Source organism: Sminthopsis crassicaudata, chromosome 4 (genome assembly GCF_048593235.1).
Source record: "Sminthopsis crassicaudata isolate SCR6 chromosome 4, ASM4859323v1, whole genome shotgun sequence".
Taxonomy (NCBI): Eukaryota; Metazoa; Chordata; class Mammalia; order Dasyuromorphia; family Dasyuridae; genus Sminthopsis; species Sminthopsis crassicaudata.
The window spans coordinates 19,933,631-20,005,719 of NC_133620.1; the positions used below are offsets into that span (position 1 = coordinate 19,933,631).

The following is a 72,089-nucleotide window of genomic DNA, read 5'->3' on the forward strand; positions in this document are numbered from 1 at the left end:
GATCCTGCTTTGTGATTACATTAGGTGGCTATTCTCTCCACCACCACAGAGAAGATATTCTACAACCCGCTACATGGTCATTGTGAATTGTCATGATTTACACAATTCTCCTGGAAGAGACTAGCCTTCTGGTTAGTCTCCCTTTTCATGGAGTCATTTCTGTCCCTGCATCCTCAGCACCCAGCCCAGTGACTGACACAAAGGAGGTGGTCCAAAAATACTGGTTGAATGGTTGACTAAATATTTGCTTTCCTCCTCCATGAAATGGGATTGGACTAGCCTCAGAGGATTGATGCTTAGATACATAAAAGTACTCTGTAGAGCTAAAAGGAAAAGGTGAAGTAATTTCCATACCTTAAAGTACTACTACAAAAGTACCTCCTATTCTTAATAATGTCAGTTAGCCAACAAGCACTTCTTAGGCGCTTACTATGTACCGAGCACTAAGCTACATAAAATGAGTTATTTAAAAAGTTTTTCTTTTCTGATCAACTTGATAAACATCAACAAACAGGAATATTTCTATATACCAGAAGGGATAGAGACATAATTATAGATGAAACTGTGATTCTCTACTAGATATAGCTTGATTTAAATATATATACAATTACATATTACATACATTACACATATGTATATATAATACAGGACATTTCATAACACACACATGTGTATGCATATATGTATACTGATTATTGTCCTTTGTTTTCCAAGGGGACCAAAATGAAATCACTATGTTGGAATTGATTTATAGTGTGTCCAAGTGTGGCTGATCAGAACAATATGAAATAGTCCATAGGAACATTTGGGGTAGCTTTGCTAATTTTGTGTTTCCTTTAGGCTAATTCAGTTCTGCTTTGTTCATATTTGGGGTGTAGGGGGTGTTCAGGGAAGACTAGTACCTCTGGGGTGAAGGCTGCTGAGTGCTTTCCAGGGCTACTTCCACCTGCTCCATCTTTCCAAGAAGCTTTAACATGTACAGTGGCCACACCCTGGTAAACTGCTTCAGCAGAGGGTGAAACCAGGATGAGGGGTAATATATACGTGTGTGTGTGTGTGTGTTATATACATGCACAGTGTAATATAGGTACATACACACTACATATATACATACATATATCACAGTAGAAATAATACTTCACTTGCCTGTGATTTCTTCTGATTTTCCTTCATTTTTGTCTGTGTATTTTTGTATGCTCATTTGGGATCATCTTTTTCCCTTCTGCAACATGGTTAACTGATTCTTTTTCTCTCCACAACTCTATCCCCTGTTTTTTTTTAAGTACAATCAAGGAAAAGAAATCCACAGATTAATTAGTCTTATTTCATCTCATTACCTCTTTTCTAAGAGATGAGTAAGTTGTTTTTTTTTTTTTTTGGGGGGGTGGCTAAATGTATTTTATTTTAGACAACCAAATGACATATTTTAAAAAAATAATGGCTCTACTACAAATAAATCCAGGTTAAAAAAATAAATGAATAAAACTCAAGATGACATCCCAAATACAGTGTAGATTTTTTTAAAAAGCAGCAATTAGGCAATTAAAAAGGACTTAGCTGAATCTGTTAAAAATTCGGTTTTTATTTCTAAGCCATCCTTAAAGAAAATCATATATGGGATTGTGCCATCCTCATGGAAGTCCCCGAGAGTCACTGCGCCATCTTCGTGTTTTCACCTATGAAGAACTAATATTTTTTTAAAAATTATCAAGGATATATTTGATTTGTTCTGAAGCTTGTAGCATAACGGAGTTTTACTTTATCTGACTTGTGTTCTTCAAATCTACCTTGGATTGATTTCATGGAGTTGTTGATGTACTTTTTTTAGGACTCTTTTGTGAAACTCGTTTCTTGCAGACGATGGCTATGTTAGCTCCCATGATTATAGGGGCATCTGTCCCTCTACTCTTGAGACCTTTGGTAGAGGCATTTCTACCGATGAGTGACATCAGGGGTACCTTCTGTCCTACTGACTAGCTTCCCCTTCCCCTTCAGACAGAGCCTGTCTGGCAATCTCCCGTTGCAAATGGCAGGGAACATCTCATCCTGGCTGATGGGTCCTGGGAGATGATCATGGTGACAGAAGAAGGGAAGGGGCGTTAGTGGTGGTGACAGCCCTAGCACTACGGGGCTCAGTCTCAGAGGGATTCCATGGAGGGGTGTTTGAGGGGGAAGGTGGACAAGTAGGAGCCAGCTTTATCACCAGGCAGAGGGGAGGTGAACATTTTTGGATATATGATCCAAGGGGATTTCCATATGGCCCCATATAGGCTGAAGGGCAAGAAGTCTTCACCTGGAGTCTATAAACTTTAAAACAAAAATATTTCATTAATGGTATTCCAATATAATTTATTTCCTATTCCAGAAAATGAAGAGCATAAGTAACAATTCAGCTGAATTTTTCCCAACATTCCCCTCCAAACTCCAAAATAATGCCTGACAGGTAATGATGGGGCCCACAAAAGGTTCTGGAGACATTCTTCTGGCCTAAGACACTGGGATGTGTCCAGGATGGGGGCTGATCTGGAGTGCAGGGAAGCCGGGGCACCCCAAGGCCACAGCACCAGCCACGGGCTTTGGAGGCACAGCCACAGGGGCAATGGCAGCTTCTGGAGCTCTCAGCCCACCAAGGGTGATGTGACCAGACAGCTGATCAGATGGTGATTATGGTGATCCTTTCGTGGACTGGATTTACTGGATGTAAAAGCCCATTGCATCGCTTCCATGTTGGAGGGAACATAGTCCCAGACTTCAGACTTTTCTTGCTGCTCTTTTCAGAGCTAGTTCTGGAGATCTGTGAGTTTTTGGTACTTTAAGGTTCTGTGATCCAAGGAAATGTAAGAACTTGGGCTCTTATACTTACCCCCAAAGGGCCCTTTTCACTGTAGTTAGAGGTGCTGTCCCTCTTTGTAGCCCTGGGACTCCAACCAGGTTCTCTTCTCTCCTGAGGTCCGAAGTGCTGCTTTCTTCCTTAGAATTGAGATGAGAGCCCTTCTGAGTAAAACTGAGCATTCTTCTCTCCCTGGAACCATGCTCAGGATTTCTATACCTCTATATAAGTGGTGGGGATTTTGGTAGGAGCTTTGACCTTGTTATTTTCTTCTGAGAGTGCATTCTTTTCCTCGTCATCTTTCTATGGTCAGAATTTTTTTCTGCTGTCTGCTCATTTTCATATTCGACTTTTATTCGACTTTTAACTCTTTCTTAAAGTAGGGCTCTGTTTCAGGGTGGAGGGAGCCATTGTCCCAACTTCAGGATTTTGTGCAGCTGTTTTCAGAGCTCCTTCTTTTCTACCCTGGAGGTGTAAGGATTGTTCCTGCTTCCCCCCCCTCCCCCATTGCAGCTGCAAGACCTAGTGTGTAAAAGCAAGTTTGCCAATGCTGGGGCCAGAGCCAGGTCTGGGGCTGTGCTGGTGCAACATGCCGGAATCCCACCCTGGGGCTACAGACCTTCCTTACTGACCTCCAAGTCTTCCCTGGTGTCTCCACAAGCCTCCAGTGCTGCTGCTGAGTTAGAGGTCCTGCCTGGCTGATGCTGGGACCAGGTCTGGAGCCCGGTCTGAGACTGGGTCTAGCTAGGTCTGGGGCTGGGGCTGGAGTCTGGGACTGAGGCCCCAGTAGGGACTGAAGTGGCGCTAGGGCTGGGGCTGAGGCTGGGTTTGGACCTGGAACTGGAGCTGGGGCTGGGGCTGGGGCCTGGTCTGGTACTGGGGCCCCAGCAGGGACTGAAGGTGAGGCTGGGCCAGGGCTGGGGCTGCCCTGGTGCAGCTTGTGCTGGGATCGTACACTGGGCTCCCACCTGGTTTCAGAGACCTTTCCTGCTGGGCCTTCCAGGACTTCCTGGTGTCTCTGGACTGAGAGGTCTGGAAGCCGCCAGTCCTGCCCCTGATTGGGAGGTGCTGCTTAGTTGACTTCATGTCTGTGTCTGGGTCTGGGTTTGGGTTTGGATATGGGCCTAGGGCTGGCACTGGGACTTGGGGCTAGGGCTGAGGCCTAGGCAGGGATTGAAGGTGGGTCTGGGTCTAGGTCTAGGGCTGGGTCTGGGTCTGGGTCTGGGTCTGAGGCTAAGGCTAGGTCTGGTTCCTGGGCTAAGGCTAAGTCTGGATCTGGGGCTAGGGTTGGGTCTGGGCCTAGGGCTGGGGCTGGGACTGGGCCTAGGGCTGGGGCTGGGACTGGGCCTAGGTCTGGGCCTAGGGCTGGGGCTGGGTCTGGGCCTAGGGCTGGGGCTGGGGCTGGGGCTGGGTCTGGGCCTAGGGCTGGGGCTGGGACTGGGGTTGGGGGCTGAGCCTGGGGCAGAGGCTGGGTCTGGGTATGGAGCCAGGGCCCCAGCAGGAACTGAAGGTGAGGCTGGGCCTGCCCTGATGTGGCTTACTGGGCTCGAATGCTGGGCTCCTACCTGGTTCCAGAGACCTTTCTTGCTGGGCTTCCAGGCCTTCCTGGTGTCTCTGGCTGAGAGGTCTGGAAGCTGCCAGTCCTGGCCCTGATTGGGAGGTGCGGCTCAGCTGCCCTGGACGAAGGATGTGGGCCTGCACGAGGGATGTAGGCCTGCACTGGAATGGCTTGAACTGGGACTGCAGGCTGCACTCCTTTCCTCCATCCCAGACTTTTCAGCTGAGCTTCTAAGTTTCCTTCAGCTGGAAAATGTTCTGCTCCATCTGTTGGGTGTTGTGATGCCCTAAAATTTGGTTCAGAGTTGTTATTTAAAGGCATTTGGAGCAGTTTGGGGAAGAAGTCTGGAGTTCCAGCCTTTACTCCGACATCTTGGCTTTGCCTCCACCTCTACCACAATTAGGAAAATACAAGATTAAACAGCCAGAGGGCTTGAATAAGGATATTCTAGAGAGCAGGGGAGCTAGGTTTAGAACCAAGAATCCCCTTCCCCATAAAACTGAGGATAATCCTTCAGGGGAAAAAGTAGAAATTCGATGAAATAAAGCACTTTCAAGCATCCATGATAAAAAGACCAGAGAGGAATTAAAAAAAAATTTGATTTTCAAACATAGGCCTCAGGAAAAGCCTAGGGAGGGAATCAGGAAAAGGAGATCATGGGGGACCTTTATCTGTTCACGTTCCTACACTGGAGGTTGATGCTAGTGGCTCTTTAGAACTTTCTCATTATTATGGCAGTTAGGAGGAGTATATATATATACATAGACAGGGGACACAGATGTAACTGGAATATGAGGGGATAATGTCAAAAAATAAAATTATGGGTGAGAGAGGAATACTGGAAGAAAGGGAAAGGGAAAAGTGGAATAATATAAATTATCTGCCATAAAAAGAGTCAAGAAAAAGCTCTTGGGCAATAGGGGGAGGGGAGGGAAAGGGGAAGGGGGGAGGGGAAGTAGAGTGAGAGAACCTTACTTTACTCTTATCAGAATTGACTCAAAGAGGAAATAACATACAAACTAAAAATGGGAATAGAAATCTATTTTATCCTGCAGGAAAGTAGGAGAGAGATAAGATATGGAAAAGGGGAGGAGGGTGATAGAAGAGAGCATATTTTGAGGGAGGGAGTGGGCAGTGGCAAAACACTTTTGAGGAGGGACAGGGTCAAGGGAGAGATAGAAGAGACTAAATGTGCAGAATATACAATTAACAACAGTGACTGTAAAAAACATTTTGAAGCAAGGTCTGATTTCTCAAATGTAGAGTCAAATATATAGATTTATTAAAAATTTCCCAATTGATAAATAATGAAAATGATATGAACTCTCTCTCTCTCTCTATATATATATATACATACATATATATGTATATGTATATATATATAGCTATAGATTTATAGCCCCCAAAACCATAAAATTATGCATATCTTTTGATCTAATAATATCATTACCAGACATGAATTCCAAGAGTTTTTTTTTTTTTTTTTTTTTTTTGCTGAGGCAATTAGGGTTGTGACTTTCCCAGGGTCATGGGTCAACACAAGCCAGGAAGTGTTAAGTGTCTGAGGTCAGATTTGAATTCAGGTCCTCCTGACTTCAGGGCACCCTAACCCTAACCCCAATTGCCTCAGCAAAAAAAAAAAACCACAAAAAAACAAAAAAACAAAAACCCAAAACACAGAGAGAGAGAAGCAAAGAAATGACAAGCAGGATGGCTTCCGAAAAGCCTGGGAAGACATAGAATTTGATACAAAGTGAAATAAGCAAAACCACAAGAGTACTGTACACAGTAATAGCAACATTGTAAGATAACCCACTGTGAATGACTTAGCTATTCTGATCAATACAATGATACAAGACAATTCTTGAAAAACTCATGACGAAAAATGCTCTCCACTTTCAGAGAAAGAAGAGATGGAGTCTGAATGTCAATCAAAGCATACTTTTTTCACTTTATTTTTCCTGTTCTTTTTTTTTGTTTGTTTGTTTGTTTTAGGGTGATTTGGCAGCATATTTCTTGCCTTTGCCATGGATGGAGAGGGGTTGAAAGGAAAAGAATTTTGGGAACTTTTCAAAAAGTCAATGTTAAAAATAAATAAAATAAAAATATAATTGATTTGTTTGAAATCTTCTGTACTTTATTTTATGCATTTGAAAATTATTTGGAAAAATGTTCTATTGACTTTGCCAGATCATCCTGGAACATTTAGGACCCAAGTAAGTTAAGACTTTCTGCTCTGAAGGGGTGACTGAATTTATTTTAAGATTCCAAAGTTCTGTGATCCTCCCATTCCACAGCTAGGAAATGGGGAATGGAGAGTCAGAGCCAGCCCCTAGTCTAAAGAGTAGGGAGTAAGAGTTCCTCAAAATGGATAATCTTCAGGAAGAAGTGGCCAGGTTTGGGATCTAGAGGGTTTCATGCTGAAATAACTTCTCTCTCCACATCTGGCTTAGGTCACCAGGACAAATTAATGCATTTGTTTCACCCCCTTAACATCTGTCTCTGTAACTGAAGCCTCCATAGGGCTCGGGCAGAAGCCAGGACAAGATGGCCCTCTCCCCCAGGAGGCCTGGCAATGCAGGACCAGCAGGGGCTGGGACTGGGGCTGACCATGAGGGAAGATGAAAAGAGACTGTCATCGTCCAGACTAGAAATATGTTGGAGCTCTGTGGGGGTGGGAGTGGGTGAGGGGGAAGCAGCAGTAGTACCATAGTAGGGGGGAAGGAGGCTACTAGATTCAAAGCAAAATGCTGAATCTTTCTCTTTCACAAGCATTTAAAATTCTGGTTCTTCCTCCCCTTCATAAGGCGGAAAGAGCACCATGATGACATGGGTCATAGATTTCACAGCCTGTGATTCCAGAGGAATCTCTCTCATTCTCCTTCTTGGTGAGAGGAGAGAGCTAGAGGAGATGGCCATTATTCTGTGATTCTGTGAATTTAAGTCACCAATACTTTGGGAGAAGCAACAGAGTAGGTCACAGAGTCTCATCTCTACGGCCATTTTAGGGGTATGCAAGCTTGGGTCCATGGCGGTGAGTCACAATCCCTAAAGTTTTACCCTCAATTTCCTCCTTATCTTATAAAGCAGGGACAAAAACACCTGTTCTGCTGATCTCACAGACTTGTTGTGAAGGTCAAATAATAATAAAGCAAATGAGTGCCCATAAGAAATGTTAAAATGTCAAATGACGCCTAAGACAAAGGAAAACAAATGTTCTGTAGAAAGGTCCTGACTTGGTAGGAATCCAAAAACATGTTGGAGCTAGAGAAAAGGGCACATAGCCCTAGTCCATGACTGGCATATTGTATGGATGTAAGCCCAGCAGTAGCTGAGTTCAAGGGAGCTTTTTTTGGCAGAATTGGTATTTTAAAAATTTTCATATTTTAATATTTCTGAAATTTTTGAGTATTTATATTTTTAAAAATTTTATAGTAACTTTCTATTTTTAAAGATAGTTTTCAACATTCACCCTTGCAAAACCTGTGTTCCAAATTTTTCTCCCTCCCCACCTTCCCCTTCCCCAGTCCCTTGGACAGCAAGCAATACAATATAGGTGAAACATATACATTTCTCTTAAATGTATTTTCACATTTGTCACGCTGCACAGTAATCAGATCAAAAGGAAAAAAAAATGAGAAAAAAAACACAAACAACAACAACAAAGAGATGACAATACCATGCTGTGATCCACACCCAGTCTCCACAGTCCACTCCCTGGATGATGCAGATGGCTCTCTCCATCCCAACTACTTTCCAGTATAACTTGGTGCAAGAGATTGCACAGTGTCTTGCTCTTAGTCAGTGATCAACAAATGATTGTTGAATTGGATTTGGTATAATTTTAAAAGTAGATTTGGGGTTTAATGATCTCTGAAATTGATCCCTATTCCAAAATCCAATGATTCTGAAACGAAGAGGGTGAAATTTTGCTCATGGGGTGATGTTGGTCCTATTCAGGTATTGTTTGGTTCTGTCTGATTCTTCCTCATCTTTTTTATTTTTTTTGGCATAGGGCTCATTTTACAAATAGGGAAACGGAGGCAAGCAGGGTAAAATGACTTGTCCAGAGTAACCAGCTAAGAAGTGTCCAAGGCCAGACTAAACTTCCCCAAGGGAGTCTTCCTGGCCTTCTATCCACTGCACTATCATTCCTTCCTCAAGAATGACGCTTTTTTGAGTAGAACCAACAGAACATTGTACACAGTAATAGCAAGATTATGTGATAACTGCAATATAGTGGCTCTTTTCAAAAGTGCAGTGATCCAGGATAGTCCCAATGATCTTGTGATGGTGAGAACCATCTGCATCCATAGAGGGAACTGAGTGTGGACCACAACATAGTATTTTCACCAATTTTTTGTTGTTGTTTGCGTGTATTTTTTTCTTTCTCAATTTTTTCCTTTTTGATCTGATTTTTCTTATTCAGCATGCTAAATGTGAAAATATGTATAATTTTGAAAATAATATTAGGAAGATTAAGGTATATAAATTCACCTATAATTGAGCAGATCACTTCAAAATAGAGATTGCCATCTCTGGTTGCTTAATTGCTTTTTTTTTTTTTTTCTTTCTCATTTTTTTTCTTTTTAATTTGATTTTTCTTATGCAGCATGCTAAATGTGAAAATATACATAAATAATTTTGAAAATAATTAAAATTAGGAAGACTAAGGAATGTAAACTCACCTATAATTTGGCAGAGCACTTCAAAGTAGAGATCACCACTTTGTAGTTGTTTACTTTTTGTTTTCTTTCTCATTTTGTTTTCCTTTTTGATTTGATTTTTCTTAAATGTGAAAATGTACATAAATAAATGTATAAATAAATAACATATGTATAAAAATTTTTAAAATAATTAAATTAGATTAAAGTGTAACAACTCACCTATAATTGAGTAGACCACCTCAAAATAGAAATTATCATCTCTATGGTTGTTTGCTTTATTTTTCTTATTTTTCATTTGATTTTTTAATGAAGCATAATAAATGTGGAAATATGTATAAATAAATTAAAAATAATTAAAATTAGCTAGATTAAGGAACATTAATTCACCTATAATTGAGCAGAACATTTCAAAATAGAGATTGCCACCTCTGCGGTGGTTTGCTTGCTTTTTTTTTCCCTTTTGTTTTCCTTTTTGATTTGATTTTTCTTAAATGTGAAAATATGTATAAATAAATAAAATATACATATAAATAAATGTATAAATAATTAAAATAATTAAAATTAGTAAGATTAAGGAATATGAATTCACTTATAATTTAGCAGAGTGCTTCAAAATAGAAACTGCCATCTATCTGTATAGGTTATTTGCTTGCATTTTGTTTTTCTTTTTTTTTCTCATTTTTTTTTTTGATGATCGGATTTTTCTTATACAGCAAGCTAAATGTGGAAATATGTATATGTAACTTAAAAAAATAATTAAGATTACTTGGACTAAGGAATATTAACTCACCTCTAATTAAGCAGATCACTTCACAATAGAGATTGTCACTTCTGTAGTTGTTTGCTCACTTTTTTGTTTTCTTTTCTGTTTTTCTTTTTTGATCTAATTTTTCTTACCTGCAGCATGCTAAATGTGGAAATATATGTAAATAATTAAAGATAATTAAAATTAATTAGACTGAGGAATACCAACTCACCTATAATTGAACTGATCTCTTCAAAATAGAGATGACTACCTCTGTGATTATTTGCTTGCTTTTTGTTTTCTTTTTTGATCTGATTTTTCTTATGCAGTATGCTAAATGTGAAAATATGTATAAATAATTAAAAATAATTAAAATTAGTTAGACTAAGAATATAAATTCACATAATTGAGCAGATCTCTTCAAAATAGAGATTGCCTCCTCTGTAATTGCTTGTTTTTTGTTTTCTTATTTTTTTTTCCTTTTTGATCTGGTTTTTCTTATGCAGTGTTCTAAATTTGAAAATATGTGCAAGTAAATTTGAAAATAATGAAAATTAAGAAGATTAAGGAATATGAATTCACTTATTTAGCAGAATGCTTCAAAATCCATTGCCACTTCTGTGATTATTTGTTTGCTTTTTGTTTTCTTTCTCATTTTATTTCCCTTTTTGATCTGATTTTTCTTATCTGCAACATGTTAAATGTGGAAATATGTGTAAATAATTAAGGATAATTAAGCTTAATTAGACTAAGGAATATCAACTCACCTATGATTGAGCTGATTGCTTCAAAATAGTGATTGCCACCTCTGGTTATTTGCTTGCCTTGTGTTTTATTTTCTCATTTTGTTTTCCTTTTTGAGCTGATTTTTTTAATGCAGCATGCTAAATATGAAAACATGTATAATTAATTAAAAATAATTAAAATTAGTTAGACTAAAGAACATCAACTCACCTATAATGGAGCAGATCTCTTCAAAATTATTTTGTGGTTGTTTGCTTTTTGTTTTCTTTCTCACTTTTTTCCTTTTTTATTTGATTTTTCTTATCTGTAGCATACTAAATGTGGAAATAGGTATAAATAATTAAAGATAATTAAGATTAATTAGATTAAAGAATATCAACTCACATATAATTGAGCTAATTGCTTCAAGATAGAGATCATCACCTCTATAGTTGTTTGCTTTTTGTTTTCTTTCTCATTTTTTCCCCTTTTGATTTGGTTTTTCTTATCTGCAGCGTGCTAAATGTGGAAATATGTATAAATATTATGTATAAATAATTAAATGTAATTCAGATTAATTAGACTAAAGAATATCAATAATTGAGCTGATTGCTTCAAAATAGAGATCGCCAACTGTGGTTGTTTGCTTTTTGTTTTCTTTCTCATTTTTTCTTTTTTCTTTGGTTTTTCTTATCTGCAACAGGCTAAATGTGGAAAAGTGTATAAATTAAATTAAATTAAATGAATTAAAAAAGATAATTATGATTAATTAGACTACGGAATATCAACTCACCTATAATTGAGCCGATTGCTTCAGAATAGATCAACGCCAACTCGCTTTTTGTTTTCTTTCTCATTTTTCCCCCTTTTGATATGTTTTTTTTAATCTGCAGCGTGCTAAATGTGGAAATATGTACAAATAATTAAAGATAATTAAGATTAATTAGACTAAAGAATATCAATAATTGAGCCGATTGCTTCAGTATAGAGATCACTGCCTCAGTAGTTGTTTGCTGTTTTCTTTATCATTTTTCCCCCTTTTGATCTGGTTTTTGTTATCTGCAGCGTGTTAAATGTGGAAATATGTATAAATAATTAAAGATAATTAAGATTAATTAGACTAAGGAATATCCACCCACCTATAAATTGAGCTTCAAAACACTGCTCTCCACCCGGGTTATTTGCTTATTTGTTATTTCCCCCCCCCCCACTTTATTTTCCTGTTGTTCTGATTTTTCGCGCTGAATGGGAGAGTCCGTCTCTCTAATTACTCATTAAATTGCTTAGACCAGGGAACCGCACCTCCCCTGAGTGAGCAGACCCTCCAGCGTGGAGATTGCAGCCCCCGGGACCCGCCGAGCAGCGGAGATAGAAGAGAACGCGGCGTTTGGAACGTCCGGACAATGCACAGAACGTACCAAAGTTTCCGACAAAGACAATTAGAACCCAAAATTAGAGCCAGTTTTAGCACAAAAAGTACTGATTGACCCCTGAATTTAGTTTGCTGGGGGCCCTCGGCAAGAGGAAGGAAGGATGGCAAGGTCAGGGCTTCCCTGCGACCGCGAAATGGCTGCAAAGGCCGCCGGCTCTTGGGTGGGTGCGGCCGAGAATGGAGAACTAAGCCCCCTCGCAACGCTATGGGCCAGGAGACAAACAGCTCAACCGCTACAAGAACTCGAGGAGCTGCCAGGGGAAACTGTCGCCGCCGCCGTCGCCGCCGCTGCTGCCGTCGCCCAATGGGGTGCGTTATCTGCATGATGGATTTTGTGTACGGGGACGCAATCCGTTGCCTCCCTTGTCTACACAGCTACCACGTCCACTGCTTAGATGACTGGTTTCTCTACTCTTTATCGTGTCCCTGCTGCTTTGAGCCCGTAGATCCGGCGTGGTTTTACTCTTGCTGTTAAGACCTGGAACGCGGCGGCCATCATGGCCCTGGTCTACTTTAGGTGAGGCCCGGGGGAGGGGGCAGCCCTACAAGCCCCAACTAGCCCTTGACCACCCTGGGGGGACACGGCCAAACGATATTAAAAGGACGCTGGAGATTTTGGCGGTCCGCGGGCGTCCCGCAGGAGCCAAACGTGGCCAGACCCTGGGGGGGGGGGAGGCCCGCTTCACTTGGGATCAGTAACCACGGTTTTTTCTGTTACCCCCCAGCCCTGCCCCAGCCCCCCTCCGGTTGAGCTTTTAAAAATGTCCCTGAAAGCTAATCTTTTTCTCTCAACCCCATAATCCTGAGCCTTCGAGCTCAGGACCCGAAGCCATCGGGCTGAGGAACGTTGGGCCGGCGGCCATCTAAGGAAGGCGAAGTCGTTGGCCACCGCAACGGCGGGCGAGGAGGAGCTGAAAGCTACTTTCGACGCCCCCCACCGCCCCAGTTTTAAAATTAACCATTTCCCACGGCCCACCCATCATGTTAAAAATCCCCAGATGGCCGTTGGCGGGAAAAAACATCCCCCCCCCACTCCATCCAAGGGCTCCCGGGAGGGAGGCGGTTTGTAGCTTAATTTCAGGACTCAAATGTCATCCTTAGGATTGGGGGGCAATGGGGGAGGGGGAACAGAGGCTGCAGGGACCTTACTGGGGGGGCCGAGGAAAAACCAGGGAGCTTTTAGTACCAAGTCAGAAAATTGGGATTTCTCCCCCAATCTGCCACCATTATACCCTCTGAGGGTGTGAGAAAGACCCTTAATATTTCCCTCCTCATCCCCCACCGTGTCCAACCCCAAATCCTTTGGGGTCAGAATCCCGGCTTCCCCCGCCCCGTTGGGTCAACAGTCAGTTTCCACTCTCTAATAATCATCCCGCGGGTTGGACAAATGGCATCTGGCTGTTCAACTGTCCTGCCCTTATTCCCGGGATGGGTTGAACATCGATCACATTAATCTCGGTCTAGAGCTGACAATAGGTCAGTTGTGTGGGAAACCGGGTTTTGAGGGGCAGGGTAAGCTAAATTCCGGGGATACAGAGAAATCAGAATGAGGGTTTCACATATGTAGTTCACCTGCAGCAGAACTGCCATTAACATAGCAGGGATTCCCTGACCCGTCCCAGAGCACCCCCTTTCTGTGGGCCAGACCCTCATCCTGGTCATTGTGGGTGTCCCTTCCCCCCAACAGGCTAGAGAGGAGCCTCACAGATCAATGCAGAGATTAACAGGGTCCCTGATAACATGGAAGAGGAGAAACAAAATGAATTATAAGAAAGGAAAGGAAAGGAAAAAGGAGAAAGAGGGAAAAAGGAAAGGGAAGGGAAAGGAAAGGAAAGGGAAAGAAAAAGAAAGAGGGAAAGGAGAGGGAAAGGAAAGGGAAAGGAAAAAGGAAAGGAAAGGAAGGGAAAGGAAAGTAAAGGGAAGGAAAAAGGAGAAAAAGGGAAAGGAGAGGGAAAGGAAAGGGAAGGAAAGAGAAGGAAAGGGAAGGAAAGGAAAAAAAAGGAAAGGAAAGGGAAGGAAAGGAAAAAAGGAAAGGAAAGGAAGGGAAAGGAAAAGAGGGAAAGGAAAGGAGAAAGGAAAGGAAGGGAAGGGGAGAGGAGAAAGGGGGAATGAACAAGAGAAAGGGAAGGGAAAGGGAAAAGAGAAGGAAAAAGGAAAGGGGAAAGGACAAGAGAAAGGGAAGGGAAGGAAAGGGGAAAGAAGAGAAAGAAGGGAAAGGAAGAAAAGGGGAAAGAAGAGAAGGGAAAGGAAGAAAAGGAAAGGAAAGGGGAAAGAAAGGGAGGGAAAGGGAAAAGGAAAAGAGAAAGGGAAGGAAAATAAATGGAATGTTATGTTGGAGCTCAAAGGTATCTTTGAGAAGAGTATTTTGAATAAAGACTAAGCAAGAATGGTTGGGAATTTTCAGCTTTTGCAAATGAAGAAATAGAAATCTAATAAGGGAGGGGAAATGACTATTCTAAAGGCACAATTTATAGGACATTCAGAATTATCTAGCTCTGTAATATTGTAACCCCTGGGAACCATGAACAAAAATTCTGTTAGGACCCAGAGAGAAAGAACGGAGCCATATGGATTTGATGCTTTCTCAGCAGGGAAGAGTCCCCCAGAAGATAACCTGGAAAAGGGGCTGAGGGCAAGGGTTTTATATTTCAAACACAGGCATATTCTGCAGCCTTTAAGGGGTAACAGAACCTGAGCTGTTGGGAAGATAGGAAAACTCTGGACCTCATTTACTAGAAATACCCTTTTCCCTTTTAGGTTGGCCTTTGGTTATGAAAACACTTATGAGATAAAGGACTCCATTCTTAGGATAGTGAGCTGGCAGGGACCTTAGAGATCATTAAGCTATAAAGTGCCTACTATGTATCAGGAGTGCTTAAGCATAGGATAAACAAATGAAATAATTCCCCACTCCACCCCCTGAAATTTACAATTGAGAAAATTGAGGTCCAGAAAGAAGTGATTTGCTAAAAATTACATAGTAATAGTATTTGAACTCAGCTCCCACAAAATGCTCATTACTCCTGATTTTTAGGCATTGTTTCCCCAGGGTGGCCTACTTAAAACAATTTAAAAGAGTTTAGCTCAAAATCTTTTTTACAGGAGAATTTGTTTAATTGCTTGACTGAACTTTTTTGTGCGCTCGTATGTGTATGCTTGGGCCTGCTCCTCCTAGCCAGTCCTTGTTGGCTGTCAGTGATGGAGGAGTGGGTGAGTGGAAGCCCTCGTTGTTGCTCTGTTCTAACGGTTATCATTTCTGTCTCATTGTCTACAGACCAGAAGAACATCACACCTCAGAACATCTTGCAAGCAGTCCGGCTTCATTAACATCAGGCAGCAAACCCAAATAAACAGCATTTACCAAAACTCCAGCGTCCTCCCGGTTTGTGGAAGAACAACATTGACGGGACACCTGAGAAGTATATATGGTCATTTCTCTGCCCATCCTCTGCCAGTCTAACGTAGACTGGCTTAGGTTGGTGCAAAGGGGCAGGGGGCCCTAAGGGAGGTTGGGGAGGGAGGTGGATTTCTACTGCACTTCTGGGTCCTCCCCCAAACACACACACACTTGCCCCTTTCAGCCATTTCAACTTGTGTGGCTGATTCCTGTCATTGAGTCAACTCTGGATTCAATCAACAAATATTTATTAAGCATTTACTATGTGCCAGACACTATGTTTAGCACATATAAAAAGCAAAAGGCAGCTTATGATCTAATGGGGAAGACAATTATAGAGAAAGGAACAAAGAATAAATAGGAAATAAGGAACAGAGGGAAGGCACCAAATCAACTGTCTTACGTCCAGGTGAGGGAAAAGCAGTGACATCCCAATCCCAGTAGTGACATCCCAGTAATTTTTATTCAAATTTTTTTCAGTTAGATGCATAGAATGTTAAGAGTTCTAAGGAGGGATGTTAGAACAGAGAACATTAAGCCATCAACTCCGACCTAGGAGTTGTCCTTGGGATCATCTCCAACTCTGTGGTGAGGAAACTGTGGGCCACAGGAAGGAGGTAAATATCTCATGGGCCTTAACAGCAAACCCTCCCTTCCCTCCTTTCCCTACCTTCTTCCCTCCCTGCCTTCCTCCTTTGTTTCCTCCCACCGTTCCTTTCTTCATTTTTTCTCCCTCCCTTCCTTTTTTTCTTGCTTTCTTCCTTCCTCCCACTCTCCCTCCCTTTTTCTTTCCTCCCCTTCCTCTTTTCCTTCTTTTCTCCCTCTATTCCTCCCTTCTTCCCTCCTCCCTTTCTCTATCCTCTCCCTCCTTCCTCTCTCCTTTCTTCCCTTCCCTCCCTCCCTCCCTTCCATTCTTCCCTTCCTCCCTTCCTTCCTTTTTTAGTTCCTTCCTTCCCTTCTTCCTTTCTTCCCTCCCTCTTTCCTTCCCTCCTATTTGACAAAGTTATTAAGCACCTAGTGTATGCACACACTGTGCTAGGTCTTGGAAGTGATACAAGAACTGTCTCTTTAAGCTCCTACCTTCCTATTAGGAGGAAAGTCCCTAAACAAAAGTTAACTATAATTACATTAGCAAGTAGCGAACAAAGTGCCAGGGGGTGTCCTAGGATTGGAGTCATTAATGGTTAGAACTCCCTATAAGAAGTGGTGCTTGAATCAAGTCTTCAAAGGGTGAGGAATTGAGGGAGATGGGGCGGGTGGACAGCCAGGCCTCCTTGGCAGGGAGCTGAGGGATCACAGCCAGTAGTCATGGACAGACCCATCTACCTCTAGGGCATAAACAGGATGGGATGGAGGAGTAGGGAAGTCTGGGAAGCTCAGAATCTCCTTCCCCAGGCTTGGGGCCCTTGGAAGGTACTACTGGGCAAGCCCAGGAAGATGCTCCTCTGGTGAGCTGTGTGAAGACAGATTAATTTATGAAATCAAAAGTGCACAGAAACGGTGTTTAATAAGTGCATGAATTCCTGTCAGCAACACTTGTTCTAGATAATCTCACTCATGCAAAAACAAGCGTTGTCGGCCCATCCACTGAACTTTAGGAAGCTGGGGGCAGAGTCTTTAGAATTAGGAGGCACAGAATTCAAAACCAGAATCAACCGGCTTTTATTAGAGGACATAGCAACTCTGACCTCCCTAGGTTGGGGTGAAGATGAAGGTAATATAAAGCATATTAATCTTTTTTCTTTTTCTTTCTTTTTTTTTTTTTTTCTTTTTTTTTTTTTTTTGGCTGAGGCAATTGGGATTAAGTGTCACAGGGTCACACAGCCAGGAAGTGTTAAGTGTCTGACACCAGATTTGAACTCAGGTCCTCCTGACTTCAGGGCTGGTGCTCTTTCCACAGTCCCACCTAGCTGCCCTGAGCATTAGAGATCTTAAATGCAGGTTTAGGTAATGAGTTCCCCATGATCCAGGTCTCTAAGAAGAACTTGGGATCTACAATTTTTAAAAATTAACTTAACATAGTGGGTTTCCTTTGTAATTTTACGTAATGCATAATTCAAAGAAAGATCCATCCTTAGGCTTGAGCAGGCTGCTCTAGAGATCCATGAAAAGAACAAGCATTTATGAATGGCTTCTTCCAGGTACTACAAACACAATTCATTTGTTCCTCACAATAAACCCAGAGGTAAGTGCTATTTCTATCGCCATATTACAGCTGACAAAATGGCGGCAAACAAGTTTAGACACATGGATAAAAAGGGGTTGAAAATGGATTGAATTTGGGTCTTTCTGACCTGGCCCTAGTGCTCTAAGCACTACACTATCCAGAGGACTCAGAGTTCTGAGTTTTCCTTTTCTTTTTTAAAAAGCTGTTCTTCTAAGTGCAAAGTGATTCCCCCCCCAAAAAAAACTTGAATTCCAAATTTTTCTCTCCCCACTTCCCAGCAAACAATCCAATATAGATTAATTAAACATATGCACTTCTTCTAAACATGTTTCCATATTTATCATGCTGTGCAAGAAAAATCAGGTCCAAAGGGAATACAACAAAGCAAGCAAACAAGGGGATTTGATCCATATTTATTCTCCATAGTTCTTTCTAGATGCAGATTTTTTCCATCACAAGTTTATGGGAATTGCCTTGAATCAGTTTTTTCTTCCAACACTGAAATTCTGGGATTGTGTGATCTGTCCATATAGGAAACATGGGGGCTATGTATGTGTGTGTGTGTGTGTGTGTGTGTGTGTGTGTGTGTGTTTGGGGATTCTATGTTGGTGTATGGGAGGTGGAACACATTTTCAGTCTCTTTTCCTTCTGGCTCCCAGGAGCCAGAGCTCAGCACAGCTTAGCAAATCCTGAGTCCTAAAGTCTCCACCATAAGGCTTTGCTAATATCCTTTGAACATTTAACTCAGGGAAGCCCCCAGAATTTTGCCAATCCCTGAATTACCCCTTGAGTCTGGGAAGGCCCTTCCTCCATTCCCCCTCTGCCCCCCCCAACCTTCTGTCAACTTGGTATGACTGATGGAGCTAATCTTGTCTTTGCTGACAGCCCATCTGAGCTGTCTCAAGAGCCACAGTGACCCCCTGCTCCTCATTCAGGCACCCCCAGATCCAGGCCCTGGATGCCTTTGGACAGCTGGGTCTGTCCTCTTAACGATGTTGGATTGTAAGGAGAAACCCCTGGGTCCCTGGTCTAGGATCCTGCTCTACTTGGCTGCCATTCACTTTTTTGGGGTCTGGGTGGGAGCTGTTGGAGACTTACCTCCTCCCAAGAGGTGAAGGCCTTTATTTTTGTCATTCCTGAAACCCTGGAGACTCTGGGAAGACCTTCTGCTAGGCAGACTCTCAGCAGCCCCAGAAAGATCCTTGCCCTGAACTTTGCCAGAGGGGACTTTTCTTGGTGAGCTTTCTTGGAGCTGGAGCTGTCCAGTTCTGGGAAAGGAAGGAGGAGGACTGCAGACAGGGAACCAGGGCAATGCTAGAGAACTTGTCTGGGGGTGGGAGAGCCAACTCGGGCACAACTCTTAAGGACTCAACTTGGATCGACTCATCAAGGTGTCAGCCCTGCCTCCTTCCCATAGGCAACCTCCTAGAAAGGGCCATCTGGGCTTAGAGCCTCCACTTCCTTTGTCAGGTCCTTGGAATCTTGCTCCCAACGAATTTTTTAGACTCCCTGTTAACTCCCAGGCTCAAAGTAACATCCTCTGACATTTAATCTTTTTTTTTTTTTTTTTTTTAAACCACCTCTTAGTTGCCAAATGGACTTTTTTTCAATCTTCATTCTAATTGGCAACCACGAAGCCCCCACGTACCCCACCATCCAAACCTGGTCACTTCACTGTTACTTGCACACATTAAATATTCCACCTCCCAAATCATTCATGTTCATTAAGTGGTGGTCACGCCTGGGATGGTCTCCCTTCTGCCTTCTGGCTTTTATCAGCTCAGGTCCCACTTTCTGAAGCTTTTCCTGGCCCCTCTTCATAGCTAGTACCTTCCCTTTGAGGAAAACGAATAATAAAATGATCGAATATAAAAGCAAATGCAACATTGCACAGCTGCAGACCCCTTCATTTAAAAAAAAAAATTAAAAATCTCTCCCCTCCTATCATCACTGGAAAAGTACAGAAAACTTTTCCCCTCAATGATTGTGAACAAAAACTCATTCTCTACCTTATATCCATTCCACTATAATGAGGAACTAGATCTTGGAAAGATCAGAAAGACTTGTGATCTGATGCCAAGTGAAAAAGTCCAAAGGAGGATTTATATTATAATGGAAATAATATAAAACTGGGCAATTTTTTGAAGATTTTTATGAAGCAGTGAAGAATGAAGCAGAACCATGAAAAATTCTAATAGAAAAACACTGACAGCTACTAAAATTATGATCAATACAATGGCCATTTAGAGGATGGATGAGGAAATATTTCATCCATTACAGAGGTGATAAATTTAGGGCACAGAATGAGGAATAAAAATGTCTTGTGTATATAAATATGTACACATATACACAATGTATATGTGTGTATAGGGTATGTATCTTTTTCTCTCCATGTATACTACAACCACTTCAGTTTAGACCATCAGTTCTTCCATATTGCAAGTCTTATAATTATCTCAACCATCTCCATAACAATCGGTTGCCAGAACAATCTTCCTGAAACTTACATCTTGCCATGCCATCCTCAAGAATCTTCTATGGCTTCCCCTTGCCTCTAAGCTCAAATGGAATTTTTTCATCTTGGCAATAAAATTGCATTATAGTCTTCAATCTACTTTTCTAGTCTTAACAGAAAAATTTTTCAAAATTTTATTACTATTGATATATTGATATATCACTATTCTCTGTCTCCTACCTGTCCCTCTCCAAAAGTGTTTTGCTACTGACCACTGTCTTAATATACCCTCTCTTGCCCTCCCCCCTTTCTGTATCCCCTTCCCTTTCTACTTTCCTGCAGGATAAGAAAGATTTCTATACCCATATTTTATTTCCTTTTTAAGCCAATTCTGATGAAAGGTTCACTCATTTTACCTTCTCTTCCCCTCCAACTGTAAAAGTTTTTTTTGGCCTCTCCATGACAAATTTACACCATTCCATGTCTCTTTCCCTTTCTCCCAATATCTCTCATCCCTTAATTTTATTTTAAAAAGATACCACTTCATATTCAAGTCACATACTCTTAACTGCCATAATAAAGTCCTGAGTTAACAAGTATCATCCTCCCATGTAGGAAAGCAGAGAGACAAACCTTATTCAGCCCCTTACACCACTTTTTATGTTTCTCCTGAATCTTGAATCAAGCTTTCTATTTAGCTCTGGTCTTCTCATCAAGACTGCTTGTAAGTCCTCTATTTAATTGAATTTCCACATTTTCCTATGAAGAATTTCAGTTTTTCTGGATAGGTGATTCTTGGTTGTAATCCTAGCTCCATTGTTCTCCAGAATATATTTCAGGCCTTCCAATCCTTTGATGAAGATACTGCTAAAACTTGTATTATGCTGACTGTGGCTCCACTGTACTTGAATTACTTTTTTCTGGATGTTTACAATATTTTCTCCTTAACCTGGGAATTTATAATATTCCTTTCAGGAGATGACGAGTAGATTCTTTTACTTCCTAACTTACTTTCTGGTTCTAGAATATCAGGACAGTTTTCCATGATAATTTCTTGAAAGATAACGTCCAGGCTCTCTTTCTTCTTGATCATGATTTCAAGTAGACCTATCATTTTAAAATTACCTCTGACTTTAAAATTACGTCTCCTGGATCTATTTTCCAGGCTGTTTTTTTTTTTTTTCCCAATGAGATATTTCACATTTTTAAATTTTTTTCTGTTTTATTTTGATTCCTCATGAAGCCATTAGCTTCTATTCTAATTTCCAAGGAATTATTTTCTAGAGTGAGCTTTTGTATATCCTTTACCATTTGGCCAGTTTTGCTTTTTCAAGGCATTCTTATTACTGGTTTGTATTTCCTTTTGCACCACCCTTCTCTTCCTATTTTTTCTTTGTCTCTCTTGGTTTTCAAAATCCTTTTTGAGCTCTTTCATAGCCAGAGACCAATTCATAGTTTTCTTGGAGGCTTTGGAGGTAGAAGCTTTGACTTATCTTCTGAGTGTGCTTTTGATCTTCCTCATCACCATAGTAACTTTCTGTGGTCAGAATCTTTTTCTATTGTCTGCTCATTTTCTTAGCCTGTTACTCGGCTTTTACACAGGGTTCTGTTTCCAGGGTGGAGGAGCCCGGTCCCAGGCTTCCGATATTTGATGCAGCTGTTTTCAGAGCTCCTTCCGGGAACCTGAGCACAAGCATTCCCTTCTGCCCTGGGAGGGCCCCCCATGCCATTGGAGCTGGGAGATCTAGTGGAATAAAGTCCTCCCTGAGGGCTGGGAAGCTGCCCTGCCACTGCTGCCCATACCCTCCCCCCCCATTGGTTGGTTTTCCAAGGCCTCTTGCACTACTGGCCAAGTTTTCTCATTCATCTTTTGGGTCTTTGATGTCTCTGAACCATTCTTGTTGTACTGGCAGGACCCTGCCTGCATGCCGAACTCCTCCCTCCCCAGGAGCTGTCTTTGGCTGGAAAGTGTGTTCCATCTTTTTGTGTGCTCTTGTTTATATTACTTAAGTAATCTGGAATGGTTTGGGGGAGAAGTCAGCAAATTCCTGCCATTGCACTGCCATCTTGGCTCTGCCTCAGTAGTATGGTGTACTAGAATATTAGAACAATAATATTTGTCCCGTGTTAATGACAGTTGTTTATGAAGATGCATTGTTGCCATTTGCTTTGCCAGCGCATCCTAAGGACCTGGGGCTGCTTCATCTTGGGTTAGATTTCAAACTCTTTCCCCTCCCCCCCAGTGGAATCCAAGTTCCTAGAGCAAAGATGGTCTTACTTTTACAAATGTGTGACCTCTGTGTTCACACAGGGCTTTGTATATAGAAAGTACTTCAGAAACACTTGTTTTTATTCATACATTCCCTAAAAGTGTTGCCAAAGAGACATTGTCCTGTTCATTTACAAATATCAATAGCCATTTTCTATTACTTTTATGACTACATCCTTTCCTCCTTTATACTCAAATGCTATTCAAAAAAAAAAAGAGCAAAGAAAGAAGCTCCACAACCCATGACCAGCACTTCAGCTGAGCCAGAGGGTGTACAAGACATCCCTTCACCCGGACATAAGAAGGAAGCAGGCAGGAGCCTTTTACTTCTTTTTCTTGACCCCGGGTGTAATAGAATAGTGGATAGATCTTACAACTGAAGTTAGAAAGCTCTGGGACTCAGTCATACCTCAGACAGTCACCATGTGACCCTGGCTGAACCTCTCAGCCTCAGTTTACTTGTCTGTAAAATGGGAGTAACCTCCCAGGGCTATTGTGAGGATCAAAGATAATGAATGCAAGATATTTTAAGAACCTCAGAATGCTCTCTGTAAGTGAGCTACTAAATTTACCTTATAAAAGATATTTATGTAGCAGCTTAGAGTCTAAGCTGTGCTGTACACATATGGGGATATTTCAGGGGCTAATGCTCCATTGGGGGAGGTTGACTTGGCTTCCAGCTCTTCTGTACCACATCAGGTTATCATCAATAGAGCTAGAGAGTGTGAAGGATTGGGAAGCTTCTCTAGGGCTTGTGATAACACATCCCCTGTCAATGTACAAAGGGCTGCGGTAGACTCATGACTGGCTCTGAGGTTTTAGTCTAAATAATCTGACGAGTTCAGGAGAAGCAAATGCTTTCAAGCTGGTTAAAAAAAAAAAAAAACTTAATTTTATTTATTTGAAATATACTTTCTCCTCCAGACCAGGCACTTTTGAGGAAAAACAGAGACTTTTGCCGTCTGTGAAGAGGGTCCTCCTACATGTCTGAGATCCAGGCTGGAGTTCCTTTCCCTCGTTCAGAATATCCCTTCTCCTCCCCTCTTCCCTCTCCCTTTTACAGGGCTCCAAGACTATTTCTTGCTTCCTCATAAGAAGTTGCTGGTAAAGAATAGAAGCATCCTCATGATCCCCCTCCCCATTTTATGAAGGGAAAATTGAAGCTCAAAGAAGGAAGTGATTTTTTCAGGTTTCTGTAATTCAGAAGAGTTGACGTTGGATCCATTTCTCCTGACTTCAGAGAGCTACACGATTACAGAATTTAAGAGTTAAAAGGCAGCTCAATGGCCACACATTCTAACCCATACATTAATAGAATCATCACTATGTCATAATGGATAGAGGGTTAGCCCTGGAGTCAGGAAAACTCTTCCATGCAAGTCCAAATCTGGCCTTGGACACTTCCTAGATGTGTGACTCTGAGTAGGCCATTTTGACCTATTTTGTCTCAGTTTACTCCTCTGTAAAATGATCTGGCGAAGGCAATGGTAAACTGCTTTAGTACCCCTCTACTGAGAAAACCTAAATGGGATCATGAAAAGTCAGATGTGACTGAACCCGAAAACACAATGGTCATCCAGCCTCTGCTTGAAGTCCTTCAAAGAGGGGAGCTCATTGCAGTCAGAGGCAGACCATTCCACTTCTGGATGGCCCTAATTGCTAAAAGAATTTACACAATGAATTCCAGTAGTGAAAATACTTCAAAAATGCTTTTTTTCATTCATACATTCTTTGCAACCTTTTCTCATACTTCTAGGAGAGATGAAATGGCCGACAGTAGAGTGTGATTATTTTACAGAATTTGAGATTTTGAAGGTACTTCAGAAGCCATCTAGTCCAACCTGTGTGCAAAAGGGATTAATCAGTCAATCAAGCATTTGTTAAGTGCTTCCTATGTGCTTGGGCACTGCAGCGTATGTGACAAGAAGCAGAAGGCTGACACGGGAAAGTGGGCTTGGCTTTATTCTGCTTGGTCCCAGATGGTGGAGTCCCAGATGGCTCTATCACAAATCTAGTGGAACAGCCTTGAATCACTTCATTGTTGATGAGAGCCACATCCATCAGAATTGATCCTCATATAGAATTGTTGAAGTATATAATCTGGTCCTGCTCATTTCACTCAGCATCAGTTGATGTAAGTCTCTCCAGGCCTTTCTGAAATCCTCCTGCTGATCATGTCTTATAGATCAATAATATTCCATAACATTCATATACCATAACTTACTCAGCCATTCTCCAACTGATGGGCATCTACTCAGTTTCCAGTTTCTTGTCACTATAAAAAGGGCTGCCACAAACATTTTTGCACATATGGATCCCTTTCCCTCTTTTAAGATCTTTTTGGGATATAAGCCCAGTAGAAACATTGCTGGGTCAAAGGGCATGCACAATTTGATAGCCCTTTGGGGATAGAAGAGATAAACTTTTTAAAATTACTGAGTACAAAAACACAAATATGCCCTCGAGGAACCTACATTCTAACAGACAACATTACGGGTTCAATCTGTCAAAATTGATACAGAATAAATACAAACACAGGCTCCCAATTTATTAAAAGGATAACTACAATGCTTAATGTTCCATGGCAGCCACAACTGAGAATTTGAACAAAGCACTCTTGGGCGTCATTAGGCCTTAAAGGTAAGGACAGAGAGAAAAGACTTCCTGGAGCGGGGGACATTTCATGGTTGATTTGATAACAGATGTAGAGATATAATTTATTCTAATTTTCCCATTGTATAGATGAGAAAACTAAGCCCCAACAAGGTGAAGGATTTTGGTCAAGACCATGCATGTAGTGAACCAAAAAGGCACGATTTGAATGTTGAACTAATGCTCCCAAATGTCATGATCTGTACATAGCATTTTTTCTCATTTAAATTGGTCTTTGTGATGTGGGATGTAATGCCATATATGAAGAAGAGGCAAGACCCCATATCAAACACACTCTAGGAACAGGAAGGGCAAAGGTGTAGAGGTGGGAAATCTGAAAAGAACACTCGGAGAATCTAGGGGAGGATACTGAAGGAAAAGTCTCTCCTACCATAGTCATGGTTAAAGGGTTACCTGACCCCTAAAAATTCATGAAACTCAAAAGATTTTAGAAATCAAATGAGAGACACTCTGGGAAAATATTTCTTCTTAAAAAGAACAATCCAAGAAAATAGATTATGAAGAGGCCAACTAGGAAAGGAAATAGTCTTAAGAAAATGACATTGAAAATTAAGATTTGAGCCAGGAAAAGCCGGTGAAGTTATGATACCAAGAAATAATATAACAAAATATAATGAAAAAAAGAGAATGTGAGACATCAGGAAAAAGATCTAACATATTTTAACATATTTAACATGTATTGGACTACCTGCCATCTAGGGAAGGAGGTGGGGAAAGGAGGGGAAAACAATGGAACTGAAGATTTTGCAAGGGTCACTGTTGAAAAATTACCCATGCATATGTTTTGTAAATAAAAAGCTTTAATAAAAAATTAAAAAAAAAAACAGATCTGGAGAACAGATCAACAAGAGATAACATATGAATAACTGGACTACTTGGAAGCTATGATCAAACAAGATCCTTGATGCAATAATAAAAGAAATTAAAATTGTGCTGAAGTGATAGAACAAGAGGAGAAAGTAGAAATTAAAAACAAAACAAAACAAAACAAAAAAAAAAACCCTTGATTTCCACCTGAAAAAGATTCTACAAAGAAAACACATGAAAGTCATTGCTAAATTTCAAAACCCACAGATTTGTAAAAATTTTACAAGCCACAACAAAATTCAAATATTTTGGAACTACAATTAGAAATTCATAAGATCTATCAGTAGCTACAATAAAAGATCACAGGTCCTGGAATGCTTATATTAAAAAAAACAAAAAAACCTAGGGTTGCAGCCAAAGATATTACATCCAACAAAATTATATTGTTGAATGAAAAAATGAATATTCCGTGAACTATCAGATTTTCAGGATTTTGTTGCAAACCTAAACTCAATGAAACTTTAACATAGAAGGGCCACTATGAAAGAACAAATTGTTGATATTTTATATGTTGAAATGTAAACCTTATGTCTTAAGATTGTCGTTAGTAATTGTCCAAAAGAAAGATTGGGGCAGAGCTGAGTGTGATGTGACTCTAAATAGTAAAACTGCGTAGGAAAAGGTAGAAACAGTAATTATGCTAAATGAATGAGGTGTGAGAGCAAGAAGTGACAGAGGAATTAGAGGAGAGCTGTGTTTCTGAAATCCTACTCATTGGGAATGGGATAAATAATAAATATACATACATACACACACATACACATACCTACACATATACACATGCACATGCACACATACATGCATACACACATACACACACACACACCTGTACACACATAACATGCGCACATACATACACATACACATATACACACATACACATACACATATACACACCTATACACACATGCACACATACATATATACACACATACACATACCTACACATATACACATGCACATACACACATACACACACATACACATACACCTACACACATACACCTATACACACATACATATACACACATACACATACACACATACACACCTATACACACATGCACACATACATATATACACACATACACAATACACATACACAAGCATACACATATATATACACACACATACACACACACACATACATATATATACACACCTGAAAGGGTATAATACCCTCCAAAATCTATAAAGAAATCAGAGGGGGAGTGTAAGGGCCCTTTAAATGGGCAGCCACAGTGCAACGGGAGATTTGAGTGCCCCAGGAAGTAATCTCTGTGGATAGAGGACTGCCCTGTGGGTGGGATCCTGGCCATATTGAGATAGCTTCGTAATGGGTGACAGCTCTCTTGCTGGTTAGCTGTGTGTGTGAGACCTCACAGGCCCTTTATAAGCCACTGCAGACAGCAGTCGCTCTCTTTACCCTGGCTCCCTAGCCTGGGGTAGCTGAGCCAAGCTGATGGAGCCGTGAGAGGTAAGGATTTTGGTAGTGAACATGTGGGTCTTCTGACCAGGTGTTCACTCGGGAACCGACAAGTCAGGGCATCAGTCAGGGCATTATGTGAGTAGGTATAATAAAGGCTTTTAAGATTACACGTGGCTGTTCTTGAGTGCAGGTTAAAGTGCCGGGTAGAGGGGACACTGCAAAGGTCAGTGGTACTCTGGGGGGCCTAGGGCCCTCTGGTAATAGTAACTGCCAGGAGGGCGTGTTACAGGGGAGGGGATAAAATAAGGGTGCATAATAGGATTGGGATAAAGAGGAAGAGAAAAGGTTGGGAGAAGAGGGAGGAAATCTGGGGCATGAGGTTATAGCAAAGCAAGTTAATATGGGTAGAAATAAAGTAAAGTTAGCCAAAAGTGGAAGCAAGAGATACACACACGGAACAATGATCAGAAGTGGAGTCATTAGAAAAAACAAGGGTAGTGATCACTGATCTCAAAGTGAGTTAAAAAAGATTCAATCAAGAGAGAGAAATCTGCATTAGGGTCAGCCATGCTGTTTCAGATGCATGTATATTTGTGTGTGTGTGTGTACACATATGCACATACACATAAAGTATGTGAACTGTATGTGTGTGTATGTTTAGCTCTATCCTGCCTGGGACATGTGGTGGGGAGGAAAGGGAGGGAAATAATAAAGGAAAAAGGGTTCAGCAGAGAACAAAAACCCTACAAGGAAGCAAAGAAAATGACGGACAGCTCTTAATATGACATCCTCTGGTATGAGACATGCTTTAATGTTTTAATGCATATATAACACTTAATATGCTTTAAAGCATACATAATACTTTATTGAAATGGAAATTTGTTAGTATTTTGAACCCTTGTTTTGATGTGCACTTGCTTTTTTTTTTTTTTTACTTTTTAATCTATTTTTAAAAAAAATTACATTTGCTTTATATAATTTTAAAAAAGGGGAAAACCCCCAAACCCTTCATTATTTTCATTTTTATTAATTGATTAGCATAATAGGACTCACTGTATAAACAAAGAAAAGTATCTTTCTCAAGGGATTTCCGTCCTACCAGGCAGAAGCATTCTATGTGCGGCTCCGTACAAAAGAAGGTAATTCTATATGTAGAATTTTATAAAAGAAAATTCGCAGAAGCCGCGCCTTTCCTCTTCCCAGCGCCGTTTTTACCCTCACTTCTCGCTCGGTTCGGCCCCTCTCTGGCGCAGGCCGGACTGGAAGGCCCTTTGGTCACCTAACCCAGCCGTCTGGGTGTCCTCCCTGACGGATGAATCAAGGTGAGGAACGTGGCGCGGAGGTGAAAGGGAGACGTGAGCAGGAGTCAGCCCGGGGCAGGGAGGCCCTCAGCTGGGCTCTCCCCCCTCCCCCCACCCCGTCCCGGACTGGCCTCGACCAGAACCACGACCCGGAAGTCCAAGGCCCGCGGAGCAGGAAGCGCTCAGCCTGAGCAGGCTTGAGGATGTGGGTGCAAGGACGGGCAGAGAGACAGGTCACGTCCCCCCAAATGTCCCAAGGCCGGCTACGAGGTTCCCAATCCCGGTCCAGTCTCGCGTTGGCGGGCACCGTGGAGGTTCCCCCGTAAATAAGGCCGGACATTGGGACGGGACAATCCTGCGCACGTGGGCCAGGCCGGAGGCCGCCGCGGTCTGCGTGTAAGCTTCCGGTCCCTCTCCCCTCCTTGTTACCGTTTTGTTGTTCTTTGCGACCCCACTTGGCAAAGAGCTGCCTTTTCTTCTCCGCTCATTCTACAAATGAGGGCCCGGGGCAGGATAAGCGTCTGAGGCCGGCTCTGAACTCACAGAGAGGAGACCCAGCGGGTCATCCGGCTGCCCCACCCCCCAGCCCAGGAAAAGGGCCTTGCTCTTGGAGACGCAAAGGGGCTGAAAACATGGCCTCTCTTGTAAGGTCAGGGAGGGCTTCAAAAGCCCAGGGATCTTAGGCTGGATTTCTGGAGGTCAGAGGGAGCCTTTGTTTGGGGGTGACAGCAGCCATGTTGGGAAATCACTTTGGCGCTGAATGGAAGGCAGGCAGAGCCCGGAGCGCGGGGGACGGGTCAGAGGGACACGAGGGTGCAAAGGGCAATCTGGAAACAAACGGGATATGGGAGAGCCGGCCGAGCTCACCAGCCGGGACTGACCTCACGGGGGCTTTCCTTCAGTTACCCCTCTAGCTGATCTGGGCCTTTGGGCCTGCGCCAGGCTCTGTCTTTGGGCGGCGCTGTTTGCTCTGCCCCTGGGCCCCATACCACGGAAAGATCCCCGGGATCAGCGCTCTAGATCTCAACACTGAGCGCAGAGAGCTCAGATCCGCGGGGCTGGGGGGCTGGGCCCCCCGGCCTTCCCCGGGCCCCATGCTCCAGGATCCCCGGCTGCCTCTGCCTTAGGGGAGACTTCCGCCCTCACTCGCATCCTTTGCCCTTGTTGCTCGCTGCCGGAGGCGGCCCCATGGCGGTGCCATAGGCCCCCCCCCCCCTTTGTCTCAGTGTCCCTGGTGTGAACTTCATGGCTTTTGTTAGAGTAGGTCCGTGGGAGCCCGGGTCTGCCTCGACTCTGGCAGGCCTCGGGACTGAGAGCTTTACAAATATGATACCTCCTTGACCCTCGCCGCAAGGCTGGGAGGGAAAGGCTGCTAGCCGCCGGCCCTCTGCCCGCCCCCCCCCCCCCCCCCCCAGCTGCGGGACCGGAGACTGACACGAAGCTGTAAAGGCAGGACGCGAGCCTCGCGAGACATCGCCGATGCAGAGTCCCCGAGAGCCTCTCCGCGGGGCCCTCAAAAAGGAGCGGGAAACTTCTCCGGACGGAGGGCGCTGGCCAGGCTGAGGCAGTCAGGAGCCGCGCCACGGCTAACTCGCATTATTAATGTTATCCAACACTTACCCAAGTCTAGACCATCAGTAGCGATAAATCAGCCCTATTGAATAGTGGTTTCTCTTTTTGTTGTTAACTTTTCTTTTTAAAAATGATTTTAAAAATTATTTTAATTAATTTTAAAATTAATTATATATAATATATATAATTTATTTATATATAAATAATGAATTTAATTAATTTTTTATTTTTTAAAATTAATTTTTTAAATTAAAAGATTTTTATTTTCAAAATATATACAGGGATAAATTTCCACATTCACTGTTACAAAATCGTGTGTCCGGAATTTTTTCCCTCCCTTTCCCCTCCCCCTCCCCTAGATGGCAAGTAATCCAGTATAGGTTAAACACGTGCAATTCTTCTACAACGGACAATGATTTCTAAGGTTGACCTACTCACATTGACAATCTCTCAGTAATGTGTCTGAGCTGGCTCTGACCCAGTCCTGGTTTGGAGCAAAGAGATTGAATTCTGTTTGGGCCCTGATGAATTTAAAATACTTCTGGACACCCAGTTCAAGATGTCTAATTGGTGATGTAGGAATTTAGATCAAGAGAGACGTTGGGGGCTTGACACATAGTTCTGAGAACAATCTGCATGGAGATAAAATTAAAATGAGGAGGGGGCAGCGAGGGGGCACAGCGGATAGAGCACTGGGCCTGGGATCCAAGAAACATGAATTCAAATCTGCTCCTAGGCAAGTCACTTCACCCATTTGCCTCCGTTCCTCATCCATAAAATGAGCCGGAGAAGCAGTCCAGAGGCTTTGCCAAGAAAACCTCAAACGGGTTCATGAAGAGTGAGACATAAGTGAATAATGACTGAACCACAAAACCCAGAGTTAGGGCTTAGGTTTGTTCCTCTTGACCCTAGAGAACTAAACTATGGTAAATGGCCTGCCATAGGTTGAGATAAGAAAATCTCCTTTTTATTATCGTATGTTATGGAAATGTTTGTTTTTTTTTCCTTAAGTCATAAATATTTTAAAGTGCTTATTATGTGTAGAAAAAAAAAATCTCCAAAACAAGAGAAATCTTTCCTGGGAGGTTGGCAAGATCTAGAAGCTTTCTCTTTCATGTTCCAGTTCCTTCCTTCTGAGCTTGCCTCCAGTTTCCCATATGTGTGTGTGTATATATGTGTGTATATAAATGTATATATACACATACACACACATGTATACCATTATATGTATGGACATAGCTGTTGATATGTTATTTCACCCACTCGAAAGTGGGCTGCTTTATGGCAACGACCGCCTCTCTGTCTCTGAATCCCCAGAAGGTCGAGGTGCTCAGCGTGAGCTTTTACTAAACGTTTCTTGATGAACTGATGGCTCCAAGCAGAATCGGGAAGACAACAACTTGGTGATGGTATAAGATCCTTATTCTCCCATCAGTTTTCCGAGATGATCTGTAAGACTCTAGGATGGTGGCATTCTCTGTAGGGTCTCTAGCAGGGCTCTCCGGCTCACTCATTTCCTTCCCTCACAATTTTGTCAAGTCTAGTCCTTGTCAAATAACCACATCTATGGGGGAAGTGATCCCCGACCACAAACCATCCTCAAAAGCAGAAGGGACCTAGAAAGAGACAAGGAGGAGCAGCTGTGGTGTGGCCCCCCAGCCACAAAGCCAGCCATAGGCTGACCAGATCTGATTCACAGCTCCTGTCACAGTTAGTACTTCTCAAAAATTGTCTGCAGTTTACTCTGGGCCTCCTTGGATTAGGAAGGCGGCTGGCTCTCTCTCCCAAACTGTCATTTTAGGGTCTTCCTAAGCTTGGGTTGCAGTGACTCTGGCTTGTGGGGGTACAGTTTGGGGTTTAATGGGATTACGGAGGGCAAGTCTGTCATCTGGGGCACGTGGAGACGCTGTCAGACCACCCTCTGCTATATGAAGTATAGAAGTGGGTAGAAGCCAGTAAAAACCCCTGGCTAGTCTGAGTGAACCTGATTTATTCTTTGGAGGAGCAGAAGGAATGGTGTTGTCTCCTACAGGACTGTAAAAAACAGAATAACTCGAGTTTACTTTGTATAAACACTGTGTACGCTTACAAGTATTATTTCTCTTGCTAGAATCTGTATTCCGGGGAAGGGGAGGCAAGGACCATTTCATGGCTGGCTTTCTGTTTTCCACATTAGCACACAGCAAATGTTAATCTGATGTTTGTCAACTTATTGATTTGTGGATCACCTCTCCTCAATAATCCCCTCCTGGAAAAAAAAAAAAAATGCAAGCAAACAGTGTCATTTTCCTTGTTGCCTTGTAGTGAGCCTGGGTTAATAAATACTTGTAGAATTGACTTCTGGAAAATGACTTTATTGCTATGGGGGTCAGTTTTCTCATCTGTAAATTATGGAGGTTAAACTCGAGGCAAAAACTTTTCTACTTCAAATCCCTCCGGTCTGATGGCTTTTGACCATCATTTGCTGATCTTTAAGCACCTCTTTTAAACTTGAACCTCTTACCTGCCTCTGTGGACTAGCCCTTCATTCTAGACCAGCTATTGATCACCAGCTATCAATCTGCTGTTCTCCTTTTGATACTTGAACCCTCACTTCTCTTTGTACTTAAATCTCCTTCATGGATGATCTATATGTCCTGGCGCAAGCCCCACTGCTCACTGTTTGAACCTTGATTGCTCAAAGTGAATGTAAATAGCAGCTGTTTCTGTTTTGGCCAGAAACCCTGAGGGTCTTCCTCTCTAAGACTGATCTTCATTTATTTATTTACTTACTTATTCACCTATCTATTTTATCTATCTATCTATCTATCTATCTGTCTGTCTGTCTGTCTGTCTGTCTGTCTGTATGTCTATTCATTCATTTATATATTTATCTATTTATTTGCTTGTTTGTTCATTTACCTATTTATCTATCTCTCTATATAGCCATTCATTCATTCATTCATTCATTCATTCATTCATTCATTCATTTATTTGTCTGTTTATCTGTCTATCTATTTATTTTTGGGCCATTCTTTGCCTCATTTCTCTTGCCTATCCTTAACCACTGAATGGGTTTTGCCTTATCAAACTGAGACCTGGGAAAGACCTTAGCTTACAAAAGCCAAGGTCTCCCACTATAACCCAGGGCATCTCCAGTCGTCCTAAGTTATATTTGGCCCCTGGGTCTAGATGCTCTGGAGAGGAAAGTGAGGCAGGAGACCTTGTACAACCCACCTTACTACAATCCAACTCATTTCCCTGATACTACAGTCTTCTCCAAGAATGGACAAACAATAACCGACAGACAGAACAATATGCACCTTGAAAGATTTCAGCAGATAAAGATCCTTGAGGAGAGAGTGTGTTTTAGGCATGTACTTTCACAGATGTAAAACTCCCAGTAAAGGCCGGAACTAGAGAATTGTTAAGTACCGACTTAACACTTAGTAAGAATCTAATATCTCATTATCTCATTAGTACTTAGTAAGAACCTAACATCTCCCCCTTTCTTTTGATTTAGAACATAGGGTGGTCATGACCTTGAAACATAAATCCATCAATATGGGAGGTATTACACATAATTACATAGATTACATAAACACATAGTAACATAGTAACATAATACATGCTAGAAGTATGTAACAAATAACATGATCAAATAATCATAAATTGGGAATTTATAAATGTTCATAAGTCCATTGTCCATTAGTCTCATCTTGTGTTAGGAAATCCAATGATTCCTGCTGGTTTTAAAGTTCTTTAACAGTCTTCTTATTAGCCATGCTCTTTCAGTGCCAGATGTTTCTTAGATTTTCTCCTTTGTTTTGAGGTCTTTCTCTTTTTTTGTCTCTCTCTGATGGACAAGGCAAATATGACTCAGCGCCCATCTGATTCCTTCTCCTGCTGAAGAAATACAAGCAAATCCTCTCCCCCAGGCAGTTAACCAATCTGGTCCTTTCCATTCACCACTTTCTGGGTCTCTCCACATCATCTGGCGATTATCTAAGGACAGTGGAACTGCTCGAACTGGACACTGCCCTTTTGGTGGGTTATAAAACCTGTCTGCTGGAGCCAGTGTATCTTTGTCAAAAATTAGAAAATTAATGGTATAGAGAACTAAATTTAGAAGTTCTCTAGGGCTACCTGTGGCTCCCCCTTTCTTTTGTTTTTGGAGGAGTGTCTTAATATCTCTGTTTCTTCTCTCTACTATTGCCTGACCTTGTGGATTAAAAGGTATTCCAATAGTGTGTAAAATCTTATACTGCACACAAAAGTGCGCAAAATGTTTAGAACTATATGCAGGTCCATTATCTGTTTTTATTTTTTGTGGCACACCCATAATTGCAAATGCTTGGATAAGGAATTCAGTGACCACTCGGGCTGTCCCTCATCATTATATTCAAATAGAAACAAATAATTTTTCCTGAGACTTAGTAAAAGCAAAAAAAAAAAAAAAACAAAACAGTGACTTAATGGTCCAACTGGGAAGAAGCCAGTGAAGTGTTCTAAGGAACCATGCTTGGTCCTCTGCTGTGCAGCATTTCTTTTTAACCAGTTACAAGTGAAAACAGATTATCATGTATTTATCAAATTTGAAATAAGATATGAGAGAGAAAATAGTTGACACATGGAATGAAATTTAGGGTTTAAAAATATCTTGGTGGGCCAAAAACCTAATTCAGCAGAAAAATAATCTGGTACTGGTTAAGAAATAGAGTGATTGATCAGTGGAATAAGGTAGCTACACAATACAAAGCAGCCTATGATAGTAATCTAGTATTTGACTAACCCAAAGTTTCTGGAACAAAAACTCACCATTTGACAAAAATTGCTGAAAAAACTGGAGAGCAATTTAACAGAAGCTAAGTGTAGAAGAACATCCCACACCATATAACAAGAGAAGGTCAAAATGGATTCCTGATTTAGATATAGAGAGTGATATCATAAACAAATTAAGGGAGCATGGGAAATGTGATGGATAAAAGAATTTATGACTATGACAAGATAGGAATAATTTTAATTACATTAAATTAAAAGTTTTACATAAAAACAATTCAGCCAAGATTACAAAGAAAGCAGAAAACTGGGGGAAACCATTTACATCAAGTTTTTTTTTTTTTAATAAAGATTTTATTTCTCAAATATGACAAATCAAGTCAAATAATTTTCCAATTGATAAATAGCCAAGAATATGAGCAGGTAGTTTTCAGAAGAAAATGAGAGAGCATGTGGAAAATTTGGGACTAATGCATTGTTGATGGAGTTGTGAAATGATCTAACCATTCTGGAGAGCAATTTGTAGCTGTACCTAAAGGGCTTTAAAAGCTATACATGCTATCTGTCCAACAACATCATTACTAGTTCCGTATCTGAAAGATAAAAAAATGAAAAGGAACTCTACGTAAAAAAATATTTATAGAAACTCGTGTGTGTGTGTGTGTGTGTGTGTGTGTGTGTGTGTGTGTGTGTGTGTGTGTGTGTGTAGTGGGAAAGAATTAGAAATTGAAAGGGATTCCCATTAATTAGGGAATGATTGAATAAGTTGTGATACAAGCTTTTGATGAAATACTAATGTGCTATAAGAAATCATGAGCAGGATAGTTTTGTAAAAGACTGGGAAGTCTTATGTAAACTTATGCAAAGTGAAATGAGAAAAATTAGAACACTGTAAACATTGAGAGCAATATTGTAGGATTATCAATTGTAAATTATTTAGTTAGTTTAGTTAGTTTGATTCACTTGGACTTATAATGATATTTCCAAAGAAAGCATATCTTTTTAAAACTTGATTTTTCTTGTTTTTTCTTTTTTGATCTGTGTTTATTTTAGCCACATAACTGGTATGGGAATTTGTTTTACATGACGGCATATGTATAACTTATATTTAATTGTTTTCCTTCTCAAGGAGGGAGGGAAGAAGAGAATTTGGAACTCAATTTTTAAATGAATGTTAAAAATTGTTATTGTAATTAGAAAAATAAAATATAAAAGATATTACTTTAAAAATTTAGGAGAGATAAATGTAAAGTTTTCCATTTGGGTTCAAGAAATCATAATTAGACAGCTAATTGCCTCTAACAACAACCACAACAACAAAGATCTGAAATTTTCGTGAGCTTTCCAGCTTAAGTTGAATCTATGAGAGAATGCAGCCAACAAAAGCTGATGCCATTTTTGGCTGTACCCAGAAGCACAGCTTCCCGGAATAAGATGGGAGAGTCCTAGTCTGATCCCATCTGGAGCATTAAGTTCAGCTCATGTCACCACATTTTAAAAAGGTCATTAGTAAGCTGAATAGAGTCCAGGCTATGGCAACAAGGTTCATGGAGCACATTAAATTTATAAGGATCAATGAAAGGAACTGGGGATGTCTAGCTTAAAGAGAAAGCTAGGGGGGACATGGTAGCTATTGCCAAATATTTGCAATACTCTCATGTGGAGGAAGGATTTGATTTGTTTTATTTGGTCCCAGAGGACAGAACTGGGAGCAATGGAGAGAAGATAGAGCAAGCAATACATTTTGCGAGGAAAAACTTCTTAGCAATCAAAGTAAAATATCTTGCCTCACAAGGTGGTTGGAAGTCCTTAAGTCAGGGCTCTTGGTAGAGAAATTGTAATGGGAATTCCTTTCAAGTATGGTATCTGGGGTTGCTCCTGGAATTCTTTGATTCTGTAAAATGGGTACAACACTACAAGAAACTGGAGGATATGGAAAAATAAAGTGTCCTTAAGGATTTTGTTGCTTAGGGGAAGCTTCAAATATAGAATGGTGAAGTCTTAGAGTTGGAAGGGAGCTCACAGGACACTGTATCTTCTGACTGGATCCTTTGCTTGAAAACCTCAATGAGTGGGAACCATCTCCCCACTCTTGGATAAGGAAAGGGATTGTGTATTTATTAAGCACCTACTATGTACAAATATCTCATTGAATTTTTATAACAATACTATATAGGAGCTTTCATAGTTAAATAAACTGAGACAGATCACATTGTCACACAGGTAGTAAATACCTAGGATCAGACTTGAATTAGGATCTTCCTGAATTCAATTCAGGTCTGCTCCATTCAGTGAGCTATCTTGTTGGTACCTAAAGGCTAACTAACTATTAGGAACCTAAATCTGCCTTTTGGTCTGTCTCTAGCCACAACTTTTGATGTTGCTGTTCGAGGTCAAACAGAATGAGAGATCAATCCCTTTTCAAGATGGCACTGTTTTAATTACTTGGACTCCCATTGTGCCTTATTGCCTTCTCTTCTCTGGGATGTTCTCACAAATGATCCTTAGCCTAGGGTGATAAAGAACCAAATCCACCACTAATGATAATGATAACAGTCATAGTAAGTTATCACGTATATAGTACTTTAAGTCTTCCAAGTAGAAATTAGGTGAAATAGCTGCTGTTTTTAACACCATTTTAAAGATGAAAAACCTGGGGCCAGGAGAAATTCAGTGGGTTAACATCCCAGGGAGGATTTGAACTCAGATCTTCTTGATATCTGGTCTGTCTCTCTATCCACTCCTCTTGGTTATTCCCAAGCTCTTTCTAAAATGTGATATGCAAAATGAACTCAATAATCTAAGAGTGGTCTGTCCAGCCCCCCCAACTGGAGGCCAGGGCTTTCCCCACTCCAGGCTCAGCCCCATGTTTCCTGCCATTTCTTTGGGAATTTGGATGCCTCTGCCGTTGCCCCCATGATTTGCCCAGCACACCTTAGCCTCAGACTCCCATGCAGCCCATCCCCAGAAGCTCAGGCTCCCATACCCCAATGGGCTCCCAGCCAAGACCTCAACTGGTCTGGCCCCCATAGTACAGAAGGGTGTCAGCTGAGAAGAACCGAGGCAGGGCTAGGATTGGTTCATCTCTTGCTATAAATAGAAGGAATAAGGACCAGAATGTCTTTGTAATGTACACATGGAATTCATTTATTTAATGAAAAATTTTCCTGGGGAAAAAAGCTGTTATCAGGGTTGGGAAAGTCAGGAAGCTAAATGGGGGAAAAATGGAGAATCAGAAAAAGCAGCTGGCTGTTCGTCAGGCCCCGAGCTGTAGGCTCTGTGTGTGACCCGGTATAACTGTCAGACCTCTTCCTCTCTCCGACCGCCATATTCCTCATCAGCATTGGACCACATCATCTTTCTTCTAGCCTTGACTGGAGGCTACTTGACGATATTTCCTGTCCCAAAATCTCTCCCAGTCTGGCATCCTCTGTTCTATTAATGAATAAATAAACCAAAAGGCATTTATTGGGCATGAAAGTGTCTGATGCTAAAGACCAGAAATACAAGTACAAAGAATAAAACAATCCCTTCTTCCAATAAGGGAGACAAGGACCTACATAATTTTCTAATATTCTAATCCATTCTAACTCTGATGTCCTATGGATCTATGATGAAATGCTAGGGGCTATGGGACAATACACTGATTCATAATCCTGGCTTAATCAGGACTAGTACCAGCCTGTGAGGAGCCTGGGAAGCCTGGGGGTGTCCTGATGACATGTAACAGAAGTACCTTGGACAGATGCCATCATCTTGGACAGCACAGCTATTGGGAAGCAAGTGGTTCTCCTGCCGATGTCCAGGTCAGTAGCATCTTTTCCAATTGGTTGTGTAGCCAGAACTGGGAATTCCTCCAAAAGAAGCCCGCAGACCAGAGCTTTACCTTCTCTCCCTCTCATTTGTCTCTTCTGGTTTTGTCAGCCATTGATCTGGCTCTTTTGCAGGTGAGAGACAGTGTTCTATCAAAGGGAGGTGTTGGGAATATGTCTTAAAGCTCATGGAAGAAAATGTTTGTCCCTTAATTTTTTTGTACCAAACCTTGGAGTAAATGTGCCTTTGTAAAAGCTAACTGATAAAATGGAACTCAGCTACTCATCTGTGTCAACTAACACTGGGGGAAATACAACAGGTGGGGCTCAAGTTGGGGAAATAGAGAATTACCTTTACGCTTATGGTTCCCCCAAATATCCACATGCCCATGTGGAAGATGGAGGTGAGAAAGATATTCTCTTTACTCATCTTGCAGAGCTGATAGTTAAATGGTTTTATTTTTGTATCTGAACTTCCGGCCATTGGTAGAAGGAACTCGAGTGTTGAACTACCTCAACCAATTTCAATAGACTGTCATATAGCCATTGCCTTTTTAATCACTTAAGTGATCTCTGGGGTGATCCAGTCCTAAGCAGAGTCAGGATATGAACCCAATGCCTCTGACTCCTAGTACATTCTCCAAAGCTACTCACAGGACAAGGGCAGAATCAATTAGCTATTGACAAATTGACCATATTTGGTTGAATCTATTGGAAGAGCCTTGGTCCACAGTAGGATTCTTTTCTAGCAGTCACAGAAGAGTTGCTCTGGAGGTAGGATGATCTGAGTTCAAGAGCTCCCTTAGCTACTTGTTATCCATGTGATTTTGGACAAGTCACTCAAGCTCTCTCCCTCTCCCTCTCTCTCTCTCTCTCTCCCTCTTTCTCTCTCTCTGACTCTCTCTGTCTCTCTGTCTCTCTCTCTGTCTCTCTCTCTCTCTTTCTGTCTCTCTCTGTCTCTCTCTCTGTCTCTGTCTCTCTCTGTCTCTCTGTCACTCTCTCTCTCTCTCTCTCTCTCTCCATATATATACATACACACACATAACTGCAGTCCAATATTCTTAGTTTCTTCTGTAATCCTATGTATTTTATTTCATGCTTTAAAGCCCTGATTCTAAAAAGGGCTTCCCAGAACTGACCCCCGCCACAAACAAGATCAGACTCTCCGCCTAAATCCATGATGCGGTGACTCTCCCCCATGCAGCCTCCACAGAAGCAAACAGGATTTGCACCCAGCTAATAAGCGTCTGAGCCAGACTGTATTCAGGAAGATGAGCCTTGCTGACTCCAGGCCTGGCGTTTTAACCACCGGCTAAATGACTGAATTTAGAGAGCATTTATTGGTTTAATGTCATTCTGGCAGAAGGCCTCCCTTGGGCTGCCCGGGGGGTCTCTACTTAGCCCTGTGCTATTTAATTTTTTTTCCCCAATGATTTAGATCAAAATCTAGATGGGAAGCTTATCCCATTAGCAGATGACTCAGATCCAGGAGGGCTGACTTGTGACACCGTGGGCAATAATCAGGATCCCAAAAGACCTGCATAGATTAAGACACTGGATTGAATCTAATAAGAGAAAAATGTAATTGTTATTAACATCTTATGTTTTAATTCAAAAATTAATCTCCTAAGTACGAGATGAAGGGAGGGCTGTCTAGAGAGCAGATGTTCTGAAATCTATCTGGGGGTTTTGGTGGTAGACATGTTTGGAATGAGTCAGTTGTGTGATACTGCAGCCAAAAAAAACCCAGATGCAATTTTGGACTGTGTTGAGAGGATGAGCTTCCAGGAATAAGGCGACCATCGGCCCACTGAACTTGTTCTGGGGAGGCCGCATCTGGGGCACGGGGCTGAATTCTGAGGGCAACATTTCTAGGAAGAACATCGGTAAATGGAGCATTTCCAGAGAGTCCAACCAGGATGATGGGAAGTCTCAACTTGATGTCAAATGAACTGCAGAAACTCAGGATGAGGAAAAATAAAAGATTGGGGGGTACATAAGATCTGTCTTCAAGTGCTCAAAAGCCTGTTAATCAATCAATATGGACAAACATTTAGCACCAGTCACCATGCTTTGTGAAAGAGAGAGGGGTTTGTTCTACTTGATCCTGAGAGGAACGAGGTAAAATAAGGAGCAATGGGGAAAACTCATGGGGAGGCAACTTCAGGATGGATCTCAGGAAGAATAAAATAAAAGAAAATGCTTTTGTTTTATACTAATGAGAGCTCTTCCAGTGAAATGGGCTGTTTCCAGAGAAGGTGGACTCCACTGAAGACCCTCAAGCAAGGGCTAGATCACTACTTATTGGTTGTGTTATAGTGCGTATTCTTTCAGGTCTGGATCAGACTATATGGCCACTGTGGTCCCTGCCAACTCTCCAGTTTTGTGGTTCTGATCACCTTTCAAACCATTAGGATCCTGGAAACAGTGGTACATCTTTTTTTAACAATATTCTTCTGTTGTGTGATCATGAGTAATTAAAACCAAAGAATCAAAGGTGAGGGTCACCCAGAGAATAATGGTAAATGCTCAACATGCAAATTAAAGCTATTAAAATTTAAATTGCATTAAGATTTTTTGGGGACACTATTTCTAAAGGAGATTTCCATGGGATGAATAGCATAAACGATGATGTCAGAGAGATGCTTAGAATAAACATTTAATGTTTTGTTGACTAGAAAAAATAATGAGAAAATGAGATGTTCTATTCACAGAACAAGATTCCCCAATATGGACTTGCATTTTTCTACAACTTTTATATATAATTTCAGAGCGTCACTTGCAATAAGTACAGCTAATATATATCAGACTAGACCTGGGCAGGAAAACTCCAATGGCGGTCTGACCACAGCTGAGTACTGAGACTTAATAACTTTTTATCTCTCTCTCTATGCGGTCCATGAGCGCATTAACTTTTGTTTTTGGCGGGAGGGAACTGGAGGTGTGTGGGAAATGCTATCCTCTTGGCTTTTCTTGAGCTCACTTCCCACTAAAACCCCCAGATCTTTTTCAAATTAATCGCATCTAGCCTTGCCTCCCCCATCTCGTGTTTATGAAATTGAATATTTGAACCTAAATGTAAACATTTACATTTATCCTTATTAAATTTCATTTTGTCAGATGAAACCAGAGAGAAAGAAAGAGAGAGAGAGAGAGAGAGAGAGAGAGAGAGAGAGAGAGAGAGAGAGAGAGAGAGGGCACATGCAATGGGGTAAAGGGAAGAGATTGGCGTGGGATCAAGGAGGGGTCCTGCCAGGTCAGTGTCATTAGAGGGTCAGCCCGGACCTTGTCAGAAAGGCTCCTCGGGTGGCTGCTCACTGGGAAATGGATGGTGTTTTGTCTCTTGAGGTCTGTGGGTTCGGGAGAGACGACATCCACTGGCAGGAGGAGCAGCCACGTTGATAAAATCAGAAATCTTTTGGAAGTGTTAAATAACTTCTTGTTAAATTGACTTAGAGATTCAGGTCTATGATTCCACTGGGATAATACTCTGGGGAAATACGTGCTTTCTTTATTAGAATCTGACCAAAAGGCACCGGATTATACCCTAGCCACAGCCTTCTCTTCTGGAGCAGCCCAGGACCCATGCAGTCCCTCTCCTGGCTCCTCTGACTCCCTGGGAAACGATGAGGAGAGGAGCTGAGACTCGATTTAGAGCCCTTGGCCTTTATGTGTGTCCGCATCTTCATGGCCCTCGTTGCTGGGCAAGTTGCTTAGGAGACGCGAATTAGGATGGAGGGCTGTTTCCATGGCCTCATTTACTCCTCACAAGAAGGGCAGTTGTTTGGTTTAGGACTTGGAGGTTTTCCAGGGGCCACGTTGCCATGTGAGCTTTTGTCCAACTGGCTGACTCTCCATGGACCAGCGCTGAGCCCTCTGTGGCCACTCAGTGAATACTGTTTGGCTGATGGATGGACGGGACAGGAAGGTCACTGGGCAACCGAAGCCTGCCCAGCATTCATAATCTCTTTCTCTATCTCATTGTCTCTGTCTCTGTGTGTCTGTCTCTCTCCCTCTTTCTCTCCCCACCTCTCTCTGTCTCTCTCTCTCTCTCTCTCTCTCTCTCTCTCTCTCTCTCTCTCTCTCTCTCTCTCTCTGCCTGTTTCTCTCTGTCTCTGTCTCTGTCTCTCTCTCCCCCTATTTCTCTCTTCCCTCTTTTCTCTCTCTCTCAATTTTTATCTTTCTCTTAATCTCTCCTCTCTCTCATACCCTCCTCCTCCTCCTCCTCCTCCTTCTCCTCCTCCTCTTCTTTCTTTTTCTTGTGAATATGCTATATTCTGATACTCCCTGCTCTCAGTCTCCCCCAGTCCTGACCTCCCCTTGTTCCAAGCCTCTCCCAGCCCTGCCACCCTTTGTTCCAATGTCTTTCTGCACAAATCCCAGAGCAGTGAGAGCACAGGGTCTATGCTCAGAAGCTGACTCTTTGTGAAGTGAGTGGGGCCAGCTAGAGTCCGAGTGAAAGCGGCTTTGGGGGCTCCGTGTTAGCAGGGAGCTGGCTTGCAGAGTCACTTCTACAGGAGATGTCCCTGGGAGCTCCTCTTGTGTGTCTCATCCCCCCTTCCTACCCTGCGGCTGCCCCGATGACACGTTTTCTAGGCACCAAAGGGCCTCTCAGCTGGCCCTGAGCTTTACCTGAAGTTTTCTTTCTCTTCCTTGATTTATACATCACTAGTCTGACTCATCTTCACGTGAGCACAGATAGGGGCTTCATCATCACTCCTCACCATTGCCTCTGGGTTGAGTTCTGCCTGGTGTGGGGGCCCTTTTATTCCCTCTCATGCACAGATGGAACAGACTCTTCCAAAGAGCCTTCCTGATGCAGAAGGTGAGGAGGGGAAGGCCAGTGAGCTTACACAGCCCAGGCTGAGGAGGCGGAGCCCGGATCAGGCCCGTGTAATGGAGAGTGCCAGATTTGGAGTTAGGGACCCCGGGGGCCAAACCCCGCCCCCCACTTTGGCAATCTCTGTGTTCTTGGCCAAATCACTCAGCGTTCTTGGAGTTATGCTTCCTGATCTGTAAAAGGATCATCATCTCTTCGGGGCTGGATTCCGCTCCATCTTTGTCGGCTCCTGACCTGCCCCTAGAAGAAAGAGTCATTACTAGAGATATATCAACAAAAAGCACACACATACAGGCAAACTGGGAGGAGATAAGAGGAGTGATCAGCAGCGATTTGTGGCTACTGGTGGAGATGACAAGCTGGACTGGGAGATGGAGGGGAGGACCCAGCATGGCCCTGCCCCTGCAAATCCCAAGCTTAACTAACACTTCTTTCAAATCTAGATTAAATGAATTAATCTATTCTATAGCTCTATTTCAAAACAATTGTTTTTTTATGAATATGTATTTTAAAACATTTCATTTTGTGCATTTAAAAACATGATTTTCAAAACAGGAAACAGGCTGTGCCATACTGCAAAAAGTCTCAGATGCGAGAAAGGTTAAGAACCTTCGAGCTGAATAGCTAGATAGCTAGAGGGATAGTCTGGCTAGATAGACAGAAAGGTAGACAAAAAGACGGAGATAGACAGAAAAATATAAACAGATAGATCCAGCCAGTCAGATAAGCAGAAAGATAGATGGACAGACAGATAGATATATAGACAGAAATAGACAAAAAGATAGATAATCAGTCAACCAGATAGATAGGTAGATAGAAAAATATAAACAGACAGAAAAATAGTCAGATAGATAAATGGCCAGCCCGCAGATAGATAGATAGATAGATAGATAGATAGATAGAGAGAAATAGATAAACAAAGATAGCCAGCTAGATAGACAGAGAGATAAACAGAAAAATAGACAGTCAGCTGTCACATAAACAGACAGAAAGATAGACAGAGAGATAGATGAATAGACAGAAAGTTAGCCAGCCAGCCAGATAGACAGAAAAATAGACAGACAAACAAGAGATAGATAGTTCAGTCCAACATGGGTGCCCCCTGCCCATGGTATAGACTGGCTCAGAGGGCAGGACTCTTTTGCTGTTCTGTACTTCAGACAATCCTCTAACCTTTCTTGGTCTCAATTTCTCACATATAAAATGTGGAGGTTGATCTGGGTAGCCTCTAATGTCTCTTCTAGATCAATACAGATAGTCCTGTGAACTGAGAGCTAAGCTCTATTGTTTCTTCTAAAAACAAACAAACAAACAAAAAAAACAAACCCAAAAAACTGGCAGAGCTATCGATTTCCTCCAAGATCATGGACCCGGGGGACAAAGGCCTAGCTTCTCTACCCTTGTTCCACCTTTTCTAGGGTAATCATTCTCTCTTCCAGAAGGAGCCTGTGCTTTACTTAGAAGTTGTTTTTCCCTCTAGTTCCAGGATCCCCTGACTCCCAGCAGTGCCCTTTGGACCACACCAACACTAGATTTCTTTCCCTTCTCTCTATGGCATCAATTCACATAAAAACCAGTTGGATTTAATTTAATTCAATCCTCCCCCTCCCATTCAAATTCAGTCAAACGACTTCTGTTCAGGCTTCTTTTATAATTGGAAAAATGCATGAGCTCACTCCTGCATTGGGCACCTTCTCTGGTAGGGCAAATCAAGGGCCTGGAGGCATTCTCCTTCCACTGCTGGTCTGGATTTTCCCATAAAATTGTCAGATTCTCCACCCAAGAGGCTGGAGGCTGTTCTTGCTTGAAGTCTTTGGATATTTCTAAGGTTCCAGGGTACCACTGAGTCCACCCACCTATGAATCCTCTCTCTCATTTCCCTGCTTGCCCAGTTCCTTTTCTAATCATATACAGCCTCATTAATGGACTTTCCCTTCCTCCCTGTGCACGTATTCAGCCAGAGCTTCCATTACACCCTCCGTGTCTCTCTCCTGCCCTCTGAGGAAGTTGAAAACACGGTCCTCCTGAGCTGAGGCGTTCTGTGATGGGGAGCCACTTAGCACCACAGAACAAACAAAAAAGGGATTCTGGGGCCAGGGGGAGGCAGCTGTGATAGTTTTGACTGGTAAAGGCAGGATATGGGGCAAAGGGGTCAATGATTAGTTGGAGAATGCACTAGTTAAAAAAGAGCATGGACAGATAAAGTTAGGCTGGAGCACCAGCCTTCCTAATCTTGTTCAGTTCAAGTCAATCAATAGACATTTATTAAGTACCTACTATGTACCAGGCATTCTGTTGAGTACTAAGTCAATTTTGAGTCAATGCTTTAGTGCTAAGTGAAATTTTGTCCTTGTTGTTCAGTCATGTCTGATGCTTTGCGACCCTATTTGAGGTTTTCTTGGCAAAGAAAACAGAGACAGAGACACATAGAGAGAGATACAGAGATACAGAGAGAGAGACAGAGAAAGAGACAGATATAGAGAGATAGATAAAGAGAAAGAGAGAAATATAGAGACAGAGACAGAGACAGAAAGAAACAGAGGCAGAGACACATAGAGAGAAACAGAGAGATACAGAGAGAGAGAGACAGAGATACAGAGAAAGAGAGAAATATAGAGACAGAGACAGAGAGACACAGAGAGACAGAGAAAGAAACAGAGGCAGAGACACATAGAGATAGAGAGATACAGAGAGAGAGACAGAGATATAGAGAGATAGACACAGAGAAAGAGAGAAATATAGAGACAGAGACAGAGAAAGAAACAGAGGCAGAAACACATAGAAACAGAGAGATTCAGAGAGAGAGACAGATACAGAGAAAGAGAGAAATATAGAGACAGAGAGACACAGAGAGACAGAGAAAGAAACAGAGGCAGAGAGAAGCAGGCAAAAAGAGAAAGAGATGGCACTTCCAAGATTATAAAAATAATTTGTTCATGTTTTCCGACTCCTGCTTCAGTGCTTCTTCCACTGGACCACAACCTTCCAGACCTCTATTTTCTTACTGGTAAAATTGAGAGCCTGAATAATCTCTAAAGCTCTTCCCCATAATACTTCCAGTAATCACAATGTATGCTCTAGGATGCTTCCAATGGCCTCAGACAGGAAAGGAACAGGAGGCAGCATGTATAATGAGTAGAGATACATTCAGCATTTAATAAAACTGGGTTCAACTTCTCCCTCTGATCTAATGGTGTGACCCAACTCACTTCTTGATTACCTGCCACTTTCCCCATCTGTAAAATGGGAACAATACCAGCCTTACTTTATGGGGCTGTGAGGACAAAGGGGATGATTTAAGGAGACTGATCAGCCAATGTACAAGCACCAGGTGGACGTTCAGAGCCAGGCCCCTCGGCTCAGATGAAATCCCTCCCCCCTTGGCCCAACTTCCGGCTTTGTCAGAAGGAGCAACAGCTACGGGTTCGTTTTCGTAGGTCCCCCTTGGAGGCCAAGAAAGAAAAGTTCATTTGTCCCAGAGATGTCGCAACCAACTGATTCCTTGTTTTTCTCCCCAGACTCGAGGCTGGGAGGGGGCCGCAGCTTTTCCTCCAGAGTGAATTCATTTTTAGCTGGATTAGCCTCTGACTACAGGGATGTCAAGTGCTTGGAATGCAGCTTTGGAGAGGAGTGATTCTGATGAGAACCAAATGGGATTGGCTCGGAAAGGAGACGCTGTTTACCTCTGCAGGACGGGTATCGTCTACGGGCCTGGCCGGTCTCCCAGGGTTAACACTTGGGCATCCCTGGGGGAGACTGGCCAGTGCACTCGGCCAGGGCACAGGCTGGAGGAGGAGGCACCACAGATCAGCTACAGAAGTCACAGGTTGCTCACCCCCTCTGCCTTCCCCAGATTCCCGCGGTGTGCAGAACGCTAATCTCTCCTCTTCTGGATTTCAAGCTGGCCTGAACTTGGATGTCACCCGCCTCGACCTTCTCATCTTATAAATGAGGGAACTCTGCCCAGCGATTTTTACAAACTCACGCAGGTTCTGTGTATCAGAGGCTGGATTTGGACCCAGATCCTCCCACCCTCAGACTAGTGCTAGCCCCCTTGAACACGCTGTCCGCTTCAGGAAATAGGAGCCTGCATGGTAGGTGAGGCTTTATTAGAATTAGAGACTTGAAGCTGAACCTTAGATTCAGGGAGCCCGATCTCCTCATTTTACATATAGGGAAACTGAGGCCCAGAGGAGTGAGGTTGTAAATGACAGTGTCAGAAGCCAGGTCCTGGGACTCTACAGAAGCGAGAGGAGCAAAGAAGTGCAGTGGAAACACCATCAGATCTTGAGCCAGGAGACCTGAGTGATAATCCTGCCTCCATCATCTGCTTCCTCTGCTCTCCAACAAGTCCCTGGAAGCATCTGAGCTCTCAGACACTAATCTTAGTCCCACACAGGACAGAGACCTGAGTGATAATCCTGCCATTTGCTACCTCTGCTCTCCAACAAGTTCCGGGAAGCATCTGAGCCTTCGTCCCCTCATCTCTGACATACAGACACTATTCCTGTGTCCACACAGGATAGAGGAGGAGGAAGCAGTGATTGCTGATTTTTTTTTTTAGTCCTTTTCCTTATACCATCTCCTTTGGGCACTCACCTGCCCTGCCAGCCAGGTACTACTATTATCCTGATTTAACTGTGACAAAATCACGTGTATCTCTGTAATCTCCAAGAAGGATGTTAGCTCTCTGAGGGTAGGAACTATTGGATTTTTGGCTTTGAACCCTTAATAATAAATACTTTTGACTGATTCATTCATAATGCCCTCCTCTCTTCTTCAGCCCCAATGGCAGAATGTGAACTCCTCGAGGGAGGGAACTCCTGTTTGTTTCTCCAGAATGTAGCAGAATACCAGACAACCAAGAACTTTGAACTTTTTCTTAAATGAATTGAAAAATAGAATCTAGTCCAGTCCTGAGCTGCTCTCTGTAACATCATCAACATAGAATTACCAAATTCCATCTAAAGACTTAACTGAGGGAGTGAAAAGAAAAGAGGAGAATGGAAAAGAAAAGAAGGGAGGAGAAAAGAAAAGGAAAGAAGGGAAGAGGAAAGAAAAAAAGGAAGAGGAAAAAAAAGGAAAAAAGAAGTATCTGAGATGCAAAGAAAGGGAACAAGCTTCCCTGCCCTCACGGAGTTTACATTCATATGAAATCTGTATAATGTGGGCGATGGACTTGGCCTAGCCCGGTCCCATCCCCTCTCAGCTCTGTGTTTTGGAAAGTTCCTCCTAGTTTATGAGCTTATAAATTATTTGAAAATCTTTGTCTCTCCCTCTTTTTCCACTCTCACATCCAACACTTCATCTGTCCCGGGTTGCTGTAAGACAGCCCCTCTGTTACTTTTGGGCTGCCTGACTCAAAATGTAAGTGGAGAAGTTGGAGAGAGCTCAGAGGAAAACAGAAGAAATGATTAAAGAGTTGGAAAAGCGGACCAGCAAGAAGCTTAAAGAAAGAAGAGGAAGCCCAGATTGCTGCTTGGCAAAGAGCAGACCCGAGGCAGGTTGGCAGCGTGGAGAGTCGCTTCATGATGACCCGCAGGTGTCCTTAATGGTCACCTGGGGGGCAGTGCAGCCAAGGACTGGGGAGTCTCAAGAGCCAGGTCATTCGCTCCCTTGGTCAGTTGGCTGTTTGACCCCCGGGTGAGTCACCCTTTCCTAGAGTTTTGGTTTCCTTCTCAGAAGGCGCCATGGCTGGACTTTGAATCCATTTAAAATCCATTCCTGTTTGGAATATATACAGGGATCAGTTTGTTCAGGCCCACTCATCTGGGGCCCTGTTTGGAACATCGGATTCAGAGCTGGACCTTCTCGATCATGGAGTCTGACCTTCTCATTTTACAGATGAGGAAAATACAGGAATGGGAAGCCATTGTCCACCATGACGCAGTTCCCAGGGAGCAGAGCCGGGGTTAAAATTCAGATCTCTGCTTCTGAATAGGGTTGTTCTCACTAAGTCGTGACTGCCAGGTCTTTCCCAGATCTTAATCTAACACTCCCCTCTCCAGCATCTCTGGCAGCTCACCGAGCCCCCGTTGGACCACATTTGGTGACAGGGAGCTCACTACCCAATGAGGCAGCCTGTTCCATGAAACAATTTCTTATAAATTTGATGAACTATTATTTTATTTGGAATGGATTGAAGAATTTTATAGCTGATAAAGTGGAGTTATGAATTTTATATTTGTGTTTTCTTGCCTCTCTGAGAACTCTGGGACACATTTTTGGACTCTAGGAGCAATCTGGCTCGTGCCCTCTTTGCCTCTGAGATGAAGGGGCCCCAAAGGGAAGAATTCTCCTTGTGGTTGCACCTTGGAGTCAAGAGCGTGCTGGCAGAAGAGTCGAGTTCGAACCCCCAACCCCTCACACACTACCAGTGAGACCATACAAATCATCGTCCTTTCCTGGGTTTTCCTCTTCTGTCAGATGAAATGATTGGACTGGATGACTTCAAAGCTCCTTTGTGCTCACGGCCTGGCACGCGGTGAGTGCCTGATAAATACTTGTTGATTGTTTTATTGATTCCGGCTCTGTGATCTTATATTTTCATTGCATCTTTTGGAGGCAGGGAGGAAGAATTTAATGATCCTTTCTTAATGCTTTTCAAGCTTCTTTCTCCTTCAACCTTTGGAGTTCTGACTGGGATAATTCTAAACTTAGTTTGCTTATCAAGCAGGCCTTGGAGAAAATCATGTGTGTAATAGAACAGGTTACCTCATGGGGGTAGTGAGCTCCCCATCTCCAGGTATTTAACCAGAACCTGGGAGATGGCTGCCAGTTTTGTTCAAGTCCCAGAAATCCCTTCAAGAGCTACGCTAATCCCTGAAATCAATTAATCAATCAGTTTTTGGTAAAAGTCAATGTCAATTTGGTAAAGGCCAAAGGTCTTTTAATAAAGGCCCTAGAGACATGAAGACAAAAAATGAAAAAGTCTTTTGTCCTCATTGACATTGTTTTTTTCTGGGAGAAACAACACACACATGTATAAATATATTCAAAACACATTCAGAATCAATGCAGGGTCATTTTGAGGGGAAGGCCTTGCAGGAGGGGGAGTTAGGAAAGGCTTGATGTGGTTAAGTGGCCTTTGAGCTGAGTTTTGGGACAAACAAGTTTCCCAGACATGTAAATGAGCAGGGAGAACATCCAGGTGTGAGATCTCCTCCAAATCTGAGATGGTGCAATTCTGTACTTACTCAACTTGGCTAATTTAAAGCCAGATGCTGAAGACCTTAAAAATCAGGTATTGTTGTCTGATTGTGTCTCACTCTTTGTGATCCCATTGGGGGTTCTCTTGGCAGAAATGCTGGAGTGGTTTGCCATTTCCTTCTCTGGCTCGTTTTGTGGGGATGAGGAGGTAAACGGGGGAAGTAACGGTCCAGGGTCACCCAACTGGGAAGTGTCCAACGCTGAATTTGACTTCAGACCTGGCTGCCCCAATAATTTTGTGTGCTGCGTAAGAACTCCTCTTGCTCTTATTCATTTCACACTCCTGATGGCCTCCAAATATTATAAGTAAACTAGTCTAATGGATAGAGCATTTGGAGTCAGAAAGGCCTGCATTTGAATTCTGCTTCACATACTTATAATCTCTCTGACTCTAAGAAAGTCACAACCTATCTGGAACTCAATTCTTGTACTTTGAAAATGAGGGAGTTGAATTGAATCATTTCTAAGGCATCTTCTACTTCTAAATCTATGGTTTTATGATTCCCTTGAAAAGCAGGGAATATTCACATTAATTATAGTTTGCATGCTATAGACCTTTGTGGTGACAAAGTCCTTTATATCAACCAGCCAATCAATGAGCAAACATGGAAGAAACCCTAGATAGGAGCAGAGGTATTAGCAAAGCAAGTCCCTTTCCCACATGTTTTGAGTAGTCTGGCAGGGCTGAGACACAATCAAACATGGCCCTAGGGATGACTCCACCTGATGGGCACCAAGACATGAGAGGGCAGCAGTTATTACTAGGAGTCAAGAGGAGTATGGCGTCCTTCTCTGCAGCTGGGCCCTCACAGGCAGGAGGGCATTCAATGGGCAAAGATGGGGAGGGAGGGCATTCTGGGCACAGGGAAAAAGGTACATATTCAGGATATGCAGGGTTATTTTGGTTGGAGTAGGGTGAGGAACAGTCATAGAAATTAAGAGTAGAAAGACAAGGTGGGACCGTGTCATGGGAGGCCTTGAATGCCAGGGGAAGAAGCCTGAACTTTATTTGGAAAGCATAAGGGATCCCCTGGAAGAATATAATTAAAGCGATGTTAGGGCTAGATCTGTGCTTCCATACATCAATGATCTGTGACGGCATTCTCTTCAATGATGCAGATAGCAGCCCATTCATCCCAAGTCTAAGCCAACAAGCATTTATTAAATTAATTATTTATTTATTAGGCATTTATTAAGTGCCTACTATGTTCTTGGCACTGTGCTACATGCATACTCTTTCCTCCTGTATATCTCTTATTTGGGGTCTTATTTTCACAGGAGCCAGCAGCAAAGGTAAGACCCCTGCTTCTGGAGTCAGAGGAGCCAGGGTTCAAATCCTCCCTTTGATTAATGTGTGACGAAGCCACTTTACCAGCCCAGGGCTCCATTTTCTCCTCTGTAAGATGTTGGGGGTGAATGAGATGACTTGGAAGGTACTATCCGTCTCTAGATCTGGGATCCTATTGGTTTGTAGTCAAGAGAATTTATGGGAAAGGGCAGTGGAGGGAGATGTGATGGGAGGTGGAAGCCGTGGCCAGGGAAAAATGTTATCTAATATGCTGAAGACCTCACTCTAGATCTCTTTCCGTGGTTGCGATAGCATCCGCCACGCACGATTTGGACAATGGGATAGAAACTGGAGTGAAAGGGGGAAGAGTGGGTCTAGGTCAGAGGGGGTGAGTCTGGGCCAGGATGATGGGACTGGGAAAAGAAGATGGGCACTTGCACCATGAAAGGGACAAATCTCTTAACTTGTCAGGCTCTGGAGAATTTGCTAAGATTATACATTGAAGCCAAGTTCCCAGTTTGTATCCAACAAGGGAGAGACAATCACTGTTCTGGATCAAATTTAGAGGAGAAAAGAAGTCGGATCATTCCTAGTTCCTAAGTCCATGAGACCAGGAGGGACCAGGAAAGAATATTGCCTCGTCATGGCCAAATTGTTGGTCTTGGGGTCAATTTGTCATATTTCTGTGGTTTTTTTTTTTTTTTTTTTACTACTCAGTTACAACTAATTGGTATGGAAAAATTTTCTGTGGGCATTAACCTCAGAATCTGCCTCTGTACTGACCTGCCTTCCACATTGACCTGGTGATGATGGGGGATGAATAAAACTGAATTCATGTTACACTGAAGCATCATTCAATGGGAGGGATTCAATGGTTGAATAAAAACATAACTGAAAAGGTCTATCGGATCCCAGCTGGTGGCAGTGGTATTTCCCTTGGCCCATCGGGCTTCCGGGCCAGGAGAGTATGCTAATGAAATCTGCAGCTGATTCTAAATCAGGCATTTAGTAAACACTACAGTGGATAGGAAAATGAAATGGAAGTGAACCCAACAGAGGGAGGTGAAGAGTGCAGGCCGGAAATACCAAGAGAAGAGGCTGAATACAACCTGGGAGTGTCAGCGGGAAAACATCTGGGCCAAAGCCAGAGAGATTGGGTGGTTAATTCTGCGCCTCTCATAAGCCAGGAGGACCCAGGAGCTGGGAGGGGCCTGACATTCTTAAGAAGAAAAAGAAAGAGGAGGAGGGGGGGGGGGAAACAAGGAGGAGAATAAAGAGGAGTAAAAGGGAGAAAAAGGAAGAAGAGCAGGAGAAGAAGTTGGAAGAGAAGGGGAAGAAAAAGGAGAAGAAGGAAGAAATGGAGAGGAAGAAAAAGTGAAGAAGGGAAAGAGAAAGAGAAAAAGGAGAGAGAAGGAGAAATTGAGAGAGGTGGAAAAGGAGAAAGAAGGAAAAGATAGTGAGGGAAAAAGAAAAGAAGGAAGAAGAGGAGAAAAGAGAAGAAATTAAAGGAGAAGGTGGAAAAGAAGGAGGAAGAGGAGAATAGAAAAATGGAGGAGGAGGAGAAGCTGAAAGATAAGAAGGAAAAAGATAATGAGAAAAAAAGGAGGAAGAAAGGAGAAAAGGGGGAAAATTAAAGGAGGAGGTGGAAAAGAAGGAGGAGGAGAAGCTGAAAGATAAGAAGGAAAAAGATAATGAGAAAAAAAAGAAGGAAGAAAGGAGAAAAGGGGGAAAATTAAAGGAGAAGATGAAAAAAGAGAATAGAGATATGAAGAATGAGGAAAGAGAGAAGGTAGAAAAAAGGAGAAGAATAAAGAGATAAAAAGGAAGAAAAATTAAAGGAGAAGGAAAAAGGAGAGAGGAAAAGGAGAAGGAGAAGAATTCTGTTTTCTGAGTTCTGGGGAAAACTTCTGCAGGAATTTGGCCCCATCCCTACCTATCTATCTAAGTGGCGATCTATCAATGTGAATGGAACACCTAAGCTTGCCAAGGCTCAGGAGGCTTCCGGATTGGCTGGTAGCAACAGATAAACTTGCCAAAAAGGACCAGTCCCAACTTGGGGAGCCTGGGGACAGGAGTCACTATTTCCCATTTGGGACTGCAAGGGAGCCGAGTGTTGGGACACGGGCCACATCCTTAGATAGAACAGGGCCAAGCTGGGCTTGGGAACTTTAGCTGAAGATTAGATTAGAACTGCAGGCACCAGCCAGTCTGGGCCTGGTCACATCTTTTGGATTTCCTACAGCCCCACTCTTCTTCATTCCTTTTTGCTCATCTCCTTTCCTGACCTAGAATGTGCAGTCTGGCAAGGATGACAGAAGGGAATGAGATCCGTGGCACTGGAAGGACGCATCCTAGTTGCTGCACAAGAGGGGAAAGGCAGTACGACGATCAGATCTCGAGAATCTGTTTTGAAGGAGACCTTGAAGTCTGACCTCCAGCCAATACCAGGATGCGCGTTGCTGCTCTGAAAAACCCAACAGGAAATCCTCCAGCCCTCCTCTGAAGACCTAAAGTGATGGGGAAATCACTGCTGCCTCAAGCACCAGGTTGCCCTTTTGGATAACGTTCATCACTGGAAAGTTTGTCACAACATCAAACTGGAGTTGGTTCCAGCCATTGCTTTGAAGCTGAGTCCATGTCCCGGATGATAAGGAGGACTCCTGATTTGGGAATCCGAGCTAGCATTTTTTCATTTTAGGGAAAGAAAAAAACATTAAATCCAGGTCTGAGCAGAGCAAGGTCAATCACTCTTCTCTGAGGCTCACCCCAGCACCTTCCTTGTCTTTCCCCCATGGACCGCTGTCAGGACTGTCCAGGAGGAAGGAGTTTGACCCGGCGTCTTCATGATCATGGCCACAGAAACAGACAGAATACAGTGCTTCATGGCTGGGCTCCTCCACTACGCCAGGCCCCGGAGGCCAGCCCCTTTCCAGAGGCCCAGGCCCCAAGGTTTCCCCCACACACATCTGTTGGCTGTGAAGACACCCCTCTGTGGCCTTCCACTGAGTCCTGGCAAAGTGGCTGTAACTGAGTCACTCTCTGGAACCTTTGTAGGGTGTTCTGGATGAATACCGTGGACTTTTGGGGGGAGGTTGGAAGACCCAGCTGCAGATGGCTTCCTTGGCTTGCCCCTTGCTCAGCCCACAGACCAAGGCTAGACTTTCCTATGAGAAGGTGGGTTCTCACTATGCAAGCAAACTGAGACTGAAGCTATCCTGTGGGTACTGAGTGAAGGGGGGGTCTTCCTGGGCACCACATAAATATTAAAAGTGCCCCCAGTCTCTGGAAGGCCACTGGGATTGGATTCAGCAGGCAAGCCCTTCCTCGGATACTTGATTGCCATGGGATGCTCCATCTCTCCACCTCTGCCTTAACAGCTGTAAAATGGGGACAATATTAGTTACCTCACAGGCTATTGTATGTAAGGGGGTCACCACGTCCGACCCCTTCTAGGTCCCACAGTGGTAATTATCTGAGGCAGAAGCTGAATCCAGAGCTGCTTCTATGAAGCTTCGTTTGGCTCTGCTTTCTGAAGATGAGCAGAAGAGATGAATCCTTAATCCCAGGAGAGCTGTCACTTACTTCCTCCCCCCTCAGTGTTTCCTTCTCTTGTTCAAATGTCCCCCATTTCTTCAGCCAATTTCCTCATGGCTTGAATGGGAGGCCCTTCGCTGGCCTCTGAATATTCTCCAGTTTATCAGGGTCCTCCCTAATACCTTGGAGCTGAACATTATCCTCCGGATGCCATTGACAAGGGCTTCCCGGCTAGGACTGCCATGGTCTATTTTCTCCCAGGTACTTTCAGATTTGGTGCTTTTCACACTGCTATAGATTCAACTGAATACGCCAGGTATGGTCTGATCGGGACAGCATTGGCTGTGATCAGCCCAAGATTGCATTGGCTTCCTTGGCAATCAGCCCAAGATTGCATTGTCTTCCTTGGGGATCAGCCTAAGATTACACTGGCTTCCTTGGCGATCAGCCCAAGATTGCATTGGCTTCCTTGGTGATCAGCCCAAGACTGCATTGCCTTCCTTGGGGATCAGCCCAAGATTGCATTGGCTTTCTTGGCGATCAGCCCAAGATTGCATTGGCTTCCTTGGCGATCAGCCCAAGATTGCATTGGCTTCCTTGGCGATCAGCCCAAGATTGCATTGGCTTCCTTGGCGATCAGCCCAAGATTGCATTGGCTTCCTTGGTGATCAGCCCAAGATTGCATTGGCTTCCTTGGGGATCAGCCCAAGATTGCATTGGCTTCCTTGGGGATCAGCCCAAGATTGCATTGGCTTCCTTGGCGATCAGCCCAAGATTACACTGGCTTCCTTGGTGATCAGCCCAAGATTACATTGGCTTCCTTGGTGATCAGCCCAAGATTGCACTGGCTTCCTTGGTGATCAGCCCAAGATTGCACTGGCTTCCTTGGCGATCAGCCCAAGATTGCATTGGCTTCCTTGGCGATCAGCCCAAGATTGCATTGGCTTCCTTGGCGATCAGCCCAAGATTGCATTGGCTTCCTTGGCGATCAGCCCAAGATTGCATTGACTTCCTTGGCGATCAGCCCAAGATTACACTGGCTTCCTTGGTGATCAGCCCAAGATTACATTGGCTTCCTTGGTGATCAGCCCAAGATTGCATTGGCTTCCTTGGTGATCAGCCCAAGATTGCACTGGCTTCCTTGGCGATCAGCCCAAGATTGCATTGGCTTCCTTGGCGATCAGCCCAAGATTGCATTGGCTTCCTTGGTGATCAGCCCAAGACTGCATTGCCTTCCTTGGGGATCAGCCCAAGATTGCATTGGCTTTCTTGGCGATCAGCCCAAGATTGCATTGGCTTCCTTGGCGATCAGCCCAAGATTGCATTGGCTTCCTTGGTGATCAGCCCAAGATTGCATTGGCTTCCTTGGCGATCAGCCCAAGATTGCACTGGCTTCCTTGGCGATCAGCCCAAGATTGCATTGGCTTCCTTGGCGATCAGCCCAAGATTGCATTGGCTTCCTTGGTGATCAGCCCAAGACTGCATTGCCTTCCTTGGGGATCAGCCCAAGATTGCATTGGCTTTCTTGGCGATCAGCCCAAGATTGCATTGGCTTCCTTGGCGATCAGCCCAAGATTGCATTGGCTTCCTTGGTGATCAGCCCAAGATTGCATTGGCTTCCTTGGTGATCAGCCCAAGATTGCATTGGCTTCCTTGGGGATCAGCCCAAGATTGCATTGGCTTCCTTGGCGATCAGCCCAAGATTACACTGGCTTCCTTGGTGATCAGCCCAAGATTACATTGGCTTCCTTGGTGATCAGCCCAAGATTGCATTGGCTTCCTTGGTGATCAGCCCAAGATTGCACTGTCTTCCTTGGGGATCAGCCCAAGATTGCACTGGCTTCCTTGGTGATCAGCCCAAGATTGCATTGTCTTCCTTGGGGATCAGCCCAAGATTGCACTGGCTTCCTTGGTGATCAGCCCAAGATTGCATTGGCTTCCTTGGGGATCAGCCCAAGATTGCATTGGCTTCCTTGGGGATCAGCCCAAGATTGCATTGGCTTCCTTGGCGATCAGCCCAAGATTACACTGGCTTCCTTGGCGATCAGCCCAAGATTACATTGGCTTCCTTGGTGATCAGCCCAAGATTGCATTGGCTTCCTTGGTGATCAGCCCAAGATTGCATTGTCTTCCTTGGGGATCAGCCCAAGATTGCACTGGCTTCCTTGGTGATCAGCCCAAGATTGCATTGGCTTCCTTGGGGATCAGCCCAAGATTGCATTGGCTTCCTTGGGGATCAGCCCAAGATTGCATTGTCTTCCTTGGGGATCAGCCCAAGATTGCACTGGCTTCCTTGGTGATCAGCCCAAGATTGCATTGGCTTCCTTGGGGATCAGCCCAAGATTGCATTGGCTTCCTTGGGGATCAGCCCAAGATTGCATTGGCTTCCTTGGTGATTAATATATTTGGTCAAAAGCAGATAATAAGGTGGGGATGAGGGGGAAGAATGCCAATATGGAGACCTGGTCTCATTCTTTTCTAGTTGCTGAGACCTTGGAAAAATTATTTTCCTTTTCTAAGGTCTCAGTTTCCCCATCTGTTAAATGGGGTATTGATTGAAATGAGAATGTTGCTCTAGATAATATGAGGGTGTTTTTCTAGATCAGGGTTTCTTAAAATTTTTCCACTCACGACCTCTTTTTGTCCAAGAAATTTTTATGTAAACCCAGGTATATATGCATGTAAAATAGACATACAAATCAAATATCTACTGAACAATAACTCATAATTCCATGACCCCCACATTCAGTTACACAGACCCATATGAGGTTGCAACCCACAGTTTAAGAAGCTTTGATCTAGATGACCCCTATGCTCTAATTTTCTAGCTCTAAATCTATGATTCCTCTGAGGGCAAAGATCTTGTTTTTCTGTTGCTTCAAAAGAGATAATGACATCAAATGAGATAGTATCTGTAAAAGGGCTTAGCAATGGGCCTGGCACATGGTGGGCTCTAGATGAATGTGTATTCCCCTCCCCTTCCCCTTCAAAGCGTCCAAGCCAGACATTCTTAATTATACTTTTAGGAAGGTGCAGAAGACATTTCATCTGGGAAATGTGGCCAAAGGAGGGCACTTAGCCCAGGCTGCCTCCCTCATGGGGGTACAGCTGTCCATGTGTTTTCTCAATAATAGCTCTGTCCGTGGGTTTCTTATCCGGCCCAGCCTTGAGTTTTAATCAACAGCGCCCGGACTACCTCTGGATCCCAGCCTGGAGCAGCCAGTGAGGAAATTCAGAATTCCACGGGTCACTGTTTTTGCAGAGGCCAGATGTGGATGAAAGGAGAAGGGTGTTTTATTGTTGTTTTCTCTAGAAACAGAAGAAAGTCTGTCTGGGGATGGGCTGCCCCACTCCTGAGCAAGTGGCCCACATGTGGCCCCGGAGGATGGCTTGCCCATTCCCAAAGATTAAGCTTGGATAAATATTTGGAATTTGTCTGTTCTGTCTTCAGCTAATAAAATATATTTCAGCCTCAAAATAGATTTAGGAAACACTCACGAGAACTGCTCCGGGTGCGTTACCTGACAATGGTGTCAATCGGGATGGAGTTGAGGTGTTACATATGCCCATTAGAGCCCACCCATTCACAACAGTTAAGAAAGGGTCATTAGGAGCAGGACCCTATGGCACACACTTGGGGGAAGGGAGAAGGAAGCAGTGGAGGGAAAAATCCTCACTCTCTATTTTTATTCACCCCTAAAGGAGAAACAGGAAAGACACATTAAATGAAATGAAACTTTAAACATCCCCTCCACAAGTGAAAATGAATACCATTCCTTGTCGTTTGCCTTGATTGTGCTCCACATTCACAATTCTCTCCCTCCTCACTTCCATACCTAATTTCCCTGGATTGCTTCATAATTCAGCCTAATCCATGTTCTTCCAGAGCTTTTTCATGGGTTCTTTTTTTGCTTTCTCCCACCAGGAGCTCATGCCTTCCCCTCTCCCATCACCTTTTGCTTCCTATTTATCTTCTAGGGTCCTATTTTTTATTTGTTTTCCCTCATTAGATTTTTTTTTGTGAGAGCATAATGCCTGACCCACAGTAGATACTTAATACAGTAGTCCCAGTTATTCACATTGCCTTTCTCATTAGATTGTGGGCATCTTGAAGGCAGAGGCTGTTTTTGCTTTTTTTGTTAACCCAATTTGTCGTTGACGGAAATTCCTGTTTACAAATTTAATTTTTCTTTGAGAACTGACTTTAAAGATCAAACCCACTTTTTTTTTTTTATTAATCTAGGCCATAAGGATGGGGACTGGGATTCAGTTCAAGTTTTTGGAATCAACCAAAATTCATTAAAAAAACACAGATGATCCATGAGGTTAATGATTGAATTTTTTAATGCAAGCCTAGTCTATGATTCCTTTTCTTTTCTTTCTTTTTTTTTATTAGAGCTTTTTATGTTAAAAACACATGCATTAACCCTTGCAAAACTTTGTGTTCCAATTTCCCACCCCATCCCCTAGATGGCAAGTAATCCAGTATATGTTAAACATAGTAAAATATATGTTAAGTCCAATATGTGCAAACATGTTTATACAGTTATCTTGCTGCACAAGAAAAATCAAAAGAAAAAGAAAAAAATGAGAAAGAAAATAAAGAAAATAAAACAAAAGCAAGCAATAACAAAAAAGTGAGAATGTTATGTTGTGGTCCACACTCAGTCCCCACAGTCTCTGGGTACAGATGGCTCTCTCCATTACAAGGCCATTGGAACTGCCCTGAATCATCTCATTGTTGAAGAGAACCACATCCATCAGAATTGATCATCATATAGTCTTGATCTCCTGGCTGTGCTCATTTCACTGAGCATCAGTTCCTGTAAATCCCTTCAGGCCTCTCTGAAATCATCCTGATGATCATTTCTTACAGAACAACTCCGCCAACAACGTATCAGTGTCCCAGTTTTCCCACAATCCCCCCCAACATTTGTCATTGTCTTTTCCTGTCATCTTAGCCAATCTGACAGGTGTGTAGTGGTTCCTCAGAGTTGCCTTAATTTGCATTTCTCTGATCAATACTAATTTAAAGCATCTTTTCACATGACTAGAAATGGTTTTAATTTCTTCCTTTGAAAATTGTCTGTTCATCTCCTTTTGTTAGGATTACTGGGTGAGAACTCAGGTTTTCTGGACGGTTACAAGGTGAGAACTCAGGTTGACTTGATAGAGGGGGCAAGCTCATTGGCTGGGGTGGTTCTTCCCAGAAGCCCTTGCATTATCCCACGCCCATTCTCTGGGAGAATAAAAGAGAGAGCACTGGGCGCAGAGAGCAGATCGGCCTGGAGAAGGATAAGAGCTGGAGGAGATTCAGAGCCAGGATTCAAGAAGAAAGACTCTGAATTGCATCAGGCCTGACGGGGCTCTCTGCAGGAAGGGAAGTCACTTCTTTGGACAAGAGTTAACAGCAACTGCCTGGAGACAACGGTTCGTTACAGGAAGAAGAATCTGTCTGAGAGATCTGAGTAGACACAGCAGATCTCTTCCCAGAGAGTGATCCGGCAGCTTCTGGAGACGACAGCTCGCTACATCCTTTGACCGTTTATCAATTGGAGAATGATTTGATTTCTTATAAATTTGAGTTAATTCTCTATATATTTTAGAAATGAGGCCTTTATTAGGCTCTTTGAATGTAAAAATGTTTCCCCAGTTTATTGCTTCCTTTCTAATCTTGTCTTACATTAGTTTTGTTTGTACAAAAACTTTTAAACTTCACATAATCAAAATTATCTATTTTGTGTTCAATGAGCTCTGGTTCTTCTTTGGCCACAAATTCCTTCCTTCTTCACAGATTTGAGAGGTAAGCTATCCTTTGTTCTTTACATTTGCTTATTATATCATTCTTTATGTATGACTCCTTTTCTGTGATATGTAAACTGCCAAGGTCATTGATGAATGGAGAGTGGGGGATTTATGAAGAACTGACCTCTCAAAAGCAATGAGATCTAGCTTAAAAGTAGAATGTCTGAGTTAAGAAAGAGCTTGGCTGGAAGGCTATGCTAATGGGGCACAAAGCCTGGAATATCCTGACTTTTAAGTTTGGGCCAAGAGATGACTTGTTAGCTCTTAATCTAAGTTTTAGCTCAGATAATGACCAAATTGATATCATGACTAGGATGACCGCTAAACTGGGCTGGGACAATCCTCTGGTAGTTCATGCTCAAAATTAAAGCAAAATGAGACACTTGTAGGACGTTCGACAGTTAACAAGAAGAAATTTATTTAGCCAGAGCAAGAAAAAAATTCCCTCCCCGAGATACCCATCATGTTTTACCAATCAAGATGCCTAGATTTTTTTTTTGGCTGCTTTGTATTCAAGAACCCAGCAAGAGATGCCAACAGAATGAGACTTTAGTTCTCCAAAAGATGGTCTTATTATTTCATTAAGAAAAATAAGAACCCAACTTACATGGGTTGTAATGTAACTCATTTTTACAGAAGAGAAAGTGAGACCTGAAGAGGTTAAGTCACTCAATTACTCACACAACTAATAAATATTAAAGTCAGGATTTCAATCCAGACCTCAGGCTACAAATCCAGGACTGTTTCCACGGGGTCTATTCCCTACTTGTTCTTTCCTTCCCCAAAGATAGGAGTCATCATTAGTACTATTAATAATTTAATTATCAAAAAAAATTAATTATCATAATAATTTATAATATAGTATAATTATATATTGTTATACAATATATATTATATAATAATTTATATGAATAATTTAATAATTGCTTATTTGAGGCTCATTCAACACTTTAGTATCTCAAGAGGTCTCTTGAGGTCCCCAAAGGAAGCCTTCAGCTAAGTGGGGTGATCTGATCTCTAGGTCCTTGACCTTAGGGACTAGGCTACCTTTGATGAGTACATTCATCAGCCCCAAGGCATTCTGGTCCTTGATATAAACCCCACCTGTCTTCCTTGGCCTAGGCAGACCCCTCCATAAAACCCATAGAGGAGGAAAAGTAGCTGGGGATGCTTTAGACCCTTTCAAAGCCAGACTGCTAGGCTCATTTCGACTTTGCAAATGAATTGACTTCAGATTCAAATTGTGTCTGGGGTTTTATGACCAGTTACATGAATGACATGTCTCAAATTTTAATTAGGATTTTCATATATGGCTTATTTTTACTAATTTTACAACACATACAACTGAAGCTATTAGGAAAGTGTGAAAATCTCATTTTAGATTTTTTTTAATCAGCAGGAACCTAAAAATGGTTTATGCCACTAATATGAGACTCTATCTCAGGGATTGTTAGTTTAAGACTTGGGAGAGCTAGAAAGAGAAGCATTCATCCAAGAAGCATTTATTAAGCGCCTAGTATATGCTTAGTAGTGCCCAGTAGGTCCTGAGCTTGGTACTGGGCATACAAAAGATCAAATGAAACAGTATTGTCCTCAAGGAGCTTCCAAACTCCTCTGGGGCTTCAGGAAAAGATAATTAATTACAGATAAATCCATGATAAAATAGATACAATTGGGCAAATTATTGAAACTCCTAGGAACTTGTTTTCCTAATCTGTAAAATGGGTGTGTATGGAAGGGATTAGACTAGCCAGCTTCAGATACTTTCCAGTTCTAGCTGTAATTCTAGTAGTTATGGAAATAAAATGATTTTACTAAAGTAATACATCTTAATAAGTGGACTTACATTTAGCATTATTATACATGGAAAGCCTATCTTGGATTACTTGCTGTCTTGAAGAGGGGAAAGAGAAGGAGAAAATTTTCAAATTCAAAATATGCAAAAATGGATGTAAGTGAAAAAATATTCACTTACATGTAAGTAAAAAAATATTGTTTAAAAATAGAATGATAAAAATCAACTTTAATGAGAGAATATTGTTTTAAAATGATGTGAGAGAAAAAGTCGATTTCAAAGATCTTTTCTAGTCTACATCATTCTGTGACCTTGTAAGCCAAAAACTAAAATAAACAACTAATACTCAGTTGGTCTTTTCTGTTCGCATTTTCATTTTTTGACCATTCCTATAATCTGATTGGTGATTAGAGTGATGGTTCTCCTGATGATAAATTTTTCTCTATGGAACCAGTTCACATGTCTTACTGAACCTACTTGGCAATTTACAGTTTTAGAGGATGGCCAAGGGTACCTATAGGGTAAGTGATTTGTGTAGGATCACAGAGCTAGAATGTACTGGAAGCAGGATGAGGCTATCATTATTTTACACCGCCTATCTTGTCTAAACCTTACTCACTAAATAATTAGTTTTTCCAGATAGGAAATAAAATGCTGCTTTTGGAGTTTCAAAGGTGTGTTTGCTCACCTAGGCACCCATTCTTGCAAGAATGTAAAATAAATCTTTCCTGTATTAAAAAAATAATAAACAATTAGAGAGAATTCATTCTTCTCCCTCCCCCTTAATAATAAGAGCTAGCATTTCCATAGGGCTTTAAAGTTCACAAAACACTTTGCATATGTGAATTCATTTGATCCTTATGACAACCTTGAGAATTAGATGTAATAATAACCTCATTTTACAGATGCAGAAACTGAGGCAGAGAGGTTTAGTAACTTGCCCAGCTAGTAAGTAACTCATACATAATTCAAATAAAAAACTTTCATTTTATAGACTCACTTTCCTCCCAATACTAGGCTATTTCCATTTAATCTATGTCTTTATTTCATTTCCTTCTTTGCCAAGATTACGATGGGTGATTCTGAAGACACAATAAAGCTAGCTTCTGACAAAATGGTCTGACACAATCTCCCAGGATATCTTTAAGGCCAAGTCAGAGAGCTAGGGTGGGAGTAAAGTGTTGGGGGGAGAGTAGGGAGAGGGTAGGATGCAGCTCAAGGGTTAGCCCAGCTGGCTGCAAGATAACTCTGATTACATTGGCTCCATTTAAGACAAACAGAGCTCTAAGATCCTACAAAAGGATAGCCCTGGGATAGGCTCTCCTGCTTTAAATCACTTCTAATGGATTGTATCCAGTTCTATGCTACATGTTAGGAGAGACTGGAGCTGGAGTTGGGAAGGGGCAATCGGAGTGGTAAAGGAATTGGAAATGATGGAACACAAAGAACAGTGGGAGCTCATCTGAGGCAAAAATCTCCAGCCAAGGGGTAGAAGTTACAAGATGGCAGATTTCAGCCCAGCTTAAAGGACTTCTAACAATGAGAGCTGCTCAGCGAGAGGACAGTTTCCTCTGTGGATAATGTAGATAATAAAAGCATCCGTCTCTGGGAGTTGTCTTGGGAATCAAATGAGATAAGTTCAATTAATCAACAAATTAGTCAATCAGCCAGGATTTATTATGCCCCCAATATGGCCAGGCACTTATCTGGGTGTGAAGAATGAAACAATCTGTACTTACAAGGGAACGAACTTACATTGAAATGAATGATTCAGAAACCTTAAAATGAGACATTCATTTTAGCAATTGCTAGAATTTAAAATGTAATAAATGATTACATTATGTAATCACAGGGTTAGTATGAAGATCAACTAGGATATTAAAAACAAAGGACATTCCCAACTTTAAAACACTATGCACATGCTAGTTATTGTGAATATTACTAATAATTTACATTTTTAATGTGTTTTAACATAAACAGAACTCTGAGTTACATGAGGAAAGCGTTATTATTCCTGCTTTACAGATGGGACATGAGGCTTAGTGGGGAATGGAGAGTAATGAAATGAAAATAAGCAAACATACTTTTGTATTCCACAGGAACATATTCTGCAGAGAACAATACTGAACTGGGACAGAAAAGACTAATGTGAATGACAGTGGGATTATAACAACAACAATAATAATAACAGCTGGCATTTATATACATCTTTAAGGTTTACAAAGCACTTCACTGATATTATCTCAAGTGATTCTTACATCATTCTATATTTGTTATGGTTATATATTTATTATAATTTCTACCATAATTTTATATATAATAGATAAATGCTATAATTACCTACATTTTCAGATGAGGAAGCTGAGACTCAGAGAATGGTTATGAGGCTGCCAGGATTGCTCAGCTAGGAAGTGTCTGAGGCATGATTCTATCTCAGATCTTCATGAGTCCATATCTAGCCCTATCCACTAGCTGGTCAGCTTCAAAAATAAAGAAATCAGTGGGGGAATGTCCTAGGCACAAGAGAGCAGATCAATCTCCAGACTTTGCTCCAAAGATGCCACTTTTGGCCCTTTACCCCTGCCCAGTGCTGTTGCCCTTCTCTCTTCCCTTACCTCTCCCTCTAGGTCTCCAATCCCAGAGCACTCACCTTGTTTTTGTAGTTTCTCTCCATGTGTGCCCCCCTCATGTACTGGGAGGAGATGGGAAATGTTCATTGAAGACTGCCTTGTTTAGAGGATTTTGACAATAATATGGTCAGTGTGGGATCATGGAGAGAGTCTGAGCATTGATAGGAAGCTCTAGATTCAGATCTTACTAGTGTTATCACAGATAAGACTTAACACTACCACAAACTTCCTAGGACTTTTCTACTATATCATAGAAAGTCTGAGTTGGTAATAGCAGTTCCATCCTATGAACATTCCTTGGTGATGAAGTCACAAATCTTGTTCTTATTTTAACTTCTGTTATTTCTATGATTTTCTTTTTCTTCCTTCTCCCTCCCTACCTTTGTTGATGGCTATTTCTCTGCAGGAGTTCTCTTCAATGCTGGTATGGTTTAGGCTCAAATGTAAGGAAGAAAACCTTGAAGAAAGAGTCAAACATATATCTTCTTCTGTCTTTAGGACCACTTGCTTCCCCCCTCCCCTATCCTTTTTGGTTAGTTAATCATGATCTCATTAGCTATTCATTCATCTGGATTAAAACTTTTCAAAACTCAGGAGTCCTGAGGAAGATGGTAGACCCTATGGTCTTCTCTCAGCTCTGTATTTCTATTCCTTTTCTTTATCTTCCCTCTCTGCTAAATGATTAGTGACTGATACTTTCCTCCAAATAGTTGCATGAGCTTAACATAAAAGATAAATCATTTTGACTGGAAGAACAGGAGATATCAAAAGTCTAGAGCATAAGCACAGCATGTCAGAACTTAGAATATAATTAGGCAATAGCCTCTCTGTTAAATAACAGAATATTGAAATCAAAGGTAGGAAAACCTGAAGAAAAGAGAATATCAGAGATGGAGAATCTTAGAACCCAGGATTTTAGAGATGGGCTTTGGATACATAAAATAATCAGAAGCAAAAGGCACCTTAAAGCTCAATTAGAAATAAAGAGAAATAAAATAGGAATTATTGAATCAAGATCTAGAGCTGGAAGGGACCTCAGAGGCCATTTAATCCAAACCCTTTACTGATAAGAAAATGGAGATCCAGGGAAATCAAGTCACAGAAGGAAGTGTCCAGGAACAGATGTGAATCTTTGTCATTTGGCTATGGAGCTTGAGCATCCTGAAATTTAGTATCTGATGTGGGGAATGTCTTGAAGCCCCCTCCTTGTTGTACCTGTGACAAATCATTGCTTCACCTCCCTGCCTCAGTTTCTTTATTTATAAAAGCTTAGGTGATTTTTGAGGTCCTGTCCAGCTCTGGATCTAATAGCCTATTAAATGAGTATTCATGTGAAGTATTTTGCAAACACTGAAATTTCAATGTTACTACAATAGGGTGCAGTAGTTGGGGTGATAGGAAAGTGCTAGGTGGGCCCCAGTTCCTTCTTTATCTAAGCCCAGCTTCTATGTTCAAGGCCTGCCTTGCTTCTCCCCACCCCCACCTCCACCCTTGATTTTTCTTGCTGCCCTATGTTTATTGAATGAAGCAAGGCATTGAAGTTGAAGTGGCTTCCTTCCCTGACAAGGCAAGTTGAAAAATGATTATTGGGCTCAGTTTTCCTGACACGTGAGTCCCGAAAGGGGTTAGGAGAGGAAGCCGGATCTGAGAGGTGGGTGTGCAGAGAAGGGGGTTGGAAAGGGAGCAAGAGCCACCTTGAGGGGTGGGGAGAGAGGAACCCACTAGAACAAGGCGGGGAGGGAGCAAACGGGATTTCCAGGAAGGAAGGAACCCAACCCTCCCTTCTCTGAGTAAGGGCGGCTCCTGGACTTCTTATTCCTGAGAAGGTTCTGGGAGACAATTCTATTGTGGGCTCCCTGGCTCACTTTAGTGGTTGTTATTCCTCAGACTGATAGTGTGAATTAAGATTTACAAAAGACATTTTTCCAAGGGCCTTGTGGGCACAACAATGCACAATGGAGTCAGAGAATGTGAATTCAAATTCTATTTCCATCCCTTGCTGCCTATTTGACATTGGGCAAATTGCTTCATCCTCCTGAACCCTCATCTGTTAAATAAATTGATTTAGGTTAGATGTCACTAGGGCCCCTCTAATTTCAAACCATCGATGACACAATGTTAAATCGTGGCAGTTAGCCAACAAGCATGTCCGGCACTGTACTAATTGTGGGGGGAGTAAAGAAAGGAAAAAATAGGGTTCTTCAAAGAGCTTGCAGTCTAAAAGGATATGTACAGACAGGACAGATACAGGGTAAATAGAAGGATCCCAGAAGGAAAGCACTAGCAGCGGGGCCAAGGATCATGAAAGGCCTCTTGCAGAAGGTGGGATTTTAATGGAATTTCAAAGGAAGCTGGGAGGAGGGAGGGTGTTCCAGGAATGGGAAACAGGAAAGGTAGATGCTCAGGGTCTAGAGATGGAGTGGAGACACAATTATCATTATTTTAAAGGAGGAAAAATTGGGACTCAGAATGGCTAATTACCCAGACTTAATACAGCTAGCAAGAGTCAGAACTGGCATTTGGGCCCCAGTTTTCCCACACCAAGACCCCTTCTCTTTCCACAATAACTAAGGTTGCTAATGTGACAGCAACTCTAAATGGAAAATGACATTGTAGAAGCTCAATCCTAGGTTTGTTCCCTTTTCTAGGAGAGCCTGCAGCCAAGGGCATCTCCAGGAAGATCTTGAATTGGCTGGAATCTTTCTGTGGGTCTGTAATCTCATTGATGACTAGTGCTCCTTTCATGGGATCAAAGATGGAGAGCTGAAAGGGACCTTAGAGCCCTTCTAGGTCAACATCCTCTTGTTACAAAGGAGGAAACTGAAGCTGAAGATGGGATTTAAGAGAGACTCTGAAGTCAGGAGGATCTGAATCTAAAGTCATCCTCAAGATATGAAGTGTATGATACTGTTCAAGTCACTTAATCTTCAACTGCCTCTTGATGACTGTACCTGAATTTTCAGCTCTGTGGGGAACTCACTATATGGAGAATAAGTCTTTGCAGGTTGGTAGCTACTCTGAATCCTCTGGCTTTAGAGAGCCCTTTGGAGCTCTGTGAACACCTCCCCCTGGGACCCTTTGGGAACCTCCCCTTGGGACATTGGGAACATTGCTCCTTGGGACCCATGAACACCTCCCCTTGGGACCCTTTGGGAACCTCCCCTTGGGACATTGGGAACATTGCTCCTTGGGACCCGTGAACACCTCCCCTTGGGACCCTGGGAGCATCTCCCCTTGGAACTATGGGAGTGCCTTTTCATGAGACCCTGGAAGCACCTCCTTCTGGGAGTGATTGTGGAGACACTGATTCAGATCCATTTCCCTACACATCTTCTCACTCTCTCCTTTTCTCCTTATAAATTGTGCCTGTGGGATTTGACCAGTGTGTTTGGAGGCTTCCTACACTTTTATTAACATTTCTTGGATGCCGTCTTTCCCTCAGGCTGGCCTTTTGTTCCTTCCACTCAGATTGGGATCTGGAGGGAACCTTAGATAGTCCAACCTGTCCAATCTTCTTATTCTACAGATCAAAAACAAGCCCAGAGAGGTGAGTCACTGTTGTTGTTGCCAACAGTCAACATCCATGTTTTTTCCTTTATCCATTTCCCATTTTTTGATCCATCAAAAGGCTGATTACAGTTTGGACTGTGTCACGCATTATTTTTTTTTTTTTTTAACTCTTTCATCTTTTCTTCTAATTTAATCTTGCTTTTCACTTTTGCTCTAATGAGTCATTAGTCTGACCACACTCAGACAACTGAATCATTACTGACTTCCACATTAATATTTAGTCATTTCTGTTCTATTATGATTTAATCTTGATTTCTAGACTGGGACAATTGGTGGGAATAAAGAACCTTCAGCACATTACCATTATATGTATGTATGTGTGTGTGTGTGTGTGTGTGTGTGTGTGTGTGTGTGCAAATGTGTGTGCTTAACTGTAGCCTGCTTGGGGGTGGAGAGGATGAAAAGGAAAAAAAAAGAATAAAGCAAAATGTGTGTAGCAGGAAACAAAAGAATAACCTACAAAGAAGCAGAGAAAAGATGCACACTCGTGACTATAATTTCTTCTGTTATCTTTCCTGAAATAGAAATCTATTGTTATATATTTTGAATCCTCCCTGATGTTCTTCTGGACATGTGACAATGTTTTGTTATTTTCCTTTCTTGCTTTATTTCTCTATTCCATTTTTCTTATTTTGTATTTAGTTTTAAAAAAAAAAGATCAAATCTGAAAAAATTTTTTAAAAAAGATGCCATCTGGAGAATGTATGACCAAAAATTGATTAGTAAGGGAATGAGATCAAGTATAACAGAAGGATCTTCTTTGTGCTCTCTTGGAGTCTGGGTCATGGAGAGAGATGGTAAACTTTAATCCTGGCTTTCCCACAGGACTTTGTCTATCATGCCCATTCTCTCCCTCCTCACACTCCCTCTTTTTTGGCCCTTTTTTCTTCCTTTCCCTAGTAGAATGGAAGTCCCTTGAGGGTAAGGGATATCTTTCTTTCTACATGCATTTATGTTACCAGCTCTTAGCAGCACAATACCTGCCACAGAGTAAGTACTTAATAAATGTTTCTTGACCGACAGTTATCTTAGTTACACGTTCCCTCGGGGAGTCTCAGTTTCCTCATTGGACAAATGAAGGACTTGGATTTACATGATGTGGAGAGACCTGAAGGAAGGCTCCAAGTACATCATGGGGATTCTCTGTAGATACTGATCAGAGAACATCCATGTCAGTTGTGGTGGAGGGTGATGCTCTTGTGCCCATGGATGTTCTGGACAGAGGTAGAGGAAGGAGGGAGTTATCACTGGACAGGGGGCAGCTGTGGCTCGATGCCTGAACTCCAGTCCCATGTCCTGGTTCTGAATCCTTCAGCTCCCAGATGGCCCAGTTGTGGGAGAGAAGAAAGGAAGGAAAGAGAAGAAGAAAGGAGAGGGGAGGGGAAAAGAAGAGAGAAAAAAAGGAGCAGATGGGGAGGGAAGAGGAAAGGAGAACAATGAAAGGGAGAAGGAAGAAAGAGGAGAGGAGAGAATAAGGCCTGGGGCAGAGCCTTGGAAAGGACCAAAATAGAGGGCAGGATATAGGAGACTGAGCAGCATTCAGACAGAAAACTGAGAACAGCGTCTAAAAACCCTGAGAGAAGGGACTTTGTAGGAGAGGATCATTAAGTTTCAAATACAACTGGAAGGTCAAAAAGAGTGATCTCTGCTGACTTCTTAATTTGACTTTAAGTAGAATCAATGAGTCATCCTTCAGTTTCCAATGAGCCACTTCCTCTTGTCTCCTGTTTTCATTTATAGCGGCAATGTCAATGTTGATATATTTCATTTCCTCCGGTCACGTGCCCACTTGTTGGTCATTGGACAAGAATCTCACATTTAGAGTAAAAACATTTACGTTAACACTTAAAGATCATCTAGAGATGATAGGAGTCTTCGCCTCCACCTTTTCTGCCACTGCCCCAGAGCGAAGACGATCAACAAATGGGGACACAGTGAGCAGAAGGACCGCTGTGTATTTTCCTTGGTTTTATGGATCGCCGTGAAATTCTTGAGTCATGCACTCAAAAATCCCATCCAGCAAAAGAGCAAATATTTTCAAGGGCCTGTGGAGTCTCCGGACTTTACTCCCAGGCTTCAGCTGCTCTCTCCTTCCTCCCTGCGGTTTCCTTCTCCCACCGGCTAGTTCTGTTAGGGAATCTTCATTTTGAGGAAAGGCCCAGACCCCTCATGCTTCATTCTCCTGCCTTTGAAAACCTCCCCATCCCCTTTTATGCAGTGTCTTCCCTCCTTATCCCAGGAGCTCCTCACAGGCAGGGACTGTGCTTTTTTCCTTCAGTCTTCACCTCCAGTACTTAGCCCACTTCTTGGCCCATAAAAAAGTGCTGCATAAATGTTTGTTGACTTGTTAGAAAGCATTTTGCTGGATTCTGAGGTTGCAAAGATGGAAAAGGACACTGTACTTGGTCTCTGGGAACTTACGTTCTAATAGAGGAAATCTGGCATCTAGTTAGAGAAATATAATCTATGACTGGGTGTGAGAGGAAATTAGTTTTGTGACTTAAAGGGGGCACCCCTTCCACAGAAGAGTCATATCCTGATGGATTCTCAGGGGTTTGGCACATGGCAAAAAATCAAAATCAAATCAAATGAAATAAAAATGAGGGTTTTTCTCCTTCTTTTTTCCAACCACTTCCGTCAGGATGCATTGAGTCATGGTCAGTGAGCAGCTGAGCTGCCCCAGGGCCCCCCGATGAAGAGAATGATCAGACTGGCAACTCACAGGATTAATATTAGGCAGCCATCGCCGTCCAGTGAAAGCTC

General features: G+C 42.4%; 2 long non-coding RNA genes and 1 pseudogene across 2 annotated transcripts; 1 reads left to right on the forward strand and 2 right to left on the reverse strand.

Moving 5' to 3' along the window:
- Nucleotides 1-1,152: 1,152 nt before the first annotated feature.
- Nucleotides 1,153-9,200, reverse strand: LOC141540504 (uncharacterized). Its single transcript, XR_012481557.1, has 4 exons — nt 9,077-9,200; nt 4,396-4,674; nt 3,799-3,884; nt 1,153-1,268 (listed from the first exon to the last, which is right to left on the reverse strand). It is a non-coding gene; the product is annotated as an uncharacterized LOC141540504 (long non-coding RNA).
- LOC141566554 (translationally-controlled tumor protein homolog pseudogene) lies at nt 1,535-2,225 on the reverse strand (annotated as a pseudogene).
- A 2,852-nt stretch (nt 9,201-12,052) lies between the features above and the next one.
- Nucleotides 12,053-15,321, forward strand: LOC141541592 (uncharacterized). Its single transcript, XR_012481850.1, has 2 exons — nt 12,053-12,472; nt 15,230-15,321. It is a non-coding gene; the product is annotated as an uncharacterized LOC141541592 (long non-coding RNA).
- The last annotated feature ends 56,768 nt before the right edge of the window (nt 15,322-72,089 follow it).